The 68,254-nt window shown below is 49.7% G+C and overlaps 3 protein-coding genes across 6 annotated transcripts in view; 1 reads left to right on the plus strand and 2 right to left on the minus strand.

Moving 5' to 3' along the window:
- Positions 1-1,896, minus strand: part of RRM2 (ribonucleotide reductase regulatory subunit M2) — a 5,421-nt gene extending 3,525 nt beyond the window's left edge. The window contains exons 1-5 of the mRNA XM_059468149.1: positions 1,721-1,896; positions 1,558-1,635; positions 1,030-1,164; positions 812-928; positions 175-308 (exon numbers count right to left, since the gene is read on the minus strand). Of these exons, the coding sequence (XP_059324132.1) occupies positions 175-308; positions 812-928; positions 1,030-1,164; positions 1,558-1,635; positions 1,721-1,849 (593 nt within the window). The 5' untranslated portion in view covers positions 1,850-1,896. The remainder of the gene's footprint in view (positions 1-174; positions 309-811; positions 929-1,029; positions 1,165-1,557; positions 1,636-1,720) is intronic.
- Positions 1,897-23,170: 21,274 nt separating this feature from the next.
- On the plus strand, positions 23,171-48,097 carry CYS1 (cystin 1). Of its 4 annotated transcripts, XM_059468982.1 has the most exons (4): positions 23,171-23,398; positions 33,363-33,415; positions 46,677-46,766; positions 47,991-48,097. In XM_059468982.1, exons 1-4 carry the CDS (start codon positions 23,183-23,185, stop codon positions 48,010-48,012), a joined length of 381 nt encoding a protein of 126 aa, XP_059324965.1. In that variant the 5' UTR covers positions 23,171-23,182; the 3' UTR covers positions 48,013-48,097. The 4 variants fall into 4 exon arrangements, with proteins under 4 accessions (XP_059324965.1, XP_059324966.1, XP_059324967.1 ...); XM_059468983.1 differs by lacking the exons at positions 46,677-46,766; positions 47,991-48,097 and adding an exon at positions 38,426-39,716; XM_059468984.1 differs by lacking the exons at positions 46,677-46,766; positions 47,991-48,097 and adding an exon at positions 36,904-37,722.
- Positions 47,024-59,665, minus strand: KLF11 (KLF transcription factor 11). Its single transcript, XM_059468981.1, has 4 exons — positions 59,589-59,665; positions 56,772-57,026; positions 49,733-50,726; positions 47,024-47,773 (listed from the first exon to the last, which is right to left on the minus strand). The coding sequence occupies exons 1-4, from the start codon at positions 59,628-59,630 to the stop codon at positions 47,460-47,462; spliced, it is 1,605 nt and encodes a 534-aa protein (XP_059324964.1). The 5' UTR covers positions 59,631-59,665; the 3' UTR covers positions 47,024-47,459.
- Between the last annotated feature and the right edge of the window lie 8,589 nt (positions 59,666-68,254).

Genomic DNA, 68,254 nt, shown 5'->3' on the forward strand with positions numbered 1-68,254 from the left:
CTCAGATGAAAAAGATATTGTGAAGTAAAGCTGCTCTCAAACAGCAGTGGCTTTTTATATAAGCCTAATTTACATCCTAAAATTAGCCTGAAAGCCAGAGAACAATTGACAGGCATTAGCTAAATTCTGAATATTTACTGAGTTCTGAACTTTTCGTCATCAAGCAATACCAACCTCTCCTGTGAGTCCTTAATGTAGGTGTCAATGAGAAGACTGTACATTTCTGAATGTATGTTTTCCATGGCAATCTGGAAGCCATAGAAACAGCGAGCTTCTGTGATTTGCACTTCTTGACTGAACCGCTCCACCTAGAGGAAATAAATAAGCATTTGCAAAAGTGTTTGTGATTTCCATGTTAGATGCATTAATGCTGTATGGATCAGTTATGGGTCAGCCCACAAAAATCTTCAGATTAATTCCAGATATGTGGATTGCTAACAGCAATATACAAAGCAGCAACCCCTCAGAATTTCAAGTCAGAAGGTATTCTTTGGCCCCATGGGACAATGTTTTAGTTTTACTTACCCCCCATTAGGAAGAGCAGAGAGTAGGAGCAGAACAAGGGCTGTGAAACAGCCAAGTGCTGCTGCAGGACAGCACTCAGTGCCCAATGGGGATGGGCAAACTTCAAGATTACAAACCCAACCCCAATTCAGTAATTAACACAGGACAGCCCCATGTGTTCTCAATGCTGTAGCACTCCGTGATCCAGCAAACCAGCTGGATCAGCCACAGCAAACAACCCGAACATGTGAATTACCTTGTTATCTACCCAAAGTGGTATTTCTGTGGGGACTTCCTACACACTCACCAAGTTCTCGTTGACAATGCCATCACTGGCAGCAAAGAAGGCCAGGACATGAGAAATGAAGTACTTCTCCTCAGGCTTCAGGGACTCCCAGTGCTGGAGGTCTTTGGAAAGGTCGACCTAAAACATAACAGGGTAATTAAGGCAGGGGTGCTCCAGAGGAAGGCCCTGCCCAGGGCTGCGGGCAGCGGCAGGAGAGGCCGTGGCCGCGCACCCCTCACCTCCTCCGCCGTCCAGAAGGAGGCCTCGGCCTTCTTGTACATCTGCCAGATGTCGTGGTACTGGATGGGGAAGATGACGAACCGGCGGGGGTTCTCCCGCAGCAGCGGCTCCTCCTCCTCCACGCCCCGCGGCACCTGGAATGGCGGGAGAGCGGCTCGGGGCGGGGCCGGGCTGCGGCGGGACACTGAGGGCGGCAGCTCGGGGAGAGCCCGAGGGAGAGGGGCTGGGGGGACGGGAAGAACCCTCCGAGGGAGAGGGGCTGGGGGGACGGGAAGAACCCTCCGAGGGAGAGGGGCTGGGGGGACGGGAGAGATCCCCTAAAGGAGAAAAAGTGCCCGGGAGGGTGGAGAGACCCCCGCTGAGGGAGAGGGGCCGGGGGGAAGTGCAGTGCCCGGCGGGGACCAGCGGGCTCGGACGGGGGCAGTAAGGAGACACCACCGATGGGGAGACAAGAGTGGAACGGGGGTTCAGGAGCCTCCGAGAAACAGGACAAGGGCGGGCGCGGTGCCCGGGCGTTCTGCACTCACCGGATTGCCGTCACCCTCCTGGAAGATCTTGCGGGCCGCCTTGCTGGCCAGCACACGGGCGCTGCTGAGCGTGGGGGGCTGCGGGGAGAAAGGGGCAGGGTGAGCGCGATGCGGCGCTGCCAGGCAGGGGGGTGGGGGGGTGGGAGGGAGGGCGGGAGCTCACCGTGTTCTCCTTGTTGCTCAGCGCCAAGCCTTTCATGGGCGACAGACTCTTCATAGGAGACTGGATCTTCTTGGGCGACGCCTGGGGCTGGTCGTGGCGGGCGGCGAGCGGGGTGCGGGTGGACAACATGGCTGAGAGTGCAGCGGCGGCAGCAGGAGGAGGAGCAGCGGTGGCGGGATGGCGGCAGGAGACAAATTAGCGCTCAGCCGGCCTTTATATGCCCTTCGAAGTTGGCGCCAGAACGGCGGCCTGGCCACTCACAGCCCTCGCCACGCCCACATCCGCCCGCCCCCGCGCTCCCATTGGCTGGTGCCGCGGGTGGGGCCCCGCCTCCCATTGTCGCGGCGACGGCGGGAGGAAGGGCCCCGCCCTTCGCTTTGGCGCCAACGGCGCGCGGAGAAGGCGGGAGGGCGCGCGCGGTCCCGCCCCGCCGGGGCAGCTCTTGCACGGAGAGCTCCGAGTGCGGGACCTGCGCCGCGCCCTGCCCGGGAAAGGCTCGGCTGCCGTGCAACAGTCCACAACTCGTGTCTGGGTACGAGAACGGAACCCGGGCTTGGGGTACAGAGCTGGAAATGGCACTGAGCCTTGCTTTCTCCGCTTCTGGCCCCTCCTACCTACCCATTCATCTTCACTTTCAGCACTGATGCCTGAATTTGGATAGAAATTCCACATTCCTGCATTCAGAGGCAGAAATTGGCTTCCTGGAGAAAATGAATCCGTGTGCCACCCGGTTTCATGTGTTTTAAATAAATAGTACAAAAAAAGGAGAACATAGGTATGAAGAAGAGGTGAATATTCATAATTTCTAAAAGCCAGCATAGCATTTTTTTTTATTAGTTTAATTGCAACATTGATTTCCTCGTCCATTTTCACAAGGGGTCTGCTTCTGTCAGCTAAAATGTTTTCCCTGAAGCAGTTTTAATGAACCAAGAGCTCCATGAGACTTGGAGGCCCCTCAGTCACATGGGATGCAGAATGGCCTGGACTGGTGCCTGTCACCTCAACGTGTTCCCAGGGACGAAAAGTTACGTGGCCCAGCACTGTGCTGTGCTTGGCTGGAGAAGAGGCAGACAGAGCAGGAGCAGAACTATACAATGGGACTATGTTAAATTTACTGCTGTGGGTTTGGAAGAAAAACAAAAGTACTCTCCTCCAGCAGCACCTCTGACACTGGAAATTCAAATAGATTATTCATTTTAGCAGGTCAGAGTCAGTCACAAATACGTCTCCATCCCAGGAGAGTGAGCACCACAAAACCCCTAGCAGGAGGCCAAAATCCTAGCAGGCAGCCTGGACAGGCACAAACACACTCCTGCTCCATTCCAGGAAGTTGGTCCTAGAGGCAGGAGTACCAGGCATCTCCCAAAAGGCTTACCAGTGTCCCTATCATCTCCTGCCACCTCTAGATCTGCTGGGAGAGTTGGCAGAGAGCTGGAGCAGCACTCTCCCCATCCCACCCAAACTCATTTACCCTCCCACCCCAGCAAAGAACCTCCAAGCCACCACAAGCCCTGGGCCAAGGGCTGTCACAGTGCCACAGCTGTGCTATCTCTGCAGTCCAGCTCCTGTTCTCAGAAGCCCGTGGCAGGGCACCAAAGCCTTGTCCTGAGCACAATAGCTCTGCAAGGAGAAAAAAGCACCAGGGAGAGCACAGAGAGGGTCGGTGAGGAAGCATTGCAGCTCTGTCCTGCTGGATCTGCCACAAAATGGTGTTTAGAAATGAGCGCCCATGCTGAATGTTTCTGTTACAGCAGTTTAACCCAGCTGCAGTGTTCCTCCCTTCACATGCATCCTTCTCCGGGATGCAGCTGCATTTTGGGAGTGACATCTTCACCGCAGCTCTTTGGCAGAGATGGGTTAAAGGCAGTAAGCTGCTGCCCTGCTCTGAAGTGCTCAGCATCGGGGATGGCAGGGATAGTGACCAGGGATGTCAGCTCCTGCCCTCTCTTCGGGTGTGTGAAAGAATGCTCTGCCTTTATGGCTTCTCAGTACTGTGTGCTAAAACAAACAGCCCCAGACTTGTATCAGTTTCTCGCCTCCTTAGCTGGCAGGAATTCAGACACTTGGGTGGAAGTAAGAGCAGCCTGGGGTGTCTGGGTGAGGCAGGTGTGGGCTGTTGTGTAAGCACCCTGTTTGCTTGAGGTGCCCCCAGGCCCCCATGCTGGGTCCCAACACCCACCTCCAGCCAGGCCCTGACATTCCCATCAGCTGCACGTGGAGCTCAGCCTCTAGCCCAGCCACTGCTGTTGTGGTTCCCTCAGTGCCAGCATGGCAAAGCCCTGACCCCCCAGGCACAGCCTACAGCCCCCAGGGCCCATGTCCCCAGCCCCTGTCTGCTTCCTCAGACTGGCTGTTCTGGGGCTCTGAGCCCACTGACCTGCTGGTAATGCTCAGGGCAGGGCTCTCCTTGCTCACAGGATTGCTTTTCTTCCATTTTAACACAGATTGCCTGCAGAACAGATAGACAGTGACTCCAGCTTGCTGACTGCCTCCCACCACTGCAGCAAGTGGTCTGATGAAAGTCAGGGAGGAGAACTGACTCATCACTAGCTGAGGACTCAGCGTTTGCTGATGGTTTTCTCCTGGTTTGTTTGCATGGTCTCATCCAGCCACATTCATCCATGCCAAATCCTGAAATTCTCACCCACTGCTCAGCTGATAGGGTTGATATTAGTACAGAGCACCATGCTCAAGGGCCCCTGCTGTGGTCTGAGTCCCACATGCAACACAAAGAAATCCAAGTGAATAAAAGCTGAGACAGGGTAGGTGAGCGGGAGAGGCCACCAGCCAACATCTCTGAGATGGTCAGCAGTGGTCTGAATGGCCTCCACTTTCTCCATCAGGTTTGGAGGTAGGCCCCAGCATTTCCTCACCCAGCTGTGCTGAGGAGAATGCTCCAAATCCCTCCAGAACCAATCTGAACCTAAGGACTCAGATCAAAACTTCAAAAATTTGAATGAAAAAGTTCCCCCCGTAGCTGTCTGCCTGTTGAGAGGTGGTCACCCTCCATTTACTCCAGGATTTATAACTGCAAAAACTGAACTGCAGGGCCTAGGCACTTCAACAGGCTGCTTCACTGAGAAATCTAGAGCAGAACAAAACAAGTCTTCATTAGCATGATTCTGGCTGGATATCACATTTGCCAGTGCAGCCCACTCATTTGCAGCGCCATCTTTAGCCACCTGCTTACCTGACAGCCTCTTGGAGATAATGGGCTGTTGGAAAGCAAAACTCTCACAGGGTTAACATCCCCAATACCTTGAATTTTTTTTTAACTGTAGTTCTTGCCTATTCGGGGTCCTTACTCAACATTTACAACTCTCAGGACAAAGTCTCAGGTAGTATATGACCACATATGGCATTTTAATGGCATAATTGGACGTGTTTCTTTGCTGTTCATGAAACTCAGCATGGTGCTGTAGATACAGTCCCACAGGTGCCAGGCAGATGATCCAGCACTGAAAGACTTTCAAGAGCTGGAAACATGAAGCTTTCCAAGCAGCTGCACTTCAGCAGTCAGTAATATGCAAGAGCAGCACTGATTCTGGAGCCTTCCTGAGGACCTGTGAGCACACTGGAGCCGGAGTAGCAGGGCCCACATGGCATCCATACCTGTGCTCAAGAAGGATGTGTCACTTTTCCTGGCTGGGAGCACCAGCTCCTTGTTTCCTGCAATAGCAGAAGGCAGTGGCTCCAGTGCCAGTGGGTGTCTCAAGCAGTCAGTGCTTTGGGCTTTGCTTTGGTCTCAGCTCCTGCACTCTGCTCATGGAGACTGTGGCTGACCCCTTGTTCACATGGACAGCTACCAGTCTGCCTCTAGCAGCCAGTCAGTCACCACAGAGCAGTGAGCTTTCCTGAGGGTCACACTCCTCAGCATTTACTCATCCAAAACTGCCTGTTGGAGGGTGCAGCCCCAGGTCCTTCATTCCTGGGCAGGCCTGTGTTGGTTGTGTTGAGCAGGGCTGATGCACAGCAGCATTTCTGGGACATCTCCTCATTGCCACCATACACACACAGTGGTCTGAGCCACCCTTTCCCTCTTGCTCCAGAAGACAACCTTGCCATCTTAGTAAGGCAACCAGGAGCCCTTCTGTAATTCCAGATGGTTGCAAAGAAACCAGCCTCAAACCATGAAAGTCAACCAAGGAGACAAAGGTGGGACTTAAATAATTTTTCTTAACTGGGTCAGCAGGGGGCAGCTTGGTTACCACCCAAACCTTACTCACAGGGAACTCGTATGTGTTCCACATCCCTGCTCGGTCTTCTTCCAGTGACCTTTTCTTCTGCAGCAGAAACTTTTTTTCCCCCTGGAAAATGCAGATTATCTTCAACAAAGAGGATAGCTCCCACTACCAGACCTCCTGATGAACATTGGCATTCCTATCCTAAGAAACCACCTAGTCAAAACTGTCATGAAAAGACAGAAAGGATGCTGCTCCAGATGGCCATGACATTTGCACTCATCCAGCAGGGCAGAGAAAACAGGGAGATTTATCACTGAACATTTTTCTGGTGGCATATGCCAGACACTTCCCTGCAGAGCATGAAAACGTTCAGTATTTGTCAGGATTCAATTACAATTTTGCCAAAGAATGGACTGGGAAAAACCAGCTCCTTTCATGCCCTATCCTGTTCTGCCATGGCAATTTCATTGTGGGGTCTAGCAGTGACCCCATGGTGACAGGAGAAGGTGCAGGGGACTGTTTACCTGGTCAGTCCCTGTGCCCAAACTAGCAGCAGTAGAAAGGATCCCAAATACATCCAAGAAAGTGAAAGATGAGCTAGGAATACTCCTATATAAGAAGGCAGTAATTGACCGTGGGAATTGAAATCAGGAGAAAAAAAAGATAAAATGGAATTTAGAAAACTAGAGAGAGGCAGTTGTTCACAGCACTTAGGGGAGCATGAAAGCACAGAAAAGTGGGTTTATGTTGGACTTGCATTGAAAGGGATAACCAGAGGTAGATAAATTGATGTAGGTCTGATATTAAATGAGACAGAGTGCTGTATGGGAATGTAATGGGTGACAAAAAAAAAGATTGTCATCCATTATCCTTTTGGCAGTACAGTCAGGCTGATAAAAAAAATCCCTGGCTTTATAAGGGCATATTTGATTCACTGCTTTGTGACACTGAGAGGATTAAAACTGGCTAACTGACAGATTTTAGAAAGTCACTGTTGGGGCACATCATTACCAGCTCAATGTCCTGAGGTACCTGCAAGGTTTTATGTGGTAGATGTTGTGGGCAGTGAGTGTGTGTAAAAGTAACCTGTCCTTGATATTAATGAGGCTAAATGCAGGATCATGCACTAGGGAAAAAAACTGAAGGCCACATTTATGATCTGCTGGACTGGCCCTGCAGAGAGGTGCTCTGGGGTGATGATGCATAGCAGCTCCATCAGCAGCTTCCCAGGCTAACCCATGGTCAAGGGAGCAAACCAGATCCTCTGCTCCATTGGCAGAGGGACTGCAGCTGGAGCCATGACTGCTTCTCTCCTGCCCTGTGTGGGACAGGATCCATGGAGCAGTGCCAGCAGGGCTCAGCTCCAGGTTCAACCACCCAGAGGCAGGTGTCTGCTCATGGCTGGGGTGTGGAGGGTACCTGAGACATTCTAAAGCATCCTGCCTCACCTCACTGTGCCAGTCCTCCCAGCCACACATCTAGGCCCTCCAGAGCCTCTGGAATGGCACAAATATCCATATTTAGGCAACAAAGTCAAGACATCCAATGAGTTTTCTGGATGTCTAAATGATTGCCATTATCTCAAACCAAACCCACCTCCTGTGCCCAGTCCCAACAGCAGAGGGTGAAAAGGGTGTTGACAATGTGGGAGCTGTTCAGAAGGCAGCTCCAGGGCACACCAGAGGATTACAACCCTGCCCTGGAGCAAGATGCTGGAGCAGGCTGTCCTGTTCACTGCTGGGGGAAGAGCTGGGGAGCAGCCAGGTAACCACCCCAGCCAAGCATGGCTGTAATCAGCCAGTGGGGAGAAAAGGCATGAGATCTTACAGCTCTGAACAGTCACCAGAACATGGAGTTCAGAGAGAAGGTATTTCCCACCAGGGGTAATTATGCATTGAACAGCTTTCCTGAGTGCATGGCAGATTCCTCAATTCCCAGTCATGATTTCAGGATTTCACATGACAGTTTTATTCAGGCACATTACATTTTGCTCAGCAGTTACCATCAAGTTTTGCTGAGCATAAAAGGATTAGGATATATTATTTTATTAGTTCTTTTTTTTCTGGAATCCATCAAGATGTGCTTTCATTGCACAGCAAGCTCAAGGGTGTGCCAGGAGCTTCTCCCCAGCTATGCCTGTTGGCACACCTGTCTGAAGAAAGGGGGTGGGAAAGAATCTTCAAGATAAGGTTTTAACACTGAATATATCAATAAATAAAAAAATCACTGACATTTTGTTGCAGCAAAACACTTTGGTCTGACGTCACTCCAGCAGAAAAAAAACCTCTATAAAACAGGAGACAACAGGTCTCTTACCCACAGAGCCCCACTGGTGCCTTTTTTTTTTTTTTTTTTTTTTTTTGGGGGGGGTTTTTTGGTTGGTTGGTTGGTTTTTGGTTTGTTTGTTTGTTTGTTTGTTTGTTTTTGAAATAACGTTAAAATGGCCCCAAGCTCCTGCCAGCAGCTGCCCTGCCCTGAGCAAAACACAGTCTCCCTATCTTGGGCTAGCAGTTATCAAAACACTTTGCAAAGGAAATACCAGAGGTGGAGATAAGTGCTGGGTTAAATTCAGCCCTCACTACACTCAGGTTTCCATTCTCCCTATCACCTCCTCTCTGCCCCAGCTGATGGGCCATTAATCTTAAAACCCAGAGAAAGTTGTGCCACTGGAAGAAAGCAGCTTGCTGGCCAAGCTGAGCAGGCTTCAGGCACACCACCTGGAATCAGGCACTACAGGGCTGCTTCCATCACACTGCTTCCACAAAACAAACACCTCTCAGTACCCTGTAAATAACCTATAGCAATAACCTTAGAACTCAGAGAAAGTAGTGCCATGGGAAGAAAGCAGAAGGAATTAAGGTCATCACTGTTTTCCTAGGTGGCTGTTATCACAAGGAATTAGTTAACCACCAAAAAATTATTCACATGGACATTTAAATGCTGAGAGGAATGATCACCAGATGAGAGCCAAGAGGAGGCCCTTGTCTCCCACAGCAGTGCTAATGGTTAGGGAAAACACACTTTAACTTCTGGCCAAGTATTTCCAGCTCTCACCGTTGCCAGGAGGAAAATGTGCCTTTTCCCAAAGCCTTTTCCTAATGTGCTCACACTGCTTTCATAGAGGCACTAATAAAAGGGGAAGATGTCAGGGATTGTGAGGAACATACACCTGCAACTGCTTCATTTTTCCAATCAGTCCAACTGAGTGCAGCCACAACTCATGCAAAGTTTTGTTAAATAGAGAAGAAAGCTGTATTCAGCTTGCCTGGCAAGCACAGGAGGAGCAGCCACAGCTCAGAATTTTATTACCTCTCAGTGGGGCTAAGCTGGCTCTGCTCCCATTGATTGTGGAGACAGGTGAGCAGCTATTATCTGCTCTGATGAAGCTGAACAGAAATAGGGCAAAACCAGACACATTTAGCAACAGGGCATTTATACAAGTACCTGATGATGTAAAGAATAACCACCACCCTGCTGTCAAACCAAAAAAAGCATTTGGCTGCCTGCCTTGAGCATGGTCCAGGCCCCAAGGGGCACAGAGTGCAGACATCACCACCTCCCTCCACAGCTCTTACTCAGCCTCCAGAGTCAGATGGGGGTTTTGATCCTAATTTCATGGTGTGAGCCTAGACTTTAGTGGGTGAAGTTAAGTCCCCCTGCAATCTACAGGTGAGAGATGGGAACAAAGCATTGCTACCTTACAGAGGTGGAGAGGCCAGATGTGAGAAAACACTGCAAAGCACCACCCCTTCAGCCATTAACCACTCTGAGCCGGCTAAATTCAGGGCAGGGGCTAAAAGCAGCCCTGCCTGTTGCTGCTGAGGCAGGAGAGGCACATGCCCTGCCCCAGGCACTCAGTGATGCTCTGCTTGGCACGGGCACATGCCCTGCCCCAGGCACTCAGTGATGCTCTGCATGGCACACCCTGTGCCACACGGCAGCACCCACGCTGGGAGCAGCAGACAAGCTGCAAAGCTCTGAGCTCCTTCTGAAGGGCCAGGCAATGGCAGGTCCCGTGGCTGGGAGTTCTGTACCAGCACAGAGCAGCAGCTGGCCCCTCAGGGCTCTGGCACAGCTCCGCAGTGGGCAGGACTGAGGAGTGACCTCGCTCACTGAGTCCTGTCCTGGATCTCCTGCTGCTCCCCAGGCTGCAACAACATCATCAGGGGTTACAGGTAGCACAGGGGGGAACAGCCTTCAAAACTGGGGGCCACAGCCAAATCACCCCACAAAAGCAGTCACCAGTACTGTTAACTCCCAAGGGACCAGGACCTGGCAGGGAGGACAGAGTCATGCACAAGGAAATGCTGCTGAACGGTTCAGCCCTCTGCATCCCCTCTTTTGAGCTCCTGGATGTAATCCAGGCTGTGTGTCAGGGACATCCTGGGTACCATCAGTGACATGTCCTGGTGGTAAACAGTGGCTTTCCCAGGCATGCACCACTGTCACTGTCAGGTTCTCATCTCCCTCAGTGCCTGATATTGACCAAAGCAGTGGGACATCTCCACGTGCATTGTGTTTTGAACTGTGTAGTGTCAGAGATGAAAGCACTGCTGGCTGCACCCCTGGGGTCTGCTCATAACTCCAAAAGGTGACACATCAGATGCTCCTGCTTCAGAGGGGCTCATAAAAATCATCCACTGAGGTAACAGAAAACAGTGACTTCTATCACCAAATTTGTCACCAAGCTGCAAATTCAGTGCCATTTTATGAGCATATTTTCAGACATCTTCTCAATGTTAGCTTGAGCCAGTTCAGTTTCTTATAATATTGTACAACCAATTAGGATTGGTTTATATTTATTCTGGATTTAGCAAAAGAAAAAACATGGTGAAGCTGGGGGGTTTTGTTGGGTTTCCTGGACATAAAGCCACATTGGCCTCTAGGCAGTGAGCTAGAAAAAACCCCATGTTTCTAACCCAGAAAAGCTCCCTGGTCTCTATTAAGTATTAAATGGCTGATTTGTTCACTAGGAGGATGGTAGAGGGTTTTTCACTCACAATCCTTTCAAGATGATTATTATTCTACTTAAAAGGCCTTCCAATGTCTGCTTTTGAGTCTAATCTATGTTAAACAGGAGCTGGGATCAAGCTTTCTCTGGTGAGCTAACAGAAGCTTTGTTTCAAACTCAACTTCTTTATGGGAAGCTCTTCTGGAAACAGTATAAAACAAACATTGGTGGGGAAAAAAAGGAAAAGAAGAAGAAATTATATCTTCCTTCTCAAATCAGACCTCTGCTACTACAGTTACCCTCTGTGTTGTGCTGAGTCCTTTTTTGCGATCCCCCTTAGCTCAGATCATGAGAAAATCCCAATCCTACATGCATTTATTAACAAGCTCAGGTATGTAAGGGTTAAAAGGCTCACTTCTGATAAGATGAAAATTAAGAAAAATAAGTAAGTGCATTGGGCTTGCAACAGAGCAACAACTTGCTAGAAATGCCTGTGCTCAGTAGTCAAAGCTATCAGCCATCATAGAACCATTTTAAAAGACCAGACATTTCCTTTTTCCCATTTTTAAATGAAACTAGATGAAAAGCAATCAAAATATTCACTAAAATGTTTGTCAATGCCAGCTTGTGTTTGTAATATCATGTAGATTACTAAGATGTTGGTTCAGCATGATTAATAGTATTTAAAATTAAGTCTACGAAATAGCCACATCAGAAATTCACATAGAAATCTGAATATTACCAAAAAAGCTTAAGAAGCTAAATAAAAAAAATCAAAGGACTGAGAATTTCTCATGTCTCACCGGGTGATATGAATTTAATTCTCCTTTATAAGAAGTTATTGAGTCCAACTTTAAAAAGGTCTTTGTTCCCCTTATGTCTTCAATGACAATTTAAGGATACAAAAGCAGCACACTCTAAAAGTCATTGCATGACTCCTCTGGCTAATAAAACCACGGTAGCCCTGGTACAACACTGAAGCAGTCAGTGTTAATAGATTACAGGGTTTTGGGCAATCCTGCTGCAGAGGCATCCAAAGCACTGCAGGAATGTGGTGGGGCTCCTGTGGGTTTCAGTCCAGGGCTGCTCCATCTCAGCAGGTGGCAGAGCATTCAGATTATGGCCTGTTTGGATTGCTCTTGCCATGGAGAGCTACAAACACGGCAAAAAGCAGGCAGGGACAGTGACTGAGGCTGCTTCTCTCAGCCCCAGTGTGCAGCTGCCATGCTTGGGAGGGCACTCCATGCCAGGCACACCCAGAGTAACCCAGGGATGAGCAAGTTCCTCTTAGCTGGGTGCAAGAGGCATCACCACTCGGGCACAGAGGGACAGACACAAGTGCACAGGAGAGCCTGGTGCTTACCATGCTCTGCCTGTACTTTGTGGTGTGGTCTAGCATGTGGCTGCATCCCCCAAACACTACTGTTGGGGTGTGGACACTTCTCAGACCACTGAGGGGCCAAGAGCTGCACAACTTAAACCCTGTCTTCAGTGGGCACAGCAAGACCCATTCTGCTAGGTGCTGAGTTTAGGTACAAGCAGCACATACCTGAAAAAAAAGAAAGATAAATTCAGTCACAAGGCCAGTTAACAGCTGAATGAAGAATAAAATCTGACCTTCTCACTCCAAGGCAGAGACCCATTGCCAGTGGTTCCCACTGTATGTTTTCCACAGACCCCAAGAGCCTTCATACTATTTTAACAGATCTTCAAAAATCAACTAAACTTATTGTCACAACAGGCTGAGATTCACACCTGTAAGATAAGCATCCTTTGGGGACCCCTCACCTCAGAAGAGAACACAAAGATCTGCTGCATTGAACCCAAGAGCTCCTGAATCACTGCCAGCTGTGCAGCAAAGGCTCTTTATGATGCTGTGGACTGGCTCAGCTAGAGGCAGCATGGCCTTACATTGCTTTATGGGAAATGAGCCACCATCAGCACAAAGGGAGCCCAGCACAAGCTTTTATAGCACCCAATATTTCCATCCTTATTACACCAAGGTGTCAAACAAGATCCTGAAGATGCAATGACAGCAGTTAGCATGCTAATGGCTTCACTCATTTTCAGCATCCTACAAACCACCCAGACTGGGAAAAAAATTGCAGCCTGCCTTGGTGTTAGCACCTTGCAATTAAATCCTCACCTTTCCATCTCTTGCTTGGAGCACTGTCTTGCCAGAAATAGTGCAGCCATGCCTGGCTTGCCACTTTTCTCACATCTTTATTATTCCAGCAGGCTGGGGCCACTTGGTTATTGAGGGCCAGCGATTCATAAGCTCTGTGGAAAGCCATTTCATGAGATCACAAAACCCACACTGGCACTGCTCTGTTAGACACAGCCTTTGGAAGCTCTGCAGTGAAATCCATTAACCATGTACAGAGGAGACACCACAGTTCCTGTGCCTGTAACTGCACCTGGTGAGTGACCCTGCAGGGACATTCACTATTAGTCACCCCTCTGGGCCTCCAAAAGGCACAAGGGGGTGTCATTTCAGTGAGTTGTGCAGCACATTGCCACAAAGGAAAGTGAAGGCAGCCTCCTCCACACCCTTTGTAACTGCAGTTGTAAAAGGAAAAAAAAAAAAAAAAAAAAAAAAAAACATAAAAAACAAACCCACACAAAACTTTTAATTAAATCACTTACTTCAAAACCAAGACCTACCCACATTAGCAGGAGATTTAGCATTAAGTCCTTCTGGGGAGGAGGGAAGTGTTTGTGCCAGCCAACAAACATCTCTGTGCTCTCTGCTTTGCCCTTACAGAGAGGAGGTAACCACATCCACCCCAAGAGGGGCTGGAAAGTTCATTAACTGAGGGTTACACAACACTTTCACAGGGAAGCCACGTGTTTACAGTTTCATTTTGTTATAATTAGGGTCACATACTAAAGCAGTGTCTCCAGGACTTTAATACCCAATTTGTGTAAGGGGCATTTCACAAAACTCAGCAAAAATTTCCTTGCTATTAAGCAACCTATTATTCCCACATAAGTACACTCGTGGCTTACAGATGCCCTGACATGTCTCAGAAGAAGCAGGTAGTAGGCAAAAAATTTGCTTTAACTAACTCTCTGATGCAGGGAGCTCTATTTACCCCACTGCTAAAAAAATAAAAAAGTAAAAAAATGTTTTGCCTTCGTTGAAAACAAGCTTGGTTCAGGTGGCCATGTGAACACAAAAATGGAGGGAAAGCAGAGGCATTGGTGTCTTCTGGGCTAAACCCAATATATTTTTCAGGACTGGTCAGCAGAGATGGCAAAGCTGTGCTGTTGATTGTGTGACCTGAGCTGTGACTTCGCTCCAATGTGTCACTGACCCCAGGGTGAGGCACTGGTCTCTCCTGGGCCCAAGGCACCTGAGCAGATGTGACAATGAGCTTCCATATGGTCTGTTAATGAAGGTCACTAAAGGCCCTCAGCAGATACATGGTTTGATATCTCTTGCACAAACCCATGTTTCCATTTGATCACTGTCAGAAGGTATTTCAGTGCTAATACCTACAAATACCTGAGGCACTTGACCTTCTTCTGGGAATTTCAGCCAGTGTTTTGAAAGCACAGACCTGACTGCATGCCCTGCTGAAGTGCTGCTGACATTTCATGACATCCTGGAGCTGGCTAGACAGGGACAAGAGCCCTAGAGGAAGAAAAGGAAAAATTTTGCAGAGATGATGTCCTGGTGGTATTGTACACAGATATTCAAAAGCAAGGGCATAAAGGGTTATTTAAGGTCACAGTAATAAACAGTTCAGCCTGCAGAAAATCAGAGTAATGGCAGAAGAAACTCACATGTGAGACTAAAGGTAATGAGTACATCATGTGACAGATTCTATAATTTTGTTTGAAATTATTTTTCTATGGAGAGCATCTCTGGTCCCTGGGGTCTGCCCCCATAAAATACCCCCATCTGCCCTGTTCTGCTTGGGTTTTCAATCTCCAGCCACACATAGGTGACAAATCTGCTAAGTCTATAATTTACTCACATGTATACCTGCCTCCAACTTTCCAGCAGCTCCAGAGGAGATTCAGAGGGTCCACCTGTGCATGTAAATAAGGGTGGACAGGGCTTGTCTAGGAGCAGGGCCCACCTGACACAGCCTGGCCACCACTCCACAGCTCCATTCTCTTCACTCCAGTCTCCAGTCTGAGAGTTAAGGGTGTAGAGCCAACCTCCCCAGCACCTGTGGAGGCAAAGGAAAAGATGGACATTTTGAGAGAAAATAACTGATGGATCTGGTCACACAAATGGCCATTGGAAGTAATCCTGAGCAAAGAACCTGAGCATTTCAGTGGCCTCTGTGTAAAGGTGAAAAGGCAGCTCCACCATTGAGCTCAGTTGTTTCTACTCCCCAGGAGCTGGGTTGTGTGCTGTTTTCCCCCTGTGCAGACAGGCTGCCTGTACACTGGCAAAAATACACCCTCCTCTCCATGTGGAATGTGATTGTCCAAGCAATCCCAGAGTTGGACTTGTGGTTCTCATATGATTCTATGGTTCTGATTGCAGTCATGGGCTGTCAGTGCTCAATCACAGCATTCATGACTCTTCTCAGAGGAGCTCAGCAACAGGACAAGAGCCACACACTGGAACAAGGGAAATGAGTTTTTGCTGTGAATGTGGTCAGGCACAGGAGAAAGCTTCCCAGAGAGGATGTGGAGTCTCTGTCTTTGGAGATACTTAAAAGTGCACAAGACCCTGAGCATCCCAATCTGGCTGGCCCTGCATTAAGCAGAGGGTTGGACTAGAGCCCTTCTAGGGATGACACCTCTAGGACATCTCAAATGGTTCTGTTTTCCCATGTGGAGATTCACTTTGCTGGAGTCTCTGCCCCTCCATGAGCTGGAAAATAAAAAGTCTGCCTTGCCAGCAGTACCAATTTGCCCATCTCCATTCCTAGTGAAGCTACTCTGTGTTTGCAGATGTCAGAAGAGATGCAGTCACTGAGCTTACAAAACCCAAACCCTTGGATCTGTGACCCGTATTTCTGGGGAGTTCAAGGGAACAATCCTATGTCTCCTCCTTCCCTTTTTAATTCCCAGCAGCACAAAGATGAAAGCAATGCCAGTTCCTGAGCTCCCATACCTCAGGCCTGCCTTCTGGAAAAGCACAGCTTGATATTTTTAACTACATGCTGAAAGGTACATTGTACACTAGCTACAGTCTGTAAAGGTGAATGTTTTTATAAAGGAAATGCTTTTAAAAACTTCCTTGTCATTAATCCCTACAGATGTGAAATACCAAACATTGTACAAATTCTTTCAACTAGAAGAATGCTAAGGCTTCCTCTGAGGTAAAAGCACACAGTTTCGCACATTAAAGACAGGGTAGATGAAAGAAGCGATCTTTTCACAAGCGATCTCATCCTGTTCACTCCACCCTTGGCAGATAAAACCCGGGGAGGTCCTGCCCTGCCTCTCCCTCAGGCCACCCAGCTCTGGTCCCGCCTCCACTCCATCCAGGAGATGGATATGCTCTATCACAGGCCAGCTCCAGAAATCCTTGTAACGAACCCACCTTGTCCCCAGGACTGGCTAGGACACACAGGTTTGCTAGCACCAGGATAGGTCGTGCATACCATGGAGGCACCAGGCAGAATCCCAGCACAGCCATTCCATGGCCTGTGCCATAAAACCCAACATTATCCACATGCATGTCTTTATCCCAGGTCATCTGTGAGGCATGGATGTAGCTCAAGTCTGAAGTGGGCTAAGGGCAGAGGGACTGCCAGCACAGCCCTGACAGCTCCCATAACTCAGACATGTGTCTGAATACCAGGTGAGTTTTTTTACTTGCTGGTAAAGCATTCACCTCAGCTGTTTTCCTCCTCTGTGCGAGTTAAACCAGTTTGATTGCATCTGTATTTGGTGGTCCCTCTCTATCAGGCTTCCCTGCTAACCAGGGCTTGGCCTTGGCTCCACAGAGCAGAGTCTTTAGTTAATAGCAGAGTCCCAGTTTGGTGATGATAAAGGCTGCAGAACTCAAGGTCCACCAACCTAACAGTGTCTCAAGTCACAGGAGTTTACATTGCCCTTGACCCCCATTGCCTCTCTTGCAGGGCTCCAGGCTCTCAGGCTGGAACAGAAAGCAAAGGTGTGGGTGTCAGAGACGAGGTGTCCCTGGGCATGGACATCTGCAAGGCTTAACCTGGCAAAGTGGACCAACAGCAATGCCAGATGTCACAGCTGCCTTTTGCTCCCTGCACAAAGCATGACAAGGCTGCAGCACATCTGAGCTGGGCAAGCAGCAGGGAAGTCCTCCTGTAGCCCCTTGCTTTCTTTCAGTCTGGGACAGGGCAAAAGCCACAGGAGAACTGGTGCTGTCCAGGCAGCAAAGCAGTTTCTGCTGTACAAAGCCAGGGCTGTCACCTGCCTGCTTCCCTACACCCTGCCTGGTGTCACCCCAGGCTTGTGCAGGTCTGCTGAGGTCCAAGCCCAGCAGCAGCTGTAACTCCACTGAAGTCTGGGATTTAGGGCCTTAGCTGAAATCCTGTAGCCTGCCAAACGCCGGGAATGGAGCCTGTCCAAGGTCAGCCAGCTTTCAGAAACCTCAACCCTGTCCTCCCTGAGGATGAAAAAAAAATCTTCACAGATCTGGAACAAGAACAAAGTTTCTGCAGGAAGGGGAGGCTCATCTCTTGCTGATTAGTTTCACACACCCACAGGATCTCTGCAGAGCTCTGGTGCTTCTTTGCACCCTTGTGTTTACTCAACAGAATAAGAGGCAGCCATCACTAAGGGCCACCCACAAAGTCCCACTGTGAATACCAGGACAAAGGGAGGAGAAGGATGTGGCTGGGGAGCCTCAGCAGGACACCCAGCAGGACTCTCTGCAGGAGAGAAGCCCCCTGGGGATGGAGCAGGGGTGTGGAATCCACAGGGCATCAGTGTTCACAGATATGCTGGGGTTGGGAGTCACAGTGGGAAAAGCCAGGGGAAGTCAGAATTGAAAGGAGCTGGGACAAACTCAAAGGGGCTGAGTGGAGTCAGAGGCAGCATTTATGCTACTGGTGATGTGAGAACACCACACAGACAGCTTGAGTCATCCCACTTTGGTAACAGCATCCATCCTGTGGCCACTGAGTGGAATTTGCAGTTTGAGCTTTCAGTCACTGGTGGGAACACAGCACTACCAGGTGGACACCAGCTCATCTGCATTGTGCGGTGTCTCACCTGCTGTGCAGCTTCCCCCCCTCCACTGCAGGTGGTTTTGGCCTTTTTCCTCATCTGGCCACTGTTTGGGACTCACAGAGGGACTCAAAAGGGAGGGCTGTCTTATGAGCACACGAGGTGCTCACACAGGATGCACTGTCACACTCCAGCTGTGGCACAGCTGCCTCTCCAGTGTGCAGAGACGCTCGGGCAGGAGCCGGCTGCAGCTGCTGCTGGTGGAAAGGCACCAATGGCCTGAGCCCTCTGTGCTCCCAAAGGAAAGATGGCAGGAGGACAGCGTGGTGGGAGACACGAAAGACAACTCTTTGCTGGGCTGGGTCTTTATTCTTGTGGTTTTGAACAAAGCAGAGCCCATCCCTTGAAATGTGGGAAGCAGGGAGAAAAGAAGTATTTACTGGCGATGCTTAGGTTGCAGTAAAATCCAAGATGTGTTGAAAGAACTCTCCTAAAAAATATGCTTTTATATTTAAACATCTGTTCTCAGCAGGTTTTTTGTGAATTAGATGAGTCAAACTCCAGCCCTAGGCCAAAGCCCATTAATCACACTGGGGCAACCTCCCTCTCTCCTCCAGCTGTGGCTTTCCCGCTGCATCCTGGCCCACAGCTGCTGAAGGGTGGCTCCTCAGTCAGGGAACTGGCCTCGCCTGCTGCAAAGCACCCACCTTTCCAGCTCATCTCAGCCAGGAAAGGTGTGTGCAGTGTGAGGGAGCAGAGATGAAACAGATTTAGGAACATTAACTCCTAACCCTCACCTTCCAACTCAGCCTCTTGGACCTTTCTTCTCTGCATCTCAATGGCCTCTCTCTTGCAGTTATTTTTCTCTGGGCAACTTGTGGAGGCGAAGCAAATTTCCTCCTCCCACTCCCCGTTTGGGTCTCCAGGCAGACAACACTGGCTCAGCCCTCTTTCTCAAGTCCAGCTTTTTCCATCCACTTAATTTCACAGCACATCAACTTAGGACATGGCACAGACCCACCAGATATAAGCAGCAAAGCAAATACCTGAAGAGCTGTCAACATTAGAAATAAATTTATCAGAAGGTTTTGGGTCAGAACTGTAGGAAAACCCAAGTGAAGATGTTATCTGGGTAAACATTTGGAAAGCCAAGTGATGGATGCTGGCTCTGCTTTGAGCAAGGTACACATTTCCTTTGCTACAAACAAGTTAATGTTAGAAAGGCAGATTAATATATAAACTTGTTCACTGAAGGGTAACACCAATCCAGCAATTTGCAGTGGGGAAATGAAGGTTTTCCTGCTTGTTCCATAGAGACTAAATCTTACTGTTTTCTTCTCAGAGCATGGCAAAAGCTGTCTAAGCTAGTTTGAAATCTAAACAACTTTCTGATAGACATTCACTGGGCTTCTTCTAAAAATCCACAGTGAAAATCTCTATCAAGCTCTCCAAGCTCTCTCCAAACGTGCCATGGTGTCCTCACAGTGCAAGGCAGGAGTGTCCAGGTCCTGGCAGTGGTCAGCCAGCATCCATGCCGTAGTGGAGGACAGCCAGGAAGGAGCAGCATCTCCCCATGCTACATTCCAGGGAAGTGGATACCCTGTGAAGGACACCTGGGAAGCATGGGAGAAATCACCCTTTCATTCAGCAAGCAAGAGGGAGAGATCCATTCTGACCTTATGTATTTAACTTTGAATTTTAATCCTTTTTGTGTTAATATAGGTGACTATGAAAAAAACCCTCACAGTTTTCCAGAACTGTTATGACAAGGGAGTGCATCCATCTTTGTTGAACCCTTGCTAAAAACACAGCAAGTATTACAAAAGAAAACTAAATCTAAACACATGTGCTGTGATATTTATTGTTACAAGATCAGTGAACTAACTGCAAATAGCTTAGACAATTTCTGTTGGGAACAAAAACTTGGAAAAACCCAGCTACCTAGGTTCTGTTTTGATTGTTGCATTGGAGGGAGCTTGTTATTTTACCCAGCAAGGAAACTCCTCATGTTTGGCTCTCTGGGGCTCCCATCATAACTCCTGGGAGTGCTGCAGGTGCCCATCACACCTCACCAGGGTGAGCAGCAACACAGCCCAGCACAACGCCCCTCCCAAATGCTGGTGCTGGGATCTTCTCGGGGTGTTTTCCCTGCCAGGGGAACGTGTCTGTGGGGCAGGAGTATGTTCTTCCATCTTCCCCATCCCTGCCTGGCACCAACACTGAGTGCCAGGTTGGGCTGGGCTGGGCTTGGACTGGCTACAGCCATGGAGATCTCTCCTGTGCCCAGAGGGTTGGTTGCTCCAGGAGTTGAAGACAAGAGACCAAAGCCCTGAGGAAGCAAAAAGCTCAGGCTCTGCATCACAGAAGAACAACAATTCCTTGGCTGTAACAAAGAACAAGTCTGACCTAGAGGGTCTCCCTTTGAGGTTAAAGTGAGGTGTAAGATAGGGTCTGTGAGATCATCCTGCAGCAACCATGGGAACAAAAAATGCTGCTGGAGCTGGCTGCAATTTTTCACATGCCCTTTCTATTCACTGATGGAAGACTGTCAGGAGAGAGGAGTGACACTCCTGCCTGTAGTCTGGGGATAGGATGAGACATGGCATGAGGCAGAGTTAGTTATGAGTTAACAGTACGGTTTAGTCTCATACCTGGGGACTGAGCAATATTAAATAAGATCTGAAAGTCACATTTTGTCCAGGCAATTGCATGCCCCAACTCCACTTTGGCCTTTGCTCATAAAAGACCAATCAAATTCTACAGCAGGATAAATAAGTGCTAGTGGCTTCCATGGATAATGGTAATCTTAAAATAATCCCACATTCCTCAAATAAATGTGCTGGTTTAGAAAGACTTGGGTAAATATGTACAGGTATAAATGTGTGTGTATATGCATGTATGCATTTATCTCTCTATAATGAAATCTTTTATTAGAAGGCATGATTGAAGGGTGCTAACAGCGGGCATCCATAGCATACATCCTTTTCTTTCCCAAAGCAGAGGCTGAGAGTGCCAGCACAGCAGGAGTCAGAAGAGGCCATCTATCATCTAACTCCATCATCATTGTCCAGAAGATCTCCTGGGCTTCTACAAGATTTGGGAAAAGCCAGGAGGCAGCACTGTTGCCTCCCTCAACACTGTGCTTTTGATGTGAAGGATTCTGGCTCCTTGCTGGTCTGGCTGGGTGCCATGCAAAATTGATCCACATGCCATATTTGGCACTTGTACTACACACTTCCACTCCTGCTCTTGAAGATCAGCCAAAACACTATCCACTGGCGCTGCTGGGAAATGGTCTTAAAAGGCACCACGCAGTCATAAAAAGGAATTTGCCAATTTAAATTGATTTTTCTGAGGAGTCATGTGCTTATTAGGCCTTTAGCTTTTGGGAAATTTTCTCTTTAATTCTCACCAGTCCTTTAAGGGCAGGGAAATATCACTGAATGGCCTCAGAGCCTTTCAGTGTCACTACTAAACCACAGCAGCATTTGGGATCACTGCTGCTCAAACACTTTCCTGGCTCCAGCAATGATTTGCTTCAAAACACAACGTTTGGCTCATTTTGACAGCTGGTTTATGGAGCCAGTATTGCTTCCAAGTGAATCTGGGGAACTGTCCTGGAATGAACTGTTTCCACGGGGGCAGCCAGGAAACTTTCCAGGAGGCTCCACTCTCTCAGAGACAGCCAGCAGGGATGGAGGAGGAGGAGGAATTTGCTCACTTCTTGTTGAGAAGAATTTTTGTCTCTGATGCTTGCAGAGCCTGTTCCCCTTGGGACATTTTGTTTGGGGCTATTTCATCCCATATTAGCTCCACCATCTCCTCCTCAGCAACCAGACCTCATCATTTCCCCTTTCTCCAAGACCTGCCTCAGATCCAAAACAACTTTGTGACTGGCCTGGCTCTGGACCCAGGGCTCTGCATGTGACACCACACCCCCACACTCCCAGATGATCTACTCTTCTGGCAGAACATCCGTCAGTCACAATTTGTGTGGGAAGGGACCTATGAAGGTCATCTAGTTCAACCCCCTGCCATTCCAGTACACCCAGTCTCTCAGAGCCCCATGGCTCTGACCTTGGATGTTTCCAGGGATGTCGCATCTACCACCTCCCTGGGCAACCTGTGCCAGTGTTTCACCACCCTCTTTGTAAAAAAATATCTTCCTTACATCTGGTCTACATCTGCCCTCTTTTAGTTTAAAACCTTACTCCTTGTCCTATCAATACATGCTCTAGTAGAAAGTCTGTTCCCATCTTTCTTGTAAGTCCCCATTGCTGTGAGCTCATCTCTCTGGCAATGATCTGACCTCTCGTTGCCTTCTTTCCTCCAGTCCCTCCATTTCAAACTCTTGGGCTTTAGCTCAGTGGTTCAGGAAGAATCAGAATGACCGACTGGTAGATGCAATCATTGCAGTGAGTGCCGAGGAGCAGCAAAAGGAATTATACCTCTGTGCCTCCTGCCTTTATCAGCCTCTGGCTTGAAAAGAAGGGAGGTAGAACAGGCTGGACACCAAGCAGACACTGTACTCCCCTGCCCTCCGTCCCTGGAGGGAATGCCAGCCCTGCCTTTAATATCTATAATCTTCCACTGTCGAACAGTGTGCAAATATTGAACTTCTGGAAGCAAAGAGCAGCCGAGGACGGCTGGGGGATCAGCTCCACAGGCTAGACAGGCTGTCGGGAAGCAGAGTGACTCGTCTGTGGCCATCGGCTAAAGGCCTGCTCGGCTGGCCCATCCCTTGCCCGGGGGCTTCCCTCTAACTCCGGGCACACGGCCGGACCGCACTCAGTGCCGCAAACCCGCCCCGGGGACATCCCCCGGGCTGGGCTGTTCTCCCCAGCTCTGCAGGACCCGTCCGTGAGAGCTGTGCTAAAGTGTAGCCCAGGAGTGCTGCTCCGGCTGCATGGCCCCCGAGGATGACAGCAATGTCCTCCCGCAGCCCGGGGAAATGTCTGTAAGGATCTGGTGCTTGGGAGGCCCGAGCTAACGGGCTGGGCTGGAAACTTTTGGAAGGGACAGGGGAGCGCGGCAGCCTGCCCAGAACCGCGATCAGAGCCGGCCGCGCACCCTCCCCGGCGCCGCCGCTCCCTCCCCCGGCCCCGGGGCGCTCCGGGGTGGGATTCTCCCCCCGAAAGGCTCCCGGACCGCCGAGCGCCGCTCCCGCCCCGGCCGGGAGAGGCGGCGGCTCCCGCGGCTCCGGCCATGGGCAGCGGCAGCAGCCGGCGGCGGGGGCCCGCGGGCAGAGCGGGGCAGAGCCGGGACCCGCCGGGGACCGCGCCGGCCGACGGCGAGGGGGCGGCGGCACCGCCCGGCCCCGGCTACCGAGCCCCGGCCGCCGGCGGCAGCGCCGAGCCCCGGAGCGGCGGGAGCGGCGCGGAGGCGGCGGGAGGCGGCGGCGAGGCCCCGCTGCAGCAGGCGGTAAGTGCCCGCCGGCCCCGAACGCGACCCCCGACCCTCCCGGCGGTGGCCCCGGCCCCCAGCCCAGCCCGGGTGTCCCCGCCGCCCTGGGCAGCCCTGCCGCAGCCGGCGCCACCCGCCGCGGCCGCGGCTTCCTCCGAACATCAGCAGCGTTACATTCTTTTGAACTTCGCTGCGAGCCAGGCTCCAGGCTCTGTTGCGTTTTCTCTTTGCTGTTCTCTGGGCGTTTTATCTTTGCTGTTCTCTTGGCGTTTCCAGTCTCCGATGCAAGGCAAACACGGTCCCGAGAGGGGCCATCCCGTTTTTCGGTCTCCCAGTGCTACTGGAAGTTTCTTTTCCTGACTTGTAGAAATATGTCGACTTTTTAAAGTTCAGTTCCTGCTTTTTCCTGGGTCGGGCTCGTAAACAGAAGGTTTAAAATGTGAACATAAAGCTGCTCTTTAATGTTTGCCAATCCGCTGCAACTGCAGTCTGGCTCGTCCTAAAGGCACATTTCAGTCTCTAACAAATAATGGATTTGCTTCTGAGGGAGTTGAGATTTATCTTTTGGGCTTTTTTTCCAATCCAAGAATAACAGCAGCATATATATCAGCTGGTGATGAGGTGAAGGATCAACGACATCTTTCATCTTAGCTTGGCTTTGGAAGCTGTGTGTTTTTTGTTAGATAAACACTGCTCTCCACAGATACACGAAAGTTGTCAAAATAAAGTAATAAATTCAAAAATTGAAAGAAATATTTAGGACCTAGGAGCATTCTGCATTGCATGCCTCAGTTTTGCTCTTTAGGTATCATTTCCATCGCTGAACTGCACATCAGTAGGTTAAGGATTACTTTAATACAAACTAAATTTTCCAGTCAGAAACTTGGTAGGGTTCTGTATGAGAACCCTTTATTTAGACAGGTTTTAAAGAAAAACCTCGAAGTAAGGTTTGGAAATTGAAGAAAAAAAAAAAATAGACATCTTGTACTGACATACTGTTTTCCTTGCTCTTTAAACTCCAGACCCTCCTGCAGAATGAATGGAGCTTATTCCAGCACTACTTTCTCCTCTGAGGGCCTCTCATTTAGGAGTAATCCTCCTGACTTCTCCCATTTGTCTTTACTTGTGGGAATAGAGGGTGCTGGTATTAATTTTCCTTCTTTTTCCACGTGTGAATATCATGGCTGTATCTTTAATAATTCTAATAAGCTGTGAGTTTTCCTATGCAGAAATCAGTATCTTAGCCCCGTTCTGAAGTGATGTATATTCTGGGTAATCACATACCAGAAAGGCAATGGAGCTGCCCTCATTTTTCTTTTCTAATGCCAGTAGAGACATTTCACTATAACAGTAGATATCAGTGAACTAATGACAAGGAGCAAACTGTAGAGGCTGAGGAATTTAAGATGTGGCCCTTGGGGTAGTGTGGCAGTCACTATGCCCCACTCCCTGCTTCAGACTTCCCTCTCTGGCAGAAATGGTGGTAAGGAACCTGTACCATCGCCTCGGCCACCCCAGGTTGTGGTGCAGACGCAGGGTGGGAATGATGTCAGGCTTTGCAGCACAGAGATGTCCATTAGGGCCCTCAAAACTCAGCATGGAGCTGGAATGTGGGGCCTTGGTCATCCAGTGAGGCCAAGTATGTGCAGCACACAGCAGTGCCACCAGTGAGGCTGCAGTGATGCTGAGCATCTTGTGTGTCTCCTTGTCCAGCTGTTGCTGCTGCCTCTTTGGGAGGAAGCTCACAGCTCTGGTTGCACCCAGACAAAGACAACAGAGAGCTACCAGTATTTCTCAAAGATACTAAAGACATCTAAGAGAAGTTTCAGGTAGTTTCAGAGCAAACTTCAAGCTTTTCTTGGTAGCCCTTAATTTTCTTGAACCTGATATGGCTGAGACAGAAGTCCTGGGCTTACTATTCAGACCCCTTGAGGCCTAAAAAGTCACATGCCTGTGAAAAGGAGGGAGGAAACAGTTTGGAGCACCAGGTTTTGGTTGTTTGCTGGGTGCAATTTAGTCTCTTAGGTTGTTGTGCAAACTGCCTTCCCAGGAGGCTGGGGCAGGCAGTTTCTGGAAAGGGGTATCATCTTCATTGCATTGCTGGTAATTTTAGGGCAATTTCTCTCAGTCTTGACAGCTTCTAAAGTCATTGTGGTAGGAACTTGCTTGCTTTGCCCTGTTCAATTGTCCAAATTGGAGGATAAGCAAAGAAATTTCAGAGAAGAAAGGATGAGTTAATTCAACAGAGTTAATGGGGGAAAGGTGAGGCAGGAAGAGGAAAGGCAGCAAAGGAGGTATCACAGTAAGAAAGTCTGATAAGAAATAGCCCCTGGAGGAGCAGATTCTGGCCAGTGGAAGTAGAAGAGACCTTTGACACTAGTCAGAAGAGAGCAGAATTGCAAACAGGACTCACTGTTCGGCTGTCACAGCTGGGTTTCTCCTGGGTGTGATGTGCATCCGTGTTGTGTTTCACAGCTGAACCCTGGCACAGTTTGCCATCCAGCAGCGAGCTGGCAGCACTGATGGGCACTCAGGCCAGGTGACAAGGGCTTGTGGAGCATGCAGCTGCCTTTCAAGACTTGAGCAACCTTAATTATATTCAGATAGTGCTTGGGAGCAAAAAGGATGAAAGCATATCACAGTAGCAGGCTGGGAGCCAGATCCTGATGGGAAACCTGCACATACCTCAGAGCAGAGCCCAGCACCTCTTTCAGCATTAAACATCCATTTTCAGCTTTGCTCTCAATTCCAGATGGTTGTATGTGCTATTCCTTGTTTCTTTACTCAAAACAGAGAAATGTAGTTGAGTTTTTGCAGCTGCTGCTGCAGCACAGAGCAGGGATGACAGCTCTTGGTAGAAGCCAGGGCAGAGGCTGTGGCCTCAGGCATTTCCCCATTGGTTTCCTGAAATGGAGGAATAATACAGACGTGTTAGGGTTTCAGTTTTAACAGCTTTTCCCATGGCACCATCTCTCCTCCTGACTGGAGACAGGATGTGATTCCATGAAGCAAATTACCCCAGCTGCAGCACAGGAGTAGCACAGCTAGAGGGTGTATTCACCAACTTCTAGAGGGACTATAATATAATTTTAAAGCACCCAAGCGTTGAAAGCTTTGCCTGATTTTTTCAGCCAGATGTTTTTTCTGCAGACTGATGTGGCACAGCGTCACCTCGTGGCTGCTGATCCTCAGCTGCAAACACAAAAGGGTCCTGAAGGGACATTAAATGCCATGCCCCATTAGCTTCTTACAGGAACTCAGGTTTATTTTTCTACTCTTGTTAAAATGTGCTTCCCTCAAACAGAAATTTGATCTTTCTGATTCCACGTTGTTAGCAGTTTATTTCAACATTCTCTTCCTGGTTGTGTTAATAATCAAAAATGCCCTCAAATCAAGAAATTGTGCTACACTTTCATAAGGGAGCATGGGGCCTTTAGAAAATGTCATCTCCAGCTGAATATCTGGGACTCCCTGAACCTCCCAAAGTCAGATTATTTCAGATTCTGGAGTTAATGTCCAGTTGTAGATCTGGCAGTTGCTGAGTTAAAGGTCTCCCTCTCTACCCCATTATATTTCTTGTCTTGTTCAAAGTACCTGAAACTTCACCAGAGCCCAGAAGCAGCAAGCTGTGCTGTCCCCTCAGCCAGCATCACCCTCCCAGCACAGCTGTGTTGCACCTGGACTTGGAAAACTGCTGACTAGGTATTCTCCACAAGTCTCCCCTTTCACTTGGCAGAGCATGGGTGGCTTTTGCCCTGGAAACTATTTGTGATCTAAAAACTACACCCAGGGCATGTGCAGAATAGCTGGGAGCTGCTGTTTTAGTTGGCAGGGGAGGAGAAGCGTGGGAACTCCTTGCATCCCTGCCCACTTCCTGTCCACCGCCTGCTCCTAATTCCTTGGCTGGCCAGAGGATGTTGCTGCAGACCAAAGCAAAGCTGGAAGTGCTTTGCCTGGGAGTGCTTTGCCTGGGCTGCAGCTGGGGCCTTGCATCACGTTTGGCACCTACTGGCACCCTAGGTAAGCCGCTTTTTTTAGCCAGCAGTACTGGCTGTGGGTTGGAGAGGCTGATTCCAGCAGTGCTGCCTGTCTCAGCCCCAGTCCTGGCAGTGCTGCAGGGTGCTGCCCTGCTGCTGCACCCGAGGGCTCTCCACTAATGGCCTCCCTCCCTGCCACGGCAGCGGGTTGGCATTTCAGCTCAGACTGATCCACCAGTCCAGTTCATGGAGTGTTTGTGTACAGGGATTTGGGAGGAGCAGAGGCAGGGAAAGAGGCACTGGCATACATGTTTCAGAATCCTGCATTATTAAACCATGCTCCATGGACTAGCACTGGCAGAGACCACACTGCTCCTGTGTAGATACTTAACGTGGCTCAGTCATTCCTTGCATGTGAGTTGCACCTGAACTGTAATCAGTCTGTATTTCTGCTGCATCTCAAGGCTGTATCTGTATGGTAAACTATACCATAGCAGCTGCCTGGCACTGGAGCATGATGGTCTGCCCCACTGAGCTGGCATGATTTTTGGTTAGGACCAGCTTGTAGTCTCTCAAATAATGACTGGGCGTTGCTTAGGGACCAGCACAGGAACCATCTCAAAGAGCTTGAATTTGGCCTCTCAGTTTTGGAGACAATGTTAGTAGTCAAGACTGCAGCTGGCTGGTTTCAGTGCAGCTTGGGAGCAGCTCTAGAGCCTCCAAAGGTACATGGCTCCAGATCACCCTGTGGAAGGTTCCAGGAAAGGGTGTTCTCACCCAGCTTATTCATAGCTGCTGGAGCTGACAGAGTAAGTGGGGGGTTAAGGGCTGGCAGGGCCATGAGGAACTTGCACTGGACTGGGGGGAGTGGGAAACTGCACCCCAGGAGTGCTGGTTTATGCATGCAGCAGAGAGAAATAACTCTTGCTTCCAGCTCTCAGCTCTGCCTTGCTCCCAGGAGCTGCTGCCCTAAGAGATGGCTGAGCTGTGTGAGCAATGACTGTCAAACCATTCCACCCCGCATGTCATGACATCAAATTAAATGTTAATACATGCTGGTGAACTTAATATCCAAGCCTTTAAACTTGGAGGAGGGGGTGATGCGGGGCTTTGTGGCACAGCAGACGTCAGCAGAGGATGCCTGTGCTGAGAATGAGGTGGAAAATGAGGAGACACGCCACGGTCTAGATGAGTAATAAAAAGATGACTGCAAGCTGCAGAAAGGAGAAGCTGACTTCATTTAACTTTTCCAGGACACAGGCCAACCAGGCCAGCAATTACTTATTTAGCTGTAGGATAGGAACCCATAATATTAAAGTGTCCTGACATGCACATCATGCTAACCCACATAAAGGGCTAATACTAATTATCTGTTGAACTTGCAAGACACCCATTACAGCACTCCCCAGCCGGCTGGGTGGGGTCAGTGTTTATTGTGTCTCACAGCCCCGGGCAGCCTGTGCTCCACTCCCTGCCTGCTGCCCGGCACACGGTGTCACCCGGGCACCCGAGCCAGGTGGCCTTTGCCTGCAGGAACTGGGAGCAGCTTCCAAACTGTGGAGACTCTCACGGCAGGGAGAAGGCAGAGGCTGGAGGTGCCTCTTGTTTTCGCTTGCCACCATTTTTGATTCATGCACTGGATGAAATGTTGGTAGACATCTACGTGTGCCAGTTCCAGATTCTCTTGGGCAACAAGTATTGCTGCTGACAGATCCCTTGGAAAAGGTGGGAGCAGGTTTTGCACAGAGAAGCAGATTTTGCTAACCAGAGCTGCACTATCCTGATGACGAATTAATTCTGTCTTCCACCCACACAACACGTACAGCTCGTAATATGGAGGAGTCACCCACAAGGGAAGAAAAAACAGACAACCTACTGTACAATCCAAACCCCTCCCTGGACTGATCCCAACCCATCCTTTGCTCAGAAGTATTGGAAGCTGGGTTCTCACTGTGGGAAAAACATCATCAAAGCACTCCTAAAGAACTGTATTTCCCTTGGTGCTGAGGATGAATAATATTCTTCACCTGGTGGAAGGAGACTCAGGCCTCAACAGTAGCCCAGTGATGATGGATGAGGAGCTGCATTGTGGGATGCAGTCCCAGGAGAAGTCAGCCATCAGAGCTCAGCAGGCTGTTCTGGCACTGCTTCTTGCTCTTGTTGCATGTGGGAGATTGCCAAGAAACAATCATAAATAACCAGGAGAGAACTGTCTTACCTCACTGTCAGCTTTCTCACATACCCTTGTCTCTGCTTGGACCCAGAAGCTCTTTCTAGAGTAGTTCAGCCTCTTCCAGAGAAAACAAAGTGTTGCCAAAGAGCAGGGACTCTTCTGAAAGGATGGGGAATGCCTTTTGACAGTTATTACACTAAAACTCGATGAAAAACTGGCAACATCTTTCATAATTTTTTGACAAAAGCAGCTAGGATGGGAAACACAGTGTACAACAGATACCTTTCCTGGCTCCTGAAACAGAAGCTACTAAGGGCTCACCTGGAAGAGATGCTCACCCAGAGCCATCAGAGAGGTGTCCTTGCTGCAGCTCTCCTCACCTGCTGAAGCATGGGAGCCAGAGGTGACCAGAGCAGCACAAAGCCCTTGCAAGAGGCAGGGAAGAACTGAGCAGTTCGCTGCCAAGCACCTCTCTCTCTGCCTCTCAGTGTCTGAGACCATGGGGTTTAAACCTCAACTCCTGTCCATCCCCCATGAGAAGCAGCTGAGGAAGGAGTGTAGTGAAAAAATATCCTTGCAAATTGAAATCAGGTGTCATGCAGGACCTGCAGGCACCCAGGTGGACATTTCTACTCAGGGGATGGCACACACAAGCCTGACCAAGATGAACAGATTTTATTTGGCACAGAACTGTGTGTGAAGCCATCACTGTTGTACCAGCAGTGCCTGTAGTGGGGCATTGCCCCTCGATAGCTGCCACACTTTCCAGCACCAGTCCCGTGCATGACCTTGAGGCAGCATAGGTTTGAGCTATTCTGAGAGCATGTACATGATCTTACTGAGGAATCACTTGATCCTATCCAGCCCTGCAGAAACACAGCAGAGCAGCAGGCAATGGCTCTGCATTGCAAGCTTTTCCTCACCTCTCCCTGGTTCCTTTGCCTCCTATTGGCAGTTAGGTTTCCTTCCTTTTGTTCCTTTTTACTTAGGGATTTCCCCCCCCCCCCCCCCCATAAGTTGCTACAAAACACTAACAACAGGGTACTTGAGAAAAACAAAAAAAGTGGCCACGCTCAGGGGAGGAGGGTGGCAGGTAAAGGATGGGACTGGGGCAGGTTGAGCCGCTGCTCCCAGGAGTGACTTGGAAGAGGAGAAGGAGTGCAGCTTTGTCCACTGGTCTGTGGGCAGAGCTGCGGCTTCTGACCTCACCGGAGCATCAGAGAATTCCCTGTTTTATATTTGACATTCGAGGTTCTCTGTCCAGCCGACATCTTAAAGTTAGGGTGAGAGGTAAAAAGGGTCTTAGCAGATACTGGATTCTGTTGCTCACATGTAGACATCACTTCGATCTGTTAATTTTGTGTTGGCTCGTTGTTTTTAGGGGGTTTTGGCTAGGTTTGGTGAGGAGTTTCTCCCATTGCATGCTGGATCCGATGTCATTTGCATGCCAACTCGATGTCCCTTCCTCTTCACTGTCTGGGTGCCATCTTCCAGGAAGCAGCAGAGTGTCATTTGGCAAAAGGGGGAATTCTTAACCCTCAAGGACAGGTAGTTAACGAACCCGACGGGTGATTACAATAATAAATGACAGCTGATTACAATAACAAACAGGTGATTAAAATAACAAACAGTTAGAACTCCACCCTGGCAGCAACTAGCCCAACCTGTGAACTCTGCAACCTTTTAAAAGAATGGGCAGCTGTTCTACTCACAGCAAGGTGCTGGCTCTATCTCTTGGCTTTGGAGGAGCACGGTAGGAGCTGCTGCCTGGGAAAGGGAATTTGCTGCTGCTGCCAGAGCCCAGCCCGGAGCTGCCTCCCGTGCTGTGGGGTGAGCCTCTGCTCGTGAGAGCAGCCACTGAACTAGGACCTTATTAACCCTCACCTCTCTAAAGCAGGGACCTGTCCCCATCTGCTCGGCTGCCCGGGATCCTGAGCTCACCTCTCCCTGCCCTGCTGGGAGCCAGGCTGCCGCTGTCCCACCCTGCACTGCTCTGAGCTTTCGCTGCACTCTAGCCCCACACCCCCTGTCTGCCGGGACATCCTCCTGGCCCAGTTTGCTGCCTCCCAGAGTCCTGCTGGGGCACCGGGATTGGTCACCCCAGGGGTTTGTGAGGCAAAGCCTCGCCTCTGTCCCTTTCCCTCTGGGCTCAGCCGCCATTGCCGTGTGCTGCCCGCGCCCCTGCAGCCCCGGGGGAGTCACCGCACCCGCCCTGCCCGCCGGGAGCCAGCAGCGCCCCTGCTGGCCGTGCCCGGAACTGCACCGAGGGGAAAGCGCCGCGGCTGAGGCGGCCGGGCCTGGGTTTGTGGCTGTGTGGTGTTAGTGCCAGAGCTGGTGTGGTTTGTTTGCTTTATCATGCACATCAGTAAAGAACTGTTATTCCTATTCTCATATCTTTGCATGAGAGCCCTGTAACTTCAAAATTATAGTGATTCAGAGAGAAGGGGTTTACATTTTCTATTCCAGGGGATGCTCCTGCCTTCCTTAGCAGACACCTGTCGCTCAAATGAAGACACTTCCTTTTTTTCCTATACAGAAAATATATTCTTCTTTTCTGCACTGATGGAACAGCTTTTCATTTCTGTTTTCTGGAAGGTCCTGATTTGGTGCAACCTGTTTAACTTGTTTGTGTTGTTGTGGGATTCAGGGTAGTTTGTGTGACGGAGGCCCACTAGCTTCAGGATTGCACCTCAGAAACAACAATAACAAGCCAAGATGCAAAGCCATGTCCCACTCCCTTTCCCTGTGAGAATACAGTGAAAAGGTAGAAAAAGACCATAGATATATTATTCTCAGTAGTACCTGACTGCAGAGGGTTCATTTTAATACTGGCCCAGCTGGGGATGAACAGTGCCATCCCTGCCCCCATTTTAAATACCATTAGGTTTGGCTTTGGTTGCTCCCCAGGTATCCCGTTAAAAGCCTGGGGATTCCAGCATAGGGAAGATGGATGTTTCACCCCAGATAGATAATTTTTCCAGGAAACATTTTTGTCAGATGAAAATTGGGTTGATGTGGCTGTGACTTCCTCCCTTAGCAGGTATTTTCATACTGTTACCTGCAGCTGGTGGCACAGTGGCATTCATGGAAAACTGTGAGGTTTAACAGGCTAGCTTTCAGGGATTTTGATTCTGTAGCCGGCAGCCACCCAGCTGTCCTGAGTGCTGAAACAGAAACAGCAGAACAGGGCTAGGAAAGGAGAGTCTCTTTTACCTGTATTGTCTCCACAGAGGTTGTTTGGAGGTTTAAACCAAACCAGGGAGTTTAAACCAGGACATGTTGCCCACTGTAGACAGAGATAGGTTTCATAGAAATAAATAATGGTTTGGGTTGAAAGGGAGCTTTGAAGATTACCTAGTTTCAACCCCCCCATCATGGGCAAGGACATCGTTAACTAGATCAGATTTCTGAAAGCTCCATTCAGCCTGGCCTTGCACACTGCCAGGGATGGGGCATCCACAGCTTTTCTGGGCCACCTGTTCCAGTGCTTCACAACTCTCACAGTAAAAATTTCTTCCTAAGATCTAATCTAAATTTGCCCTTTCAGTATAAAACCATCATCCCTTGTCCTGTCACTACAGGTCTTGTAAGCAACCCCTCTCCATGTTTCTCATAGACCTCCTTTAAGTAGTGTAAGGTTGCAATAAGGTTTCCCCAGAGCCTTCTCTCCTCCAGGCTGACCAACCCCAACTACCTCAGCATGTCCTTCCTGTGCTGAGAACATCAGACCTGGATTCAGCGCTGCAGGTGGGGTCTCACAGGATCAGAGTAGAGGTGGAGAACCACCCTCCTTGAATTCAAATTATTTTAACTGTCTTGTCTTCTATCCTAGGCTTTGTCACCCAGAAGCCCACCAAGCCCAGAGAACAACAACCTTGACCACCAGTGAGTATCCCCTGCTTTCATGGTATCTTCAGCATGGGGAAAGCACATGGAAACAAGGGGCCTTTATGCTTTTTCTTCATTTGTGACACTGTACAGAAGAGCTGAGAATGGTGTGAAGTGGTTTATAGCCCTAAATATTCCACCCTTTTACTTATTTGCAAATTATAAAAAAATCAGACGCTGCTTGAAAAGATTCAGGCTCTAGCTCAAGTGTAGTATAGAGGTTGTGAGCAATCAGAATTTTGGGTGTCCTCATGTCAGAGAGGCACATTGGAGTAATTAGTGCAAAGCTGTGGAGAATTGCTCCAACAAAGAGCTCAGGCCCTGATTTACCTGTGGGCTCTGCAGCATGTGGAAAAGGATAATAATGTCTCTGCTCCCGAGGAGTCTTAAGAGAAAGCCCATCAGGTGCTCCAGTGCTACACCAGTTAGAGACAAAAGTGTCCCTCAGGGACAGGGGAATGGTGGGGACCTGCTGCTCTGGGTGCCAAACAAAAGAAACCAGAAATTTTACGCAAGCAAGAGCTGCCCAGAAGAGTGAGCCTCTGAGGAATGGGAACCAGGAATGGGAACAGTTTAACCCATGCTAAAAAAACAGGTGAAATGAACAAGCTTGGAAAACTATCTTAAAATATCAGCTCCTTACATTAAATTGCGACTCTCTCCAGCATTAAGCTCTGACTCTCATGCAGCCCCTCTGCTCCTGCAGCACTCAGAGCAGACTGATCTGCAGATGGGTGTGTGACCCACTAACACCCAGCTGTGCTGCTGGCTGTGTCAGCAGAGCCCAGGCACTGCTGCAGCTCCCTTCCCACTGCTGCTCTCCTTCCCAGCTGGCAGGGAGCTCGCCTGGCAAGGCTTGTACAGGTGCTCTTGCAGGGACTTGAACCTCTCCTGGGCTTCCCAGCACCCTCAGTGGGCTTTGGGCTGTGATGGCAACTGAGTGTTCTCCTCCTGGGGTGCACAGCCAGCCCTGCCAGGCCCCTGTGCAGCTCCCCAGGCACCCACTGGCCCCAAACACCCTGCGAGGGCTTCTCCCTCCCTCTTTTATGTGCAAGGGGAAGGTTTGAGACAGCAGAAAATGTTTTCTGATCTGGGATGACAGAGCAGGAGATTATTTTCATTTAGATAACATTTACTTTATACTCAGAGTCCCATAGCACCACTCATGTGTGAAGTGCCTGTACTGCCTGAGATAAGCAGAATTGCAATTTCTGCTGGCAAGAACTATGCAAACATATTTTTGGAAATGGCCCAGCACCCAACAAATTTTTGAAGACATCAAATCAAAATCAAATCAAGCCACAGAAAGAGAGGTTAATGTGCATGTGTAGGTGTCTCATCCTTCACATTTCTGTGGCTGGAATCATTCTAGGTAAACACTTTGCAAACAGCAAAAGTCAGCCTTGTCTTGCTAGAGTTGCTGACTGAAGAAATTCCCATAAAGCCAATTAAAGGAGAAGCACATGCTGAGGAAGGAAAGAAGAACTAGATAGGCAGTCAGGCAAGAGAGAGGTGGGTGTGCACTGCTGTCCTAGAACATGGCCCTGTGTTCAGATGCCACACGAGCCTCTGAACCAGCCCCTGCTGAGTACTTTGGATGTGCTCCTGCTTGGGCTCTGTTACCTCTCATCCTCACTCCCCCAACATCTTTTGGGAGCTGCTCTCCAGCATCTGGTAGTTCAGGGGTGGATGACGCAGCCCAGGCACACAGGAATGATTTTATAATTGCTGCCAAGGCTCGTGGCACTGGCACGGTTACCGGGGCGTTGTTCTGACCCATTTTTCAGCTGCTAGGCCTTGCAGAAGGCATTTTAATGATTAACCCTGGACTTGCCCATCCTCAGCAAAATGATAAAAACCACTGGCCTAGATTCACCCCAACCTAGTTTTCAGCCACTTAACTCAGGTTTGTGCCTGGGAGTTTGTCACCCTAGTCATCCATCAGGGCCATTGTCACAGGAGCCTGCAGGCAGCTCTCCCCCACACCAGGCACCTGCCTGACATCAGGGATATGGCACTGACAGCCATCCCCATGACTGGGATCTTGCTCAAAGGTAGTTTTGCTCACTATTGGTGTAATTTTGTCCTTTGCATTTCCTTCTCCACATTGCATAGTTCATTGTCTTTTCACTTAACAAAAAATCCACCCATAACTCCTGCTTCCCTTAAAAAACTTTAAACACTGAGACGCCTGTAGCTGAAATGGAACACATTTCTTGCTTTCCTCTTTCCTAAATTGCTTTGCTCCAGCCTCTTAAATCACTTTTATTGCTGCTTTCTACACTCCCTCCAAGCTGTTAAGAACATTTTAGCAGTGAGGCGCCCAGAAGCCTGCCCAGTAATCCTGATGGAGCTGTGCTAGCCTTCTTTTTCCTTGCTGTCCTATCACACTGCAAATTCCCCTCGTTTGCTTTTCAGCTAACTCCTTCTCTCTCAGCTTTGCTCCTTCACAGATTTCTCTCCTTCCCCAGAACATCTGGGGTTTGAAAATCTTTCCACTCAGAGTACTGACCAGTTAGTTTCCTGGCTGGAAAGTCTAATAGCCCTCAGGTGGGCTCAGTGTGTGTGAAGCCAGGCTCTGCAGCCCTGGCATGTGGTGACAAGAAGAGCAAGGTGCCTCCTCCACTGCTGGAGCAGCTGGAGGAGCACAGGAATAGGCCTGTGGGCTACCAGCTTTTGTCCTGTGCACATCATGAGCTTGAGATATCCCTGCCTCAGCTGCTCACTGAATTTTAGGATCAGCAGAAATAGCTGCACCAATGTGCCTCAATGTGCCTTTGAGATGGAGGTTTAGGTTGGGATGGCCTCAGGAGGTCTCCAGTCCAATCTCCTAGCTCTGGCTCCAGGCTGGATCAGCTGTGAAGTCAGAGCAGAATGCTCCAGGCTTTGTCCCATCAGGTGTTGAAAGCCTCCAAGGATGGAGCCTGTGCAACCACACAGCCTGTTCCTCTGCTTACTGTCGTCAGGGTACAGAAGTTCCTCCTTTTATCCAGATTAAAGCTCTCATTTTTTATTTTATTTCAGTTTTCCTGTATTAAATGATACAGAACTTTGCCACAAATAGAAATAGTAAGAGCAGCAGCTTGCTTTTCCTTTGCTTTTGAAAGAAATGCAGCCCTCTCTTTTCCTCTCATTTCTGTGGTGTGCATAGGATGTGGAGCCTGCTTTTGCTTTTTCCAAAGCACATCTGTGTCTCAACGAGTTTTACCTGGAGATTTTCTCCATGCAAACCAAAGCATGGAGAATAATTAACAGTGGGAAATTATATAACTGCTAAGAGAAACAATGGCTCTTCTGTGGGCCTGCAAGCAAGCTGCCAGGAGCTCTGCCTCTTATTCATCACGTAACGTAAAATTAGTTAGAGGATTGTCACAATGCAGAGTTTAAATCAGTAAATTGTGTGCTTTAACTCAGATTTCTGCACTTCCTTTTCCCATTATTGCTTTGTAAATGCTGCTGTGTGGTTCAGGCTCTTGGACCTGTAGCTTTCTTCTCAGGTCTTACCTAGTGCAATGGAAATCAGATACCCTGCAGCCCTCAGCAGGAGAATGAATAAATGGAATAAGCAGAAGAGTCCAGTTGCTAAATCCTGCTTGCTGCTAGTAGAACTTGCCATCAAGGGCATAGTGCAGTGTAAGTAACTGTAGAATACCTACACTAGCCAGTGTCACCAGCTGGCCATCAGATGACTCCAGGAAAAACACCAGGCTATTTCTGACACACGGGGGGCATGGCAAACACAGCGTGGTCAGAGCAGCAGGGCTGGACAGGAGCCTGAGGATGCTGCCTGGCCCAAGGAGAGCAGTGTGAAAGCACCTCCTCTGTAGGACAAAGTGTCCTTAGAAAAGCATTTCAGGGTTCTTTTCTTCAATTCTGACTCTACATTGACATACCTGCTTTGGGGCAGTTTCTGTGATTTTGTCTAGTAAACAGGTCTTCAGTTTTTTTAATTAAAGGATGCTAATGGATGAATTTTATTCATCCCAGCTGCAAGAGCAATGGTTGGGATAGAGCTCATCCTTAGAGGAGTTCAATAGATAACAAGTCTGGGACAGATCTGGAGCCATGCTAGTGGATATGAAGATCTCTCCTTTTTGGCAAGGAACTGACACACAAAACCAAAACATTTATTTCTTGTTTACTTGTTCTTCACTAGTGGATGGTGACAAAGTCTTAGTTGACATGGCGTGGCAGACCACTTTACAGTTTGGATTTACCAGCTTAATTCTCCACTTAGCTCTGCCCCTCACTGTGATCTCCATTCCAAGGAGCCATGTGTTCCTAGCCTGCCAGCCCGGCTTGCTCACCTCCCAGAGCTCTATAAGGCCAAGGAGAAGCACTCCTTGTCAGCTGTGGCTCCTGTCTGGAGTCCTGGAGGGCAAGACCAAGTAGGCTTAATTGGTGGCATGAGGTACAGTGGTCAAAGCCTGCAGAAGACTTGTCACTGTTCTCTCTTATGCAGGTAGGGACAGATTTCTCTTGTACCCAACAAAAACCACCTCTGGTAACACCAATAAAACCCATACCGGTTCCCTTTGAGTCATTCATCAGCTCCCACTCATGGGAGGACTGTGCTGATGTGGAAACAAAAGCTGTAAGAGCAGTTTGGAGGAGCTGCATTCATATTTTGGTTGAAACTCAGATTCCTTATGAATGCGAACAAAATAATCTCTTTTTGCATAAAGCCTTAAAAGTAGCATAAAGATTACACTGTCCTTTAGCTGGGTCTGGAGCCTAACTCGAAAGGTTCTGGGAGCTTGATCCTGGAGCACTGTAAGGGTTGTACTGTAATGAACTCCCAGACTGAACTGGTGCCAAGCGATAGCAAATGTCAGCAGGCACTGTGCCAGTGGGGTATGGGAACCAGACGTGACAGAGTATCTGTGTCTCAGCCAGCCACATGCAGCTCAATCTTTCCATTCACAAAAAAAAATGAAGCCAGGATCTTGTGTCTTCAGAGCCTGATTGTCTCTCACAGCACTACTAACTCGCTCCCTTCCATGCTAGGTGCCCAGAAGGCAGCAAGAAGCCGCTGGGGCAGCCCACGATCCTGTACGATTACTCGGAGGAGGAGCTGATGGCCAGCATCGAGCGGGAGTACTGCCGCTGAGCCCCCAGGGAACGGCAGGCACAGCCCGGGGCCAGCCTGAGCACAGCTGCTCTGACACCACAGCTGCACGGCACAGGGGCCTCTGGAGGGGACTGGAGCATCGGGGGCTGCTTGGGAAGCACTGAGGAGAGAGTTCCCCTGATCAGCTCCCAGGGAGAGCAGGAAGATCCTCACCAGCTGCTGATTTCTGATTGGTGCCACTGCAAGAGGGACCAATTCATCTTAAGAATCAATATTTAGAAGCTCATTTCTAAATGCTGTTTTTAAAGGAACATGTACTAGAATTAATGTCCTGCTAGAGGTGTTGAAATGTGGTGCTTTGAAGGAAGATCCTGCTTTGGACCTAGTAAAAAATTGCAGCAATATCATCTGATTCAGAACTTAAGGAGATGTTGAAGGAAATTCATGTTTCTGCCACTTAAAATGTGCCAAATTGCACTTGTGCAAGCCTCAGGTTCAGGTCTGAGTTTGGTACTGTCTCTTTCAATCTGGTCCCAATCTGGTCCCTAGTATGGGAGATAAGAGGAAAGGGGGATTGAGCCCACCATCTAGTGCATAGCCAGTGTAATCCCAGAGTTCAAATCCCACCACACTGCCAAATTAGGCTCCTGGGAGCCATCAGGGAACACAGGATTTGTATGATCCCTTTGGGGCTGGGTCCCAGCATAGGTGTCCTACCTGGGCACAGATCCATCCCAGTGATAGGAGTGAAAGCAGGAGGCACATCCTCATTTCAGTCATCCTCCTCAAGGGGTACTTGCCTGCTCTTGTAGAGCAGCTGTTTGGGATCAGTTTTCAGAATTGCTACTCCTAGCCTTTCCCTAATATTTCTTGTCCTACAAGAAAAATCACTGCATTTTACCATTAGCTGATTGCAAAGTAAACCAGAATGTTCTCTCTCCTAAGGAAATAGTATGTTCAATGCTCCCAGACAGGGAAGCCTGGTATTTTGGGTTTCTGCTTTTATTATATCTGCATGTTAACATGTTATGAGTATCTACTTATTATCAGAAGTAGAAAATTACTTTATTTCTATCTTCTGCTGAAGTATAAAAGGCATCAGATGAAGTTTTCACTACATGTAAATACAAGAAAAAACTGCCGGACACATCTTAAGATGCTGTATTTTAAGTACTTTATTTCTGTGATTTCTGGGACCTGTGGAACACAAATAAATGCATCTATACTCTGAAGCCCTCAGTGAAGGCATCAGATGTTCTGAAAAAGGCTCTCTGAAAAATCATGCTCTGGTACCTGCAGAGACTTAGCAGGATGCATCCCTGGGGGATGGCAGGTGGGATTCCTGCAGGATGCATCCCTGGGGGATGGCAGGTGGGATTCCTGCAGGATGCATCCCTGGGGGATGGCAGGTGGGATGCCTTGAGGGGGGCACCAGATCACAGCCCTGGCACACAGTCTCACACCCCAGTTGTGTTCCCTGCAGCTGCCTTCAGCAAGGCTGGGCACTGGGAGCTGGGGAGCCCCCAGGCAGCCCAGGGTGGGCAGTGGGAGGGAGCCAAGCTCCCACAAAGCTGTGCATGCTTGGAGGCAGCAGCTCCCAGCACACAGCTAGGGCATGTCGACAGGACCAGGCATAATAAGGGTTTAAACTGGAAGAGTCTAAATTTGGGTTGAGCATAAGGAAGAAATTGTTCCCTGGAACAGGTTGTGAGTGCCCCATCCCTGGAAGTGTTCAAAGGCAGGGTGGATGGTGCTCTGAGCAGCCTGGTCTAGTGGAAGATGTCCCTGCCCATGGCAGGGGGATGGGACTGGATGGTCTTTAAGGACCCTTCCAACCCAGACTGTTCTATGATTCTGTGATACCTTAGTGGCCCAGAAATAGCTGGAGTAGAGAGCAGATGTCCTTGCATTGTTGGGAGAAGTTGGGTGGGCCCTCTGGAGAATGGCCCTCTAACCCTCCTGGAAAAAATCCAGTTTTGAACAATAGCAGTTCTTTCACAGGAACAGTCATTTTTAGACCTATTAATGTCACTGATCTGTGGCAGGATACAGTTTCTCTGCAGTTTATGGAGAGCCCACTCACCAGATCTCCCAGAGCTTGTGTTAGTTTTCAGCAGCTCTCAAAGGCCTACTGAGAGGAACAGAATCTGCCTGTGGAGAGCAGAAAAAACACAGTGACCCCAGCACCACAGGAGACCACAGTACTCTATATTCCCTTGTAATCACAATAGTGGTTTCTATTTTCTTTGAACTTGGATTTCGTTCTTTCAGTTAAGACCTTCCTTCTGTCAAGGTCCCCAGAGTCTCTGGCACATCTGAGGAGATATTTCCCTGAGCTGTCACAGCTCCCCCCTCTTTGTGAGCACAGGGCCAGCAGACTGCTGCATTTTTGGATGGCCTCCAATGACACAGCAGACAGAGGGAAGCCACGCTGCTGTCAGACCATGCTGTGACAGGAGCAGGCAGGGACCAGGGCTCTGCCTCCCCCAGGTCACCCTGCATGTCCCCTGCCTGCCCTTACAGGGCTGCTCTTGGTGACTGGCCCAGGTAACAGCTCTACAACCGATTTCAGACTCACCTACAGGAAAGCCCAAGTATTCACAATTACAGAAATTGACTAATTAAAAATAATACCTAAGCAGAACATATTGTTGGGCTGCAAAAAAAAACATCTCTACTGAACATAGCAAAGCACTGGGCTGCTTTATAAAATGAGCTTCTGAAATAACCAAGAGACAAGCACATTTCTGTATCTGGAACAAAGGTGCAGTGGTTTCACAGATAACCTTTTCAGCATCACCGGCAAAAAAGGAGGAGCTGCAGAAACACAGGAAGGTCCAGAAAGGAGTGATGCAGCTGGGACAGTCACTGCACCAGGGAAAAAGTGCAAGAAAGAACTTTGGGGATGCAAGGAGGGACCTCAAACTGCAGTATGGTCTTGCAGGCTTTCTCTGTGCCATAAAACGATGTGAGCTCAGACCACAGAGCCAGCCAGCACAGACAGCCCACAGCCATCTGTCTTCTCACCCCATGCAGAACAGGATGGTGGTACCCAAGCAGGTTCTCAGTCTGCCCAAGAACTGATGGGGACTGATCTCCTCCCTCTGGGTCAAACTGCACCCAACTCCATGCCCAAAAGGGACAGTGGCAGTGGGGCTGGTGCCTGGGAAGCCACAACTACAGTTTAATTACCTGGTGTCAGTGTAACTCTGCTTTTGTCCATCCTTTGCTCACAGAAAATAGGACACCAGATCATTTGTAGGTGAACAATAGTATGGAAGCAGTAGCTGTGCCCACAACAGATTTCAAGAGAAACTTCTTGAATTAATGGGCTCTTCAAAAAAAGGACAATTACACTATATAGACCACTGCCACATCTCAGGGATGTTATCATCTTGTTTCAGGGGTTCCATACTGTTGTCTCCTTATCACAAAAGTTTCCTATCTTCTTGGGGGCATCTCCTCAGAGCACTGACTCCCTGTCACAGCAGCCAACTCCCAACTCCCTTCTCAATCACCCACCCCACTCTTTTATAGCACTCTTCTTCTCATTGGTTACAGCTGTAGCCTGGTAAAGTCAGGCCTGTTCCTAATCTTTGATAATTGCCCAGCTGCAACTCCTTAGGGGTAAGATTACTTTATATACTACCTTTATTTTCTTATATCCTATCTCCCTACAAATGCTGATATCCAACCAGCTGAATTATTGAAAAGTTTGTTTTCTTTTCATGGTATTTCTCTATAACCACCATCAAATCACAACTGTTTGAAGGACAAGAAATTATTCAGCTTGCCAGTACTTCCTGCCCCTAAAACAGTTTGCTGGAATTAAGCAGGGCTCTGGAGAGTCTCTTACTTATCATTTTGGAAACTACCCTCCTGTTTAATACCCACAGCCTAAGACAGGATAGCTGACAAGTGCTTTTGAGCTGACACTATTAATCTCCATTAATAAACCAGCAAAAGGTTATTATTTTTAACCAAATCACTACATTATTTATCTAACAAAAATAAATGCTACATGCTGCATTTTGCACTAGTCCAAAAGGAGCAAGAGGGCCTTGCTGAGACAGAGCCTCTGCCCAGCAAGGGGGGCACAGGGGCCCACAGGCCCTGTAGCTGTGCCACAGGAACTTCATGGAGCTGCCCACCACATCTGCCAGCTGCCTGGCACAAACCACATCCACAGCAGGGCTCCCCCTCACCTCACCCTGGACACAGGACATGGCAATTATTTGCACAGGGTGAAGTGGATTTATCTGGGCAGTGATAACCAACAGAGAAGTCAGTCAAGAGATGCTACAAGGGAAACAATTAAACCTAAGGTGTTCTTCCCATCTGGGACAAACTCTCCAGCTTCCTCAAGTCTTCTGCATGTTTTCAGATGTGTCCATTGCCTTCTGCACACTTCAGCACTTAAGTCATCAATTTCCTTCTACACCTGAGGGCTGAAGCAGAAGAGGAGGAAGGCTGCATTTGACAGAGGATCCCAGGACAGCCTGGACTGTGAGGTGTGGCTGAGGCTTTGCGGCTTCCTCCTGGACTGTCTCACCATTTCCTCAGCCTGCAGGTTGCTGGGTTTTGAGTAATGATTTACTCTTGCTGCAGACATGGAAGCAATTTGCCTTCTCCTAGCCAGAGCCTGCCCGCCTCAAGCTGCCTTGCTGGATGTGAATTCAAGGTAAACAGGCAGATGGGCTCACAGGTTAAACTCCAAAACCAGTCTGAAGATTTATCCCTGAAGATGAACTCAAGCCAGAGGCAACCCTGGGGCAGGACTCAGCTCATGAGATGACAGATGAAGGATGTTGGGTACAGATTTCACAGCTGGAAAGGGAATATTAGCCAGAGCTGTGGCCTGGGCTGGAGGAGCACACCAAGCCTGCGGCATGGGCCACCTCTGCCACCTCCACAGCATCAGAGTGGATTCACTCTCCCAGTGCCCAGGCTTGAAGAGGATCAACGCTCATGAATTTGCAAGCCAGCTCAGGCTGCTGCTCAGCCCAGGGCTTGGCTGTACAACCACACAGGGTGGTGTGTGTAACAAGCAATGCCACTGTCTGCAAGATGAAACATAAGCCAACAGACATGTTTGAGCACAAATCCACTGTCCTTCAGAAAATGATTCCTTTTTATGGATTTAGAATGGCTTCAAGACAGAAAGACTTGCCCCCAACAATGCTTGTGTCAGCACAGGGGTAGTTGGGAAGGCTTTCTTGTATGCAGGCTGTTTTCTCTCACTGGATGAAGCTGTTCCAGACTCCAGCCCCATTAGGATGTGGACTGAGTGCACCTCCTGGCTACATGGGACAGCTCAGACCACAGCTTGGGTCTAAGGAAAAGCAGGAAGGTGAGCACAGACTGAAATCCATTGCCATGTTTCACATAAACAAAGCCAGGGGAAAAAAGTAAAAATCAGCAAAAAACCCCAAACCCTACAACAAGTATTCTTAGGGATATAATTGGATGCTCAGAAAAATCTTCCTTGAAAAATAGTACGGACAGGTAAGACATCTTCCCCTGGGAGACAAAGGCATTGTGACAAACTGCAGAGCCCAGGGGCTGAAGTTTGTGCTGTTCTGCCAGAGCATTAAACCTACACCTAAGCTTTCCCTTCCAGTTGTTCTCCTGAGGGGGAAGCAGAAGCATCCATGAGATCGCTTTTCACCTTCCTCACACGTGCAAGAACAATGTGCTCTTCTGTGGACAAAGCCTTGAGTCACTGCTCCCAGGTCACTCCCTGAGGGCTGCACAGACTGAGCAGAGAAAGGCTGTGACAAAAAGCTGGAATCATTACACCTTCTCCCTTTCTGCTGGAAATAAACATTTCTGCAGCCCAGGAACTGGTCAGAGGGAAACAGCATAAAAATGTACGTGTTTGCTGCTGCTGTCACTATCATTGGACACCTCCTTCCCAGCTGAGACTGGGAGGTAACACCCAGCCTGCCATGTCCCCACCAGAGCAGAAAGAACTGGGACTAGCACAGCCACCTTCTGAATTAAATTGTCATTTCTGCCTTATTTCCAGCACTCACTCCATGCACAGCTTGTGACACTAACAGAGCAGCACCCAGCACATCCCTTGCAGCTGCGGGAGGCCGGGCTGGGAGTGGTGTGGAGCTGGGAACTCTTGTTCCCAGAGAGCAGCCCCAAGGCCTGCTGGGGGTGTGCACCTTCTACCAAAACCACGAGATGAATGGTGTAAAATCACAAACAAGTGAGCATTGGTCAATTTACAACAGGATCAAAAAAATCCAGCCTTTACAGGGAAGTGAATTAGCTAGCCCCAAAGTCTTCCACTGGCCTAGACACACAACCTAATCCTGAAGGATTGGCATAGTTCTGGAATGGACACCTCTGAAACCTGAAAATCCATGATTTTTTTTATGACTTAAAACCAGTCACGTTACATACATTTTATTTAATAAAAGTTAAAAACACGTACAAAAATGCAGTTCCATTTCCGTAAAATATAGGCTCAAAATAAAAAGACTGAACAGTAGAGTTCAGGCAGTAAAGTGCAAAGACAGCAGCTATGCCAGTCATGCTTAATCCATAAATAACCCTTAGACAGCAGCAGGAAGGAACAGGCAGAGCAGACACAGGCACAGCTATTCACGCACATCCACAGGGAACGATCCACACATCCCAGAGCGGGCTGCCAGGAACTGCAGGCCAGCCTCACCCAAACAAGGAGGGAGCAGCTGCTTTTCCACATGGTGACACACATACTTGACACACTTTTTTAAAAAGTCTGTATTCTCAAGTCCACTGTTTCCCCCCAGCCCCGTAATGCAAAAAACATGACAATTTATATAATTATGACAAGAGTTCCCAAATTGTTTTCTCAGGTGAGCACCATAAATAGTCAGTCTGTAAAAAAATGAAGTGCTAAACTGGCTACTAAACTGAGACAGGACATGCTTCCCCTGGTTAAAAGCATGCAAAAACAGCATCCAAAAGCCAGACTTCTACTTCTAAGAGATTTCTGAGGGAAAAAAAAAGGAAGAGCAGCAACATCTCTTTGTTCACCACAGAAACTTGGAAAACTAGGTAGCAACAGAGAACAGCAACACCACAAGGATCCACTTCACCAGGCAAAGAGGTTCCAGCTGAGCCCTTTGGAGAGTCCAAAGCAAGGTCCACACACACCCACTGGCACGTACACTGGGATTACAGCACGTGTCAGTGAGCAGGGTGTGGGCCTTCACAAAGTCAGGCACAAAAACTTCAGTACACTTAGCACAATACTCCAATTTAGTGCAGTCTGAAAACTTACCACTCTTAATTATAACTATAGATTTTAGTGTAAAAAATAATGACATAATGTGCTTTAACTGAAACAGGTCTCTGCCAAGTCAGCACCTCCATAGATGAAATCCATGCTTTGCCCACCCTGGGAAGCAAGACCAGGATTTCAGAACAAAGCAGTAAAAGAGAGAGTGCATTCCTAGTTATCCACAGTTGATGCATATAGGAAGAACAATCCTCCTCAGTGCTCAACTATGCTTCAGTGCAGGAGTGGCTGAAGGGAGAAGAGTCCAGAAGGAATAAGCACTCCAGAAATATTTCATCTGGGGGGGGAAGCTGTCTCCCAGCAAAACAGCTGGTGCTTTGCTGCACTGTCAGCTCTGCTACAGTACACACACACTCCTCCTGCACCTGGGAATGGAGCAGTCTGACTGTGCTATGGGCATTTTGTTACTCACACCATGCTATTACAACACAGCACTCCTGCAGCCATTGGTTCCATTTCTTAACTATCATTACACTTTGTGTAAAAGAAAATCCATTCAACAGGGAGAGTGTATTGTTTAATAGAAAAGGGTGATTTTATACAAAGTACTGTGGAGAAGTATAAGGCCACATGAAGAGCATCATCAAGTTGACATGGTGGCTATTTCTTAAGACACAATTAGTATTTCCTCTGGTGCATTGATACAGGTAAAAGAAAGCCTTGAATTATAAGGTGCACAAGCATCCACAATACAAAAAAACCCTTTAATTTTTTTATTTCTCCTCTACTCAAAAAAATATAAAGAGAGACCCACTAATTTTTCATGGGCTATCTTGCCATTTTTGCATTTTTCAGTTTATTTTGATATGTTGGCTTAGCAGGACCAAAAATAAAGCATAATTTTTAGTGTCAAAATTTCTAAACAGTGTTTGTACTTCTACCTCCACCAGAGCAGTCTGGCTCCTCCAAACTTTGCGTCAGTGGCATGTGGACTCAAGAATGCTTCTACCAACAGCCACATCAGCTTCTACTTGCAAAGGGTATGAATTCCTAAAATGTGAAGGATTTCAGCTCTTGTATTCTCAAATAAGGTCATTCTGGTTTGGTTTGTTTTAAAAACTACTGACTCATTTTGATCTTCGATCTACCTGCACAAGGAGGGTGTAAGAGCACTAGCCCACGGCAGGATCAGGATTGCAAGTGCGAAAACCAAAAAATATGTTATCAAATGGTAAGTGTTTATAAAACACTCTGAATGCAATAGTTTAGGTTTACTGAAAAGGAGTTTCCAAAACTCTGGGTCTCATCCAGCACAGCCCTACTAATGCAAGTAATTTGCCTGCATAACAAGACCTAAATGAACAAATACAAAATATATTTGGTATAGAAAATAGTACTATAAAAATTAAAAACCACCCTGTTTTACTGTCCATCAAAATATTAACAGCAAGCATTACAACTTTTTTTAACCTATTGCCAATATAATTTCCAAGGAGTTCTACTTTCCTGAAGTGCTGGTGATTGCAATTGCCCAAGTACTGAAAAAAAATCCAGCAGGGAAGGGATGAGGAAATATGATAGATTTCTCACATAGCACTATCAACAGAGGACCTAAACTGCAGGAAACTAAAGTACACACAAACACGAGGAAAATAAAAGCCATTTCCCATTCTGCTGTTGCCATCGGAGCTCTTCCTGATCCTCAGACAGTCTGCAGAAGGCGCCTCTTCACTCTAGCCCTGGCAGGCGGGTGATGGCATGGGGATGAGCATACTCAGAGCACTGCTGCTGCTGCTGCTCTTGGGCTTCTCTGCTGTGGCAATTCTGCTGAGTTTGCCAAGCTCTGTCTGCCAGCTGGGGGTCTTCTTGGTGGCCATGTGGCGGCGCGTGTGCTTGGTGAGGTGGTCGCTGCGCATGAAGCGGCGCTCGCACACCGGGCACGAGAATTTCTTCTCGCCCGTGTGCGTCCGGCGGTGCCGCGACAGTTCATCCGAGCGGGCAAACTTCTTGTCACAGCCCTCCCAGTTGCAGCTGAAAGGTTTTTCCCCTGCAGGACATAAAGGAAGCGTTTGTTACTTTTGAGAAGTTGTGTTGCAGTCTTATCAAAGGGCTAACTTAAAATCTGCCTTGCAGGAACCAGTGAGTTCACAGAACTGCTCATCTGTGCAGTCAATGTAAGATTAAGCTAAAGTTCTGTTCCAGAGAATAATAGCTATCATTTCTACTTATTTCCTTGTATCTCTCTTTAAATGTTCTTTAATCAGGTCTGGTTTTTCAGTTGTCTAAAGTCCAAGTTTAAAGAAATAGAGCCTTCATAAAGATGCCTTATCTGCTGACTGAACTAGAAGCAAGCCCCTGCCCCCATCCCCATGCATCCATATCTCTCTGGCTGCAGCATGTCATCCACAAATACAGGAGTCAAACAGGAAGCCTGGAATTGAGTCTTGGGGTCCTGCTGCTCCAGTGATCCAGTCCTGCACACAAGCACACCAGCAAGCACTCCCAAGCAAAGCCTGTCCTGCCAGCCCCCAGAGACCAGGAATGGCAGCAAGGCTGCCCACATCAGCTGCTGCTCATCTTGGGCCACTGCTGGACATCCCACCTGTCCTGAACAACCACAACTGCAACTACTGCCTGCAACTCCGACAGGGCTCCAGATAAACATCCACCACGTGGCCCAAGATTATGGGAACACTTTGAGGCAGAAGAGAAGGGGCCCAAACAGAAAGGACACCTCACAGGAGCATTCCCACTTCAGGTATTGAGAGTAAAGTCTGTGTCTTCTGGATGTGCTATGATCTAGCAAGTCAGCATGCAGAGAAAAGGCAGAAAAAGAAAGCTGAACTACTCCTCCTCCTGATCCTGTAATGGGAACTGGCTAGTGAGGGGTCAGTGTGTTTCATCTGCCACTGTATCTTAACCATGATACAGGGACACACCCAGGCTCCCTATGGATCAGCAGCCACATGCACAAAGCAAGGCACTTGCTGATAGTCTGTTTATCCTGGAGCACCAGGTTTAATTCAGCAGCCTCTCAAGCCAGGAGCAGAAGCATCATTCTACCTCTGAACTATGGTTTACAAGAATTATCAGCTTCATGTAGAGGTTAAGCTCTTTCCCCAAAGGAACTGTGAAGACAAGCTGCCAAACCAATGCAAATCCCATCACACAAGCTGATATCCAATAAACCAGTGACTATGGGTAACAGCAGCCAGGGGAGAAAAGCCAAGGAAAACCAAAAATAGACAGAATTATTCTATACCAATAATCTCCCACCATGCCTATCCTTCAACATCAAAAATAATCCCTGAGAACTCAAAGTTAGTTTTAATTTAACAAGATCCTGGAAGCAGAAAAAAGGTAAGTAAGTAAAACACATATAGACTGTTTCCCCACTGACCCAATTTATGGAGCAAATCACTTCATATTAATTACAATTAATTTTCCTTTACTACTAAAATTCCCCTTTTGCAACTGAATAAACTGTTACACTCTCATAGGAGCTCTGCTTCCTAACACAGCGGCCAAAAATCTCAATGCATTCCCATTTATCCTACACAAAACTCTGGGGGAGCAAAAAAACACCAAAGAAACAAAAAAAAGCAGTTTCTGAGTTTCTCTTTTCTTTTACTCATGTGACAATTAAGACCAACTACCTGTACTGTATTTTGCCTACACCAGACCTCCCCATGCTCCAAAAAAAGGAACTTGCACAATTCATTTCCATCTAGTCCAGATGGCAGGATTCCACTTAGATCTAAACACACGCACACAGACGGCAAAGCTTCACTCCAGCTAAAGCCTGTGAAATTCAGCTAACACTACAGGGTCAGCTGAGGTCTCAGAACAAAGTACATCTTGTTTTGCCTGTCCATGGAGAATGAACATTCCTTCCATCCCTGAGATGAGCAAAAGCTTCCCCATCACCTGCTCCTTCCCTTTCCCACCCCCTCCTTGCAAAGAGCCTGCATTTCAGCACCCCACACGGGCAGAGCCCCTCACGCACCGGTGTGGGTGCGCAGGTGGGCCTTGAGGTGGGAACTCTTGAAATAGGTTTTCTTGCAGCCAGGGAAGTCGCACACGTAATTCCTCCGCCTGGAGAAGTCCACCTGGGGGGCACAGGTCTGGCCAGAAGCGATGAACACGGGAGCAGGGGCGAGGGGCAGGAGCTTGGTGCTGCCCACAGTCACCAGGGCCTGCGGGCACGGCGGCGCCTGCGGGACAGCGGGCTGTGGCAGAACCAACATGACAGTCCCCTGAGGCACAGAGGGGCCCATGAGCACAGGCTGGGGCAGCGGGGCTGTCTGGGGCAAGATGGGCTTCATGGGAGCTGAGAGTGCTGGAGCTGAAGGCTTCACATAGGCATTAATCATGCTGCTTTGTCCATTTAAAGGGATCATTTGACAGAGAACCTGGGGGCTGGAGACAGGGGCAGGTGTCACTGGGGTAGCTCTTTTTTGCAAGTCATTCTCACAATTCTTTGGTAAGTGGGTTTGTGGCGAAACAGGCCGGACCGGTAGCTGCCCTTTATTGGTCACAATATCACTGGAGTCATGTGCATAAGGCTGATGTGCCGGAGAGGTTTTGTCGATTAAATCATCCGCAGCCCACGTGTCCTGTGGCAGTCTGGAATGTTTTGGGTCATCCGCTCCACACCAGTCTCTGGAAGCGCTGCAGCCTGAAGTTACCTTTGTTTGCTCTTGCACAGCAGGAATGTGATGGTAAGCAGAACTATCACCTGTGTGCCGTATGACACTTGTTGCCATGGCCCTGCAGGGCTGAGGGGCAGGGAACTCAGAGATCACTGGCTTCTGCCTGCACGGTGGCCCCACGCTGGGAGCAGATGGCCTGGCTGTGGGAGAGGCACCAGTGGCTGAGGTGACCGAGCAGGCAGCTGTGTTTGCCATGACTGTCCTTGGTTTGGAGTAAGTCACCTGTGAGGACAGGAGCGTGGCTGCCGACATCTCAACAAAGTCAGGGCTGTGTGGAGGGGTCATGCACTGCAAAAAAACCCACAACAGTGTGCATCAGTGTAATTCCATGGCACAGTTTTCCCATTTTTACTCTGAAAAATAAAATTACATGCCCTCTCCCAGCATCTCAATGTGCCTCTTAGAACAAACTGAATAAAGTCTACTGCTGTGGTTTAATCCCAGAGGGCAATGAAGTCCCATGAAACTCACTCATCCTCCACCCCCAGATGGATGGGAAGGAGAATCAGAAAAAGGTAAAACCTATGGGTTGAGATGAGAACAAGTTAATCATTCAAATACAGGAAAATACAATAATAAAAATATTAAAAACACAGATAAAAAGACAGAGAGAAATAAAGTTCAAGAGCAACAAATGATGCAGAGTGCAACTGCTCACCACCCACCTGGCCTGATCCCAAGCAGTGACTGGCCCCTCCTGGCCACCTCCCCCCAGTTTATACACTGAACACAATGCTCTATAGTATGGAACACCCCTTTGGCCAGATTGGTCAGTAGTGTCCTAGCCATGGTCTCTCACAAGGCTTCTCCTCCTCACTGGCAGAGCAGGAGACACTGAGAAGTCCTTGGTTTAATTGCTGCTGAACTGTGCTTACTCTAAAACATCAGTGTGTTATTAATGTTATTCTTACCTTAAATCCCAAACGCAGTACTCTGCCAGCTACTAGGATGAAAACACTCTATCCCAGCTGAAAACATATCTACCCCATATTCTATGCATTTACATCATGCCCACACTTTTAAATACATCCTAATTGACCACCATTACTTTTCTTGTCTTTTGATACAGGTATCATTGTGAGCCATCCCTCTAAAACATCTGCTGAGCTCATTCATGGATTGCTTTGGGCTCCAATTCAGGGCAGAAAAGATGGTGTGTTATGTTGGATTGCAGCCTACTGAAGTTAGTTCTCATTCCATCACTGCTGTGTTTGTCCAGTTTCATCAAAGTTTGTTCTTCATTAATGTGGGTGATTCCTACTGTAATACCCCTGATGTTGTGTGTAGCCAGCTCAGCAGGGGTGACATGAGTGTTATATGGCAATTAGCATCATCCAACCCAAATCACTGGCTCCTCTCACACAGAACCAGATCCCCTGGAACAAAACTTTGGGCTTCCTTATCCTCCCACATTACCCACCAAGTGCAGCCAGGTCCTTGAGAACAGCAACCTCATGGATGGACTGTCATTGCCTGATGCAGGAAAAATCTGACTGTTTTCTCCAGCTTTTTTGTGTGCACCACAGGGACTTTATCCCGTTCTACACTATGCAGAAGTTTTGCTTGAGCACAGCTGGCAGATGCACTAGTGCTGACTGCCCAGGTGGCCTTTGCTAAATGTGTATCCCATTGTTTGAAGGTCCCACCACCCCTTGCTCTCAGTAACAGTCTGTTATATCATTCAATTTTCCTGGAGACTGGCACATGATAGGGAGGTGATAAACCCACACAATGCCATGCTCTTCAACCCGGGTGTCTGTGAGGTTGTGTTGGAAATGAGTCCCCTTGCCTGGCTCAATTCTTTCTGGGGTGCCCTGTTGCCATAAGACCAGATTTCCAAGGCTCAGGACAGTGTTCCAGGCAGTGCCATGGGGCATGGAATACATTTCCAGTTATCCAGTGGTTGCTTCTACCATCATAAGCACATGGTGCTTGCCTGGGTGGATTTGTGGGAGTCTGATAGAGTCCATTTGCCAGGTGTTCCCATATTTGTATTTCAGCCATTGTCCTCCACACCAAAGAGGCTTTAACTGCTTGTCTTGAATAACTGAAGTGTGTGCTTCACAACTATGGCTAGCCCAACAAGAGTGTCCATGGTCAAGCCTACCCCTTGATCATCACCCCATCTACATGTTGCATTTCCTCCTTGATGGCCTCAGATGTCATGGGCTCACCAAGCAATAAATAATTCACACTGGTGAATCTTGCCAATCCAGATCCACCTGAGCCACTTCAATCTTAGAAGCCTGATCCACCCATTGGTTGTTCTGATGTTCCTTGGTGGCCCAAGTCTTGGGTACAGGAGCATCCACTGATGTACCCTTACAACCAGGCTCTCCACCCAGGCAGCAGTACCTTGCCACAAGGCAGCAGCCCAGATGGGTTTACCTCTGCTCTGCTTCCATCACTGCAGCCACCACCACAGGGCATCTGCCACCACCCGTGAATCAGCACAGAGATAAAGCACTGGCTGTTCTTCCTGTTCAGCAGTGTCTAAAGCCAATGTTCACCTCTGCAAAGTAACTCAATTTGCCTTCTCCTTCAGCAGTTTCTGTAATTTTTTATAGGCTACACCATACAGCCACTTTCCATCTTCAGTGCTTTCCTACAACACAGCAGGAATCAAACAGGGCATATTGTTTCTCATTTTTGGGTAACTTATTATACAATAGTCTCTTGAGCACATGTCATCTCCTCACCAGGCAGCATCCAGGAGTCTGCCGTCTCACCAATCCCAGGAGTCTTGGAAGTAATTGAGGTTTCCTATTTGAGAACCCAGTGTGACCAGCAACACCCACTCATTCCACACAGCATCAGCTACAGGATGTGTAGGAGACCATCCTTTGCACATCCAGCCCAGCACCAGCAATCAGGATGCCAGGGAAGCTGTGTTCAGTACCAATCATTTCCAAAGCAGCTGGACCCTCTTTGTAGGCTGCCAGTATCTGTTTTACAGCTGGAATACAGAGGGCTTCAGATCCTCTCTACCCCAACTCCAAAATCCTAGAGGCTGACCTAATTCTCCCCTGTGCCTTCTACCAGAGGTTCCAGGTAGGGCCACTTTCTTTGGCTGCAGTGTAGAGCACATGTTTTGTATCTTGTCCTGCCTGGACTGGCCCAAGGGCTGGGGCAGAGTTAATTTTCTGCATGAATTATCTCCTGTTTAAGTTATTCAAAGGCTTGTTGTTGTTCAGGGCCCCATTTGAAATCATTCTTCTTCTGGGTCACTTGACAGAGAAGGCTGACAATCAGACTGTAATTTGGAATGTGCACTCTCCAAAACCCCACAATGCCTAAGAAAACTTGTGTTTTTCTTACTAGTTGGCAGAAGTGTATCTGTTATTTTGTTAATCAAATCCGTTGGGATCTGATGACACCCACCTTGCTATTTTATTCTTAAAACCTGGATCTGCTATGCAAGCTCCTGGACCTTACTTTGTTTTATGGCAGCTTTCACAGAGATCTGGATTATTTTCTTCCCTTTCTCAAAAACTTCTGCTGCTGTATTGCCCACAGTGGTACCATCAATATATTGCAAGTGTTCTGGAACTGGATCAGTCCATGGCAAATGGTTCAAAGTTTTGCCATGTGGGTTGGGGACATTGACTTCATCTGGATCTGTGGGTGACTGTGCCCTGCTCATGTCATAAGAAACCCCTCTGGTACAGCTAATTCCCTCAGGCAGCACATGTGTCTCCCCACAGCAGCCCACCTGCCCAGGTGACACTGCCCCTTTCCTGAAGGGATACCTTTCCTTCACACTTGACCGAGTTGCCTGCACAGGCTGAAGACCTGTGACATTTTTCCAATCACCTCGTCAATGCTCTCTTCCCTAGGAAGTCATTCCAACTGCTTGGCTTCCCTATCTCCTAATTCCAGTTACTAGCCCCACTGGAGCAGCCAGGTGATAATGTGCACACCTGGACAGCAGCTGAAACCTCTTCACATCCCTCAGAACCAGGGACTGAGTGGTTATCTCTTGTTCTGTCTCCTCCTCCATCCAGTTTTTGTGATGGCCCTGCTTCATCCCCCTTCACTAAATGAGCTGACTTTGGTGTCCATTTCTTCTTGTGTACAAGGAAACTGATAATGGCACAAGCTCATCATCCTCTGGCTCAGCTGCATCATCACCTGCTGGGGTCTGAGTGGTCACACTGCATGTGTGATGCCAGGGTCTGAGCAGCCACAAACAGTTGCTTAACCCTAAACAAGACCTGAACCACATCCCCAGCTCCTGGTCATTCACAGACATGGTTTCAGCATCCCAAGGATATTCAAAATTTCCAAAATTCCCATGCCTGGAGAAGAAGGGGAAGATTGTGCGTGCCTTCTACACAGGCTGGCTCTCTGAGGCAAAAAGGCAAACGGTGTCACTATTAGCAGTTTCTGATAGGTGGTTCCCCAAGTACAGAGGTGATGACAGAGGAGCTGAGAGCATGAAAACCAGATGAGTTTCAAGGGCAGCAGTTCTGTGCTATCACATAATCCAGTGTTACAAAGTACAACAAAATGATAACCTTAGCCCAGCCCCCAGAGATGATACCATAACACTAGGGGGAAAATACACAAGAAGTAAATTGTTACATAACACAACAACCCTGATAGCAAATAATTCAACACTGTGATCAACAACTAATAAACTAATAAAATGAATCCTGATAACAAATTTGTTTCAGCACAGTCTGGTCAGATCTGTCATAGAGGAGAATCAGAAAGATAAAACTCATGCGTTGACACAAGAACAAGTTAATAATTGGAATAAAGTAAAATATAATAATAACAATTGTAATTATTATTACAGGGAGGTACCAAAGAGAGAGAGAGCAATAAAACCCAAGAGAAACAAGTGGTGCACAGTACAATTGCTCACCACCCATTACCAATGCCCAGGTCCTTCCCAACATCACTGGTCATCCCAGTTTTTATGCTGGCCATGACACTCCATGGTATGGAATACCCTCCTGGCCAGTTTGGATCACCTGCCCTGGCCATGCTACTTCCCAGCTTCCTGGGCACCTCCTCACTGGTGGGAATCTGAAAAGTCCTTGACCTGGGTAAGGTAAGCACTGCTCAGCAACAACTGGAACATCAGTATGTTACCAGCATTATTCTATTCTAAATCACAAACACAACACTGTGCAGTTACTAGGAATAAAACTAACTCTATCCTAGCCAACACCAGGACACTACATTGCCTTATCTCATGGCCATACTGATTAAGCTCAAAAGTGTATTAATAAAAGGAGGGCAATGAGGCAGCTGTAAACCTGCATAAGACACTGCAAGTATACTCACTGCACCACAAAAGTCTTTCATTCCTTTCTCCTCAGCAATGGGCACAGCTGTAAGAGGCTATGAGCAGAATAAACAGTCCAACAATGGATAGCACTACTCCACTTTTCTATTTCAAGCTCCCAGCAAGCCCTAGATCTTTTCTCAATGATTACCTCATTGTTTCATGGCTACCTTTTAGATAAAGACAAATGAAACTGCTCTGTCCCTTCTTATTCATCCATTTCTCTCTATGCTGTCTTCCTGCATCACCTCTTCTTCCTCCTTTCCCACTGAAGGGTATCTCCTGTGCTGCTCCAGAGACAGTGTCAGCACTGAGCAGCAGGAGATATTATGGCAGCTGCTTGTCAGGCTGCTCTTATCTCAGCCTCTTTCCTCTACTATTCCCCTTTTACCTGGCAACTGCATGCTAGAAGCCTACTGGTTGAAATGGGCCTTAACCATCTAAAACCCTGATGGCACCAAGCCTTTTTTTAATACCTACTTTTGTTGCAACATAAATTGAAACAAAAGAAAAAAAACTGGATTCAACCAACATTAGTCAGCTGGAGTAGACCAATGTCTGGAGAAATAACAGACTACATGTACAAACACATAGTACAGAAACTAATTAAATTGCCTATTTCGTAATGGCAACGTGCACTTTCTCTTACAATGACCAGTGAAGCATAATATCATCAAGGCCTTTTTTCATACAGTGCCTGTAGAAATGCTGATGCCAAATCACCAAGGCTCACTCTGCCATTCCTACTCAAAGTGTTCCAAGGAACCTACAACAGCCATCTCGACATCCCTGTCAAATCCAATAACCTGTCAGCAAGGGCTTTCACATCTAACTTTAACAAAAGCCTCTACATTTGCTAAACCAGAGACAGCAAAAAACCACAAACTCAACATGCCCACCTCACTACTCTGTGCACAGCACAGGCTGTGGCAAAGGGACACCTGAGCAAGCCTGTCTCTTCCAGCCAATTTAAAGCATTGCAGGGCTGTGACACCCACGTGTGGGGCATATTTGTTTGGTGTTCATGCTTTTCTTACCAGTGTGGATAGACAGTCCTTTGGTAACTCAGCCGGAGCCTCGGTGTGCATTGTGAAATCCCCAGAATCCGAGAAGGGCGTGAGGGGCCTTATCTTTAATATGTCACCTTTCTGTGATCTTTGCCCCCAGGAGCTCATACAAACAAGGGCTTCAACAGCTTCAATGTCGTTCTGCTCCAGGGTGCTGCAGGTGGACCTCTCGCTGTCATGGCGCTGCCGTTCCCGGATGGACTCGTAGATGTCCACAATGTCAACCTGGGTGAAATCGGATTACTGGCTGTTAGCACGAGTCAGACACAGAACTGACACCACCCACACACTGTCTGCTCACAATGAAGGTCAACTGAAACAGATCCCATGCCCGTGGCAAGACTTTTACCAGCTGGCTCATCTCTCACTCTCCCCCGAGCAGCTCGTCTCCACACTCCCTTCTCTTAAAAAAAAAAAAAGAAAAAGAAAAGGAAGACATGTGATTTTCCAGGAAAAGAACAGATATGTGTGTGGCTCACATTTCCAAGCTTACTTTCCTGGATGACACTGCTCTGAACAAACACACTCCATGCTTCCATACAAGCATAAAAGAGGAAAATCCTGACTTTGAACCTTGTTAAGAGAAGGCTGTTTCCTGAATCCAAAAGACTTTTCAGCACTAATCTCATTCTGGAAACATTTAGAAGATAAATTTCAGCTGCCAGTAAGATGCTTTAAGGTATGATCGTTGACTTGGAGTACTGCACATCACAAAAGATTTTCAATCTTATTTTTAACAGGGAAGCCAGGATGGGGAAAAGATGGAAGGAAAATAGTTTTCAAAGTACAGTGGAACTGTTTGCATTGTACTTCAGAAAGGCCTGATGCTACATGGGTGCTAGGTACCTAAAACACACTCTGAGTAAAACGAAGACAAATGTAATCATACTGACTTGTTTCCAATTGCAAGCATCACAGAATATTTTTGTGTGCATGTGTACACGTGCAAAACACTTGACTTCTCTATACAAGGATATCCAAACTTCACAAAGCTCTCACAGTGCTTGGCAGTGGCTCCAAAAGCTACGCTAGTCTGATGGGTTATTACTCATATGCCAGCTCAGTCTCAGCGAGGAATCCAGGCTCCTCCAGTCTTTAGACACACCAACTAACCTGAAGGCTGAGATTTAGAAGTGTGGACCAAGCCTCTTGGGCCTACTGCTGTTACACGGAGTGTTTATGTACTGCAGGAAAAAGGTTTTAACTCTAAAGGCTCACCACACAGTGAGCATGGCCTCAAGCCCTAGAAGGAATTCTACTCATTGGGTAACAGCATGCACTCTAAGACAATGAGTTTTGTTACTGAGTTAAGTAATGTGGGATGATCCTTATTCAATAGTGTCACAAAGATGAAAAGCTGTGTTTGCACTCCAGGGATGTGCAGGCAACCCTGCTAAGCACCATGTATCAAAAATATTGGTACTGCACTCACAGAGGACTTTCACCTCAAACATGAGGTACCAGGCATGGAGATGTCATGGTCTGGGGACTGGAAGGGGTAAAAGCAATTAACACTTTCGAAAGAGACTTCTAAGAATTTCCACTGAAAAACGGTGAGAGGAAAACACGATGTGTGCCTGCAAGCCTGGCCCTCAATGGCCTGTGACACGGGGCACGCCAGGCGAGGCGAGGCACCGAGCACAGTCTGCCAGCGCTCCTCCAAGCGCGCCTCCAGGCAGCCAAGCCCACGGGCTGATATTCTCCAACCCTACATTTCAGGACAGCAGCTTTCCCTGAAGAGACATTTAAAAAATATGCCTCGCTTCCTCAAAAAACACCCCGAAATCCAAAAAAAACCTCACAAAAAAAGCTCTTTCTGCAGACGAGCGCTGCAGCGCGGGCTCGCCGGCTGCTGCCAGGGAAATGGGCAAGCGCGCCGGGCGCCTGTCCTCACATCACCCCGCCGGGAACGACGTGCGGGAAGCGGGCACGATTGGCACCAGCAGGGACGGGCGGGATGCGGGTATAATGGGCACGGGCAGGGACGGCGGGGTGCCGGCAGGATGGACACAGGCAGGGACGGGCGGGAGCGCGGGCAGGATGGGCACGGGCAGGGACGGCGGGGTGCCGGCAGGATGGGCACGGGCAGGGACGGCGGGGTGCCGGCAGGATGGACACGGGCAGGGACGGGCGGGAGCGCGGGCAGGATGGGCATCGGCAGGGCGGGTCGCTGGCGGGAAGGATGGGGCACGGTCAGGGAGCATGAGGGGCGGGCAGAGCGATGCGGGCAGTGCGGGTCGCTCCCGGGCACGATGGAGGCGGGGGTGCGGGCAGTGCGGTCGCTCCCGGGCAGGACCCACCGTGCGGGCAGTGCGGGCCGCAGGGCAGCGGGCGGGCGGTGCCGGGGGACAGCGCGGGTCCCACCGCGGGCAGCGCCTCCCGCCGCCCGCAGGGGCCCCCACCCGCTCCCGCCCCACGGCGGCTGGCCGCGGCCGGGCGGTGCCACGGAAGGGAGGATGGCGCGAAAGGAAGCAGGAGGAGGAGGAGAAGGGGACGGAGGGCAGCTCCCACCCTGCCGCCGCCCCCGCACGGTGGCTGAGCGAGGGCCGCCCCCCTTCCCTGCAGGTGACCGGAGCAACACCCGCTCCTGAGGGCTCTGCCCTGGCACAGCCGCCCCGCACCCGCTGCCCAACCAAGCCCCTCCCCGCCGGGTGAGTAGCGGTCCCGGCCGAGGCGGGGACGGTCCCCGCACTGTGCCCGCCACCGAGCACGTGCCCGGACTGCACTGGCGCTGGCCATCCCCACTGCCCCCGCTTCCATCCCTCTCTCCGCGCGCCCGGTGCTCACCGCGGGCGCATCTCCCATGTCCGAGCAGGGCGAGCCGTGCATGGCGTGGCTCGGGCGGGCGGCGTTGTCAGCGGCGCTCCCGGGCAGCGGCAGCGGCGGCAGCAGGGGCGCGCACACAGCGGCGGGAGCGGCACCCGGCAGCGCCGCCTCCTCCCGGCCCCGCCCGCCGGGAGCGGCGCGGCCGCGCGCGGGGGAAGCGCTCCGAGCGCGGCCTGCGCCAAACAGCGCGGGGGAGACGGCCCCGGCCAATCAGCGCCCGCCGCCACCCGCGCCCGGCCAATGAGCGGCGGCGGGCGGCGTGATCGCGGCGTGCCGGCGGGAAGGGCGGCGCGTGGGCACGGCCGGCGGGAAGGCGGGGCGGGGGCGGGGCCGGCAGGGGCGGGGGAGCGCGCGCTGGAAACTGGGGGAAAGGTCGGGGGCGGGCGGCGGCCGGGAATGCCCGCGCGCGGGGGGCGGGGCCGCCGCTGGTTCCCGCCCCCTCGCGGTGCGTGCGGCGCGGCACGAGCGCTCCCGCCAACCGCCGCTCGCGTGCGTGCGCGGGAGCACCGCCGGGCCCGCAGCTTCCCGCCACCCCCGCCAGCTTCCCGCCAACCGCCGCCAGCTTCCCCGTCTGGGAACGGCGCCCCTGCTCCCGCAGCTTCCCGCCACCCGCCGCCAGTTTTGCCGTCGAGGTCCTGCCTGCCACGTTCGACAGGGAAGGGGTCGGGTGCCTGCCCGGCCACGGCACTGCTTTGCCGGATAAAGGATTTGGGATCACAAACAGTCGTAAACCCCCTCCCAAAATCCATGAAGGGTCACTGTTATGGATCATTGGATCCGTTGGTGTTGGAAGGCCTCCCCTGGGCCAGCCCAGAATGCAGCTCTTAAAAGCCTTCAAGTCACAACATATATTCTATTAAAAAATGTGTGTTCTTTGGTTTTTCCTGTCCCCAGCCCTTGTTTTCATTTCCCAGTGGCAGCCGAAGTGTGTTGGCCCAGCAGGATTTGTGGTTGTACTGAGCAGCACCAAGTGCTGGCAGTGGCAGCACCGAGCCCAGCTGGGGCAGCTCTGCATCTCACAGCCTGCCATGGGACAGGAAACACCTGTGTCCCCAGGGGGGTCAGACCTGTGTCCCTATGGAGGGTCAGACCTGTGTCCCCAGGGGGGTCAGACCTGTGTCCCTATGGAGGGTCAGACCTGTGTCTCGGGGACAGGACAGACCTGTGTCCTGCAGGCCTCTGATGGCTGCTGGCTTTGCCAGCACTATCCCAACCCTGCCCCTTCCCTTATGCCTCCTAGACACAGAATGAGGACAGCAAAAAGCATTTTAATCTACTGAATTATCTCTATTTGTTCCTTCCCTGGTTTCTGGAGATGTTACATCCACAAGTATCCACACAGAGAATCATCTTGAACCTCTGGGCACCTTCTGCTGTCAGCTTCATTTTGCCACTGGGGTTTATTTTTTCCCTTATAGTTGCTCCAAATCCCCGTCCTTCCCTGCTGCCCATGCAGTTTCTATCTAAAGCTTCACTGCACTGTGCTCATCCCTGCCTCCATTGCTGCAGATTTCAGCTTTCCCAGCCCTGGCCCATCCCAGCCCACCAAACAAGGAGAGAAAGGGATCTCCCTGGCCAGCCCTGTGCCGTGCAGGGGTTTCCAGCAGCTTTCTCTATCTATTTGCATGAGACTTGCTGTGCTGGAGCCCTGGCCTCTGCTGTAGGATGGGAAGGAAAATGCTGATAATTCAAACTGCAAATCGAGTTCTGACATTGAAGAGTTTTGTTCACAGAAGGGAATCAGTTGTGTGACAGAGAATGGAAAAAGTTTGTGAAAATGCTGTCAGTGACTAAAAAGCACAGCTGAGGTGGCACAGTGGGGGCATGGGGTTAGTGCCTCTCAATTGCATGGATCCTTTTCAAGAAAAACCTTTAGGGAATTGTAAAACTAGGAAAATACTGTTCTATTTTGCATGTTTTCCAGTTCTGCTGTCATTAAGAAGTGACTGGTGTTCTCCTTGCTGTCTGTTGTAACACATGCAGCTCCTGCTCAAAGCACTCACTCCTGCAGCCTTGGTCACTGACAGCAGAGACTTTTCATTGAGTCAGAGCATCAAAGGCAGCACAGCACCTCACAGGGAAGAAGCAGTCACAGGGCAGCAGAGTGGAATCATTTCTCCTCACTCCCAACAGGGTGTTTCCCATGTCACACACCACAGACTCTGCCCACGTGTTCCAGGTTCCCCAGGAGTGCTCGCTACAGCCCGTGGGTGCAAGACCAGTTAAAAGAAGTGATGTTACAGGTCTGAACTCCAACTTGTGCTGCAGGGAAAATGTGCTTGATTGTGTTCTCCTTGCTGAGCTAAAAATGGCAACTCAAGTTTTTTAAATAAATCTGTGGAAATCTTACCAAAGTCATCTAGTTTGCCTTTGCTGCTGCCAGCTGAGGCAGTGTTAGATGAGGAAGGAGCACCTTCCTCCTCATGTCAGTTATCAGGGATCTGAACCCCATAGAGCCTGAGCCCCAGCCCTGGCAGCCTGAGAGATTCTCCCTCTCTCCCAACTCATACTTCTCCCTGCTTTCCTTCCCTTCCCAAGGCTGCATCAAGGTGAATAATAAAGCAGTTAACATTATCCTGCTTCTTTGTACTTGTGCCTGCACCCACTGATTTCCCCGTGGGTTTTACCCAGCAGCACAGCTTCCTGAGCAACACACAGCGAGATCCTTGGGATGATCCATGGTGGCTGCAGGGAGTAACCTGGAACAAAGCCCAGGTATCCTCGATACTCCATTCCAAAGAGCTCAGAGCAGCTTCCCCACGTTCATGACTGCAGGATGCCTGGCTGTGGCAAGGTGACAGCCCCTGTCTGGCTGTGGCAAGGTGACCGTCCCTGCATGGCTGTGGCAGGGTGGTGTCCCTGCCTGGCTGTGGCAGGGTGACAGTCCCTGCCTGGCTGTGCCAGGGTGACAGCCCCTGCCTGGCTGTGCCAAGGTGACAGCCCCTGCCTGGCTGTGGCAGGGTGACAGCCCCTGCCTGGCTGTGCCAGGGTGACAGTCCCTGCCTGGCTGTGGCAGGGTGACAGCCCCTGCCTGGCTGTGCCAGGGTGACAGTCCCTGCCTGGCTGTGGCAGGGTGACAGTCTCTGCCTGGCTGTGGCAAGGTGACAGTCCCTGCCTGGCTGTGGCAGGGTGACAGCCCCTGCCTGGCTGTGGCAGGGTGACAGTCCCTGCCTGGCTGTGGCAAGGTGACCGTCCCTGCCTGGCTGTGGCAGGGTGACAGCCCCTGCCTGGCTGTGCCAGGGTGACAGTCCCTGCCTGGCTGTGCCAAGGTGACAGTCCCTGCCTGGCTGTGGCAGGGTGACAGCCCCTGCCTGGCTGTGCCAGGGTGACAGCCCCTGCCTGGCCGTGCCAGGGTGACAGTCCCTGCCTGGCTGTGGCAGGGTGGTGTCCCTGCCTGGCTGTGCCAGGGTGACAGTCCCTGCCTGGCTGTGCCAGGGTGACAGTCCCTCCCAGCAGGGCCATCCTGCACCAGCCCCCCTCCCTGCAGTGCTGCTGCTGCTGCTGCTGCGGCACTCTCTGGATGGGGCTCTGCAAGGGCTGTGGGGTTTTATAAAGGGCTGTTTTACTCAGATCCCTGGCAAACACTTGAGAGAAAAGCTGTCTTTGTTGCAGACACACAATGCCTTTGTTCTGAGGTAGGAAGGAGCAGATGTGAGTGGCTGCAGTGCAGGGTTGAGAAGGCTCTGCTCTGGTTATCTTATCCTTTTGGCTGGGATGACAAGAAAGAATCAAACATCCTGTGTGAGTAGCAGGGAAAATAATTAATACTGGAGACTGAAAACAACAAAAGGTCATGCAGGCAGCTCTCCTCCATTCCCTTTTTGTAGCTAATTATGCCATAAACCATTCAGAAGAGACTGAATGGGGAATATTATGGGCTCAGACAGTTTTCCTAATATTTACCAGTAGTTAAAAATAGACCAAAGCAGTTGTCTGGGGTGCAGCTCTACAGTTACTGCATTTTGGCAGCAGCATCTGAGCTGGCTGCATACAGCAGCAGGCTACAGTAGCAAACACACAGAGCCTAGCAAATGGCTAAATAAATATAGATATCTTTCTAAATAAATATAGATAACTACAATCAGTGCTCCCGTGCAGGGGCCTTGAGAAGATACATAGGAAGAAGTGAAAGACTGCAATAGGATGCATGTGGTGAGACGTGTGAGGATGCATCTCTGTCCCCTCTCCCTGCTCTCTTGTGAAGGACAGGGCAGTCAGAGCTGCCACAGCCCCAGATTGTCCCAAACCACACTTGCTGGGCAGGCAGAGGAGAAATGGCCCAGCAGAGGGGAGCTCTGCCAGGTCTGGCTGTCACCAGCTGATGGAAACTGCAGCAGCCCAAGGGCAGGAGCAGGACAAGGACCTGAGGGATTCACCCAGGGGAGCAGCAGAGATACAGAAAGTATTTATAGTCAGAGTTATATACAAGGTATCTCTGAGAAATAATGGGGGAAAGGGATAAAAGGGATAACTATGAAGAATAGAGATGGGAAGAATAGAGATAGGAAGAAGAAGAGAATAAAAGAAAGCAGGCAGACAATAAATATTTCTTGATAGAATAATTTTGGAATGTAAAAGCAATGATAAATCCACGGGTTTTTACAAAGACTGGTCCGGCTGACACGAGTGTGTATGGGGGCTGTTTTGGGGAGCTGCCTCTTTGCTGTGGAGCCAGCGGGTCCCGCCGGGCTCGGGCTGCGGGGACAGGGACAGGGACACGCTGCAGGGACAGGGACACTCTGCGGGGACAGGGAAACGCTGCGGGGACAGGGACACGCTGCAGGGACAGGGACACGCTGCGGGGACAGGGACAGGGACACGCTGCGGGGACAGGGACACTCTGCGGGGACAGGGACACGCTGCCGGGACAGGGACAGGGACACGCTGCGGGGACAGGTACACGCTCCCGGGACAGGGACACGCTGCCGGGACAGGGACAGGGACACGCTGCGGGGACAGGGACACGCTCCCAGGTCAGGGACACGCTCCCAGGACAGGGACACGCTGCGGGGACAGGGACACGCTGCGGGGACAGGGACACGCTCCCAGGACAGGGACACGCTGCGGGGACAGGGACACGCTGCCGGGTCAGGGACACGCTCCCAGGACAGGGACACGCTGCGGGGACAGGGACACGCTCCCGGGACAGGGACACGCTGCGGGGACAGGGACACGCTGCGGGGACAGGGACACGCTCCCGGGACAGGGACACGCTGCGGGGACAGGGACACGCTCCCGGGACAGGGACACGCTCCCAGGACAGGGACACGCTGCCGGGACAGGGACACGCTGCGGGGACAGGGACACGCTCCCAGGACAGGGACACGCTCCCAGGACAGGGACACGCTGCGGGGACAGGGACACGCTCCCGGGACAGGGACACGCTCCCAGGACAGGGACACGCTGCGGGGACAGGGACACGCTGCGGGGACAGGGACACGCTGCCGGGTCAGGGACACGCTCCCAGGACAGGGACACGCTGCCGGGACAGGGACACGCTGCGGGGACAGGGACACGCTGCCGGGACAGGGACACGCTGCCGGCGGAGCCGAGGGCAGCGCGGGCCGGGACTCGGAGCCGAGGCAGGGCAGACGTGCTGTCCCCGCTGTCCCCGCTGTCCCCGCTGCGGGTGGCAGCTGCCCGAGGCACATCTCGCTGGTGCCGGGTGTCGGGTGGCGCAGCGAGCCCGCTGTCCGCCTACGTGTCCGCCAGCAGGGACAGACAGCAGCCCGCGCCCACAGCCAGGACAAACCAGGCCCTCACGGGCTGGCCCCAGCAGCTCTGAGCCAAAAGTCAAATTCTTCCTCGCCTGCATCGTTGGTGCTCGCTCTCAGAAGCAGATTGAGCTCTGGTGCATGGGTGAGCATCCAGGGAGTGGGACACAGCCAGCACAGCGTAAGGAAACACAGCCGGGTTACAACAAAAGGAAAGGCCTTAAGAGAAGAACCACAAAAACTGTTTCCTCCTCTATTTTAGACCCACTGTGCTGATAGAGTAAACACACGCTGCCATTTTTTTTCTTCACTCCCAAAAATATGTTTCTTCACAAAAAAAATATTAACTGCATCAAAGACTTTGTGAGCCCTGGCAGTACTGCAGGGAGAAATCACCTCTCAAACAGATTTGTTATGATGTATGTGAAACATAGTGTGTACTGAACTAAAAGAATCTAATCCACAAATACTGATTACAGGTGTGGACTGTCCACAGGTCCGCTGTAATAGAAATAAAGAAGTGACAGTGATAAGTGTGACATACTAGTGCACCATCTGCTTGCTACTAGTGCACCATCTGGGTTTTCTACTGCTGCTGCTATTTGTGCCCTGATCTTATTTTAGAGCCACCAGGAGTTGGATTCAAAAACCAGCAAAAATTAAAATTTTAATTTTATATTTTAAAGTATTTATTTAATTGTTCTTATTGCTTAAGAGGATGTCTTCATTGTTTTCACTGCTCCCTTGACCTCAGCATTGCTGTTAGCTAAGCCTACACATATTTTCTGACACACAGTACATTAAAGCATTAGCTGTGCTGATGGACATTCCCCTCTTTTGGTCATCTCAGGACTTGCTGGGGCAGGCATCAAGCCTATATGCAAACATGTGTTTAATCCTGAGTCGTCTTAACAGCCCTGCAGTGTTTTCCAGCAGCCCTCAGGTGCTGGAGGACATCCTGTGTGACCAGAGACTGACTCCTGGACCACTGGCCGTCGTTCCTAGGGGGGATTGGCACCACAGGGGCAGCAGTGGCCTGGCATTGGCAATGTTCCCCAGTACCAGCACTGGCATCTGCCCATGGACATTGTCCATGGGCAGCCAAGTGTTGTGCAGCACCAAGTAAGGAATGGTGCCAAGCCCAGGGAGGGCTCTGGGTGGTGGTGGGGATGTGGTTGCTAACCCATCAGCAGGTTTATTTATAAACTCCTCACCACCCACTCTGGCTACACCATCACCTTCGTGCAGCTTCCTTGGGCTGCGCTGTGCCCACTCCCATCTCTGCTCCTGGGTGCAGGGTCTGCATCCTGCTCACTGAGAGCTTCCTTTGCCTCCCAGACACCCCAGTGGGCAGAACAGCTGAGCTCCCACCTGCAGCTGAGCCACCCCTGCTCCCTCATGGGTGCTGCCTTTCTGTTTCCCTCTCCAGTGCCACGTTTGTCTCAGTGGCATCACAATGCCAAGTGCTGGGGGGCAGGGAAAAGCTGCAGCTGGCAGGACAGACACCCAATCCAGGGACAAGGACACGTCCCTGGTGAATGACAGCCAAAGCAAAGGAGGGCATGAGCTGAGGAGATTGCTTGTAAAGGTAACTCCCCCTCAGTGCCTGGCACTCAAACTATGCCATCAATGATTTTATACCCTGAGCAACCTCCTCCATAAAATGCTGAATTAACTATATATTGAGGGACACAGTCAAGTATAGGATTTTACTGCTGAAAAATACATTTTCCATTAATTAAAAAAAATTAAAAAGCCACCCTTCCAAGCTGTTTTGGGGAGAAAGGTCAGTGGCAATTGAGTTGTTTAATAGTTTAAATCCCTGTTCTAATATCTGAAGGGAGGTATCTCACCCCAGCAATGGCCACATCCCATCCCTGCCCAGCTGAGGAACTGGAAAACTGCAATTCCTGTTGTTGTGATACTTCCTTGGCAGCATTGCTAGTCGTGCATGACTCAGTCAGCTCCATTCACTCTCTGAGCTGCAGAACAGACCCTGCCTGTTGTTTGGATCAAGTATCCAGCCAGCTTGATGCTTTTTCTCATAACTAGCGCTTGCCTGGACTGACTTGCCGCAACTCCCCTTGCGCAGTGGAGATCCTAACACCTTCCTTCAAAAGCATTTTCCCACTTAGTTTTACACTATTTACTTTAAAAGGACAAGGAGTCCTTACTTTTTCCCCAGCATGGGTAAATCCTTACATCAGCCTTGGGTGTGCACTTCCCCTTCACTGCTGCACTGCTTCAGGCTGTTAGGAGGCACAACAAGATGACGAATGTGAAATAAACTCAGGTTCCAGTTCTGTGCTACAGCTCTTCTGTGCATAGCTGTGCTATTTTCCCTTCCTGAGTGCAGGCAACACTGTTTGCATTCAGTTTCTTTCCCCTTGGGCATCCTTCCACCGTGGCAGCAGAGCAGAGAGCTGAGCAGGCACCATGTCTGGCAGTGCTTTTCCAAGGGGTGGATGTTGTCCAGGGATGTCCCCAGCTGCACACCCCACTCTGGGCTGCTGCACTTCTCTTCCCCATGGCTGCAGCTCACCTAAAGCAGTCCCAAATTGCCACCTCATCTCTGATCTCTTATTTCCTCCAGGAGAGCCAGCACAAGACAAAAGGCACAATCCCAAACACAGGAGGAGTTTCAGAACACCAGGAAATATTTCACTGTGAGGGTGACCCAGGAATGGGTTGCCCAGAATTCTGTGGAGTCTCTGTCCCTGGGGATATTGAAAAGCCCTCTGGGCAGGGTGCTGGGCAGCTGACTGGGGGTGGTTGAGCACAGGAGTAGGACCAGGTGCCCCCAGACATCCCTTTCAACCCCAACCATGCAGTGATCTGTGAAGAACCTGTGGCTGAACATTCACAGTCACAGTTCTCTGAACTGGGGAGAAACATTGCTTTTACCCCAAAACC

The sequence above is a fragment of the Ammospiza nelsoni genome, chromosome 3 (genome assembly GCF_027579445.1).
Source record: "Ammospiza nelsoni isolate bAmmNel1 chromosome 3, bAmmNel1.pri, whole genome shotgun sequence".
Lineage (NCBI taxonomy): Eukaryota > Metazoa > Chordata > Aves > Passeriformes > Passerellidae > Ammospiza > Ammospiza nelsoni.

Coding starts and splice junctions, on each gene's coding strand:
- CYS1 (XM_059468982.1), top strand. CDS start 23,183: ATGGGCAGCGGCAGCAGCCGGCGGCGGGGGCCCGCGGGCAGAGCGGGG. Junction 33,416..46,676: donor AACAACAACCTTGACCACCA/GTGAGTATCCCC, acceptor TACCTCCACCAG/AGCAGTCTGGCTCCTCCAAA. Junction 46,767..47,990: donor TCAGCTTCTACTTGCAAAGG/GTATGAATTCCT, acceptor TTCTTTAATCAG/GTCTGGTTTTTCAGTTGTCT.
- KLF11 (XM_059468981.1), bottom strand. CDS start 59,630: ATGCACGGCTCGCCCTGCTCGGACATGGGAGATGCGCCCGCG. Junction 57,027..59,588: donor ACATGGGAGATGCGCCCGCG/GTGAGCACCGGG, acceptor GATTTCACCCAG/GTTGACATTGTGGACATCTA. Junction 47,774..49,732: donor CCACCTGCGCACCCACACCG/GTGCGTGAGGGG, acceptor TATGTCCTGCAG/GGGAAAAACCTTTCAGCTGC.